Source organism: Spinacia oleracea, chromosome 1, assembly GCF_020520425.1.
Source record: "Spinacia oleracea cultivar Varoflay chromosome 1, BTI_SOV_V1, whole genome shotgun sequence".
In the NCBI taxonomy this organism is placed as follows: domain Eukaryota; kingdom Viridiplantae; phylum Streptophyta; class Magnoliopsida; order Caryophyllales; family Amaranthaceae; genus Spinacia; species Spinacia oleracea.
This window is the reverse complement of record NC_079487.1, coordinates 117,525,793-117,597,881: the sequence shown is the minus strand read 5'-3', so window position 1 is coordinate 117,597,881 and position 72,089 is coordinate 117,525,793. Positions and strand designations below refer to the sequence as shown.

The 72,089-nt window shown below is 35.5% G+C and overlaps 6 protein-coding genes and 1 long non-coding RNA gene across 8 annotated transcripts; 2 read left to right on the top strand and 5 right to left on the bottom strand.

The window, feature by feature from the left end:
• Positions 1 to 949: 949 nt before the first annotated feature.
• Positions 950 to 3,095, bottom strand: LOC130466165 (uncharacterized). The gene is made up of 4 exons (XR_008926179.1): positions 2,938 to 3,095; positions 2,604 to 2,845; positions 2,026 to 2,089; positions 950 to 1,000 (listed from the first exon to the last, which is right to left on the bottom strand). It is a non-coding gene; the product is annotated as an uncharacterized lncRNA (long non-coding RNA).
• A 16,129-nt stretch (positions 3,096 to 19,224) lies between these two features.
• Positions 19,225 to 23,409, top strand: LOC110784005 (F-box/FBD/LRR-repeat protein At1g13570-like). Its single transcript, XM_056834476.1, has 2 exons — positions 19,225 to 19,309; positions 22,916 to 23,409. Exons 1-2 carry the CDS (start codon positions 19,225 to 19,227, stop codon positions 23,407 to 23,409), a joined length of 579 nt encoding a protein of 192 aa, XP_056690454.1.
• A 1,150-nt stretch (positions 23,410 to 24,559) lies between these two features.
• LOC110783896 (protein ACCELERATED CELL DEATH 6) lies at positions 24,560 to 28,240 on the bottom strand. The gene is made up of 3 exons (XM_021988279.2): positions 27,153 to 28,240; positions 25,491 to 26,023; positions 24,560 to 25,359 (listed from the first exon to the last, which is right to left on the bottom strand). The coding sequence occupies exons 1-3, from the start codon at positions 27,991 to 27,993 to the stop codon at positions 24,712 to 24,714; spliced, it is 2,022 nt and encodes a 673-aa protein (XP_021843971.2). The 5' UTR covers positions 27,994 to 28,240; the 3' UTR covers positions 24,560 to 24,711.
• Positions 28,241 to 33,875: 5,635 nt separating this feature from the next.
• LOC110783969 (protein KINESIN LIGHT CHAIN-RELATED 2) lies at positions 33,876 to 37,465 on the top strand. Its single transcript, XM_021988379.2, has 3 exons — positions 33,876 to 34,302; positions 34,893 to 36,804; positions 36,913 to 37,465. Exons 2-3 carry the CDS (start codon positions 34,895 to 34,897, stop codon positions 37,133 to 37,135), a joined length of 2,133 nt encoding a protein of 710 aa, XP_021844071.2. The 5' UTR covers positions 33,876 to 34,302; positions 34,893 to 34,894; the 3' UTR covers positions 37,136 to 37,465.
• A 325-nt stretch (positions 37,466 to 37,790) lies between these two features.
• Positions 37,791 to 41,795, bottom strand: LOC110783970 (uncharacterized). 2 transcript variants are annotated; one of them, XM_056841328.1, is made up of 4 exons: positions 41,618 to 41,785; positions 41,451 to 41,528; positions 39,525 to 40,083; positions 37,791 to 39,412 (listed from the first exon to the last, which is right to left on the bottom strand). In XM_056841328.1, the coding sequence occupies exons 1-4, from the start codon at positions 41,648 to 41,650 to the stop codon at positions 38,394 to 38,396; spliced, it is 1,689 nt and encodes a 562-aa protein (XP_056697306.1). In that variant the 5' UTR covers positions 41,651 to 41,785; the 3' UTR covers positions 37,791 to 38,393. The 2 variants fall into 2 exon arrangements, with proteins under 2 accessions (XP_056697306.1, XP_056697308.1); XM_056841330.1 differs by lacking the exon at positions 41,451 to 41,528 and having other exon boundaries at positions 41,618 to 41,795.
• A 5,883-nt stretch (positions 41,796 to 47,678) lies between these two features.
• Positions 47,679 to 52,949, bottom strand: LOC110784006 (uncharacterized). The gene is made up of 2 exons (XM_021988417.2): positions 52,061 to 52,949; positions 47,679 to 48,768 (listed from the first exon to the last, which is right to left on the bottom strand). The coding sequence occupies exons 1-2, from the start codon at positions 52,580 to 52,582 to the stop codon at positions 47,743 to 47,745; spliced, it is 1,548 nt and encodes a 515-aa protein (XP_021844109.2). The 5' UTR covers positions 52,583 to 52,949; the 3' UTR covers positions 47,679 to 47,742.
• Positions 52,950 to 69,512: 16,563 nt separating this feature from the next.
• Positions 69,513 to 70,247, bottom strand: LOC110784007 (uncharacterized). The gene has a single exon (XM_021988418.2). It carries the CDS (start codon positions 70,245 to 70,247, stop codon positions 69,513 to 69,515), a length of 735 nt encoding a protein of 244 aa, XP_021844110.2.
• Between the last annotated feature and the right edge of the window lie 1,842 nt (positions 70,248 to 72,089).

Here is a 72,089-nt window from a genome sequence, read left to right as displayed (position 1 = left end):
CAATATCAATATCAATATCAAATCTGAAAATTATAATTTAATTATAAAGATAAATAATTTAATTCAAGAAACATAAATTAAAATCAATAAACATAAATCAAAATATTTAAATAACTTAGGGTTTAAGAAATAACCAAAACAAGAAGGAGTGGCTGGCCGGCGGAGCACAGGTGGTGCGGCAGCGACGGATGGAGCACGGAGCACGGCTGGCCGGTGGCGCAGCGGTGGTTACTCGCGGCTGCAGTGACCTGTGCGTGCAGTATAGGGCAAACGAAAAGGAGGGCTTCGTGAGTGTGAGGGAGAACAAGAGGGAGGTCGTCGGCTGGTGTTGTCGGCGGTGACGAAGTAGTGAGGGCACGGTGGTTGCGCGACACCCCGGCACGGAGGTACTGGTTCGAATCAACAGAACCAACGAGTGAGAGAACAAAAAACGAAAGAGATCAAGAAAGAATAAGAGGGAAGGGAAGGAGGAGAAGTTACCAAGCAGAGGAGGCCGGTGGCGCAGCGACACGGCGGTGGTGGCAGGGTGGTGCGGCGGCTGACAAGGGAAAAGAGAGAAGTAAGAGTTCTTTTACGTGAATGCTGAAACAAGAGGAGGGATTTGAGATCTTTGGTTTCACGTGGAAGGGGTTTGGGTTTGTTTTGGGTTTATTTATTTGGGCTTTACCAATTTGGGTTAGAACTAGGATTGAATATAATTGTTTGAATCCAAACTAATTAGGATTGTTTTCCAAATTCAAACGGTTTTCGTAATTCGATTTCTTTTCAACATAAAATTCTAAAATTATTTTTGATTGCACAAACCGTTAAAATATTTAGAACGTACTTAAAATGAAATAAATATACGTTAATTATATATTTATTTTCAAAATTCATAAATTCTTATTTAAATATGTTAAATACACGTTAAAGTATATAAATAAAATGTAATGAAATTACGGGGGATTACATGCAACATCTTCAAACCTGCAGATGGACAATGCTTATTGATCCTTAGAGACTGCTCACCAAAGATTGGGTCATCACAGGATCAATAAGGCATAGCCATGATCAACATGCACAAGCAAAATCACGTAATCAGCAAAGCTGAGTACTACATACTAAATCAATAATAATCCTAACATGATTCTATTAAACGAACAACCCTAACATGATACTAATGAATACAAACAAAGGCAGACAAAACATGATAGTTTGACGACCATACTTGACCAGACTAGACTAGGCTAGACTTTTAGCAATAATATTATTTTAGTTGAAATAGACAATGGACCGAGTTGTCCGTCCAACAGTCTTCACTAAGGAAGACGAGGTACGGGCGCGACTCCGTAACCTCACTGACCTGCGATATCGAGGAACATTTGAATAAAAATAGGACACAGTGATCAATCCGGTCCCAGAAAAGGCCATGGGCTACCACCATGAACCCCAACTCCTGTTTGTCCGTCACTTTAGACGTGCACAGTCTAAAGCTATTGCTACCCAGTTTCACTTTACATGATTTACAAATTGAGACTCTGTTATGACTCAACAATCACATAAGGCATACAATCCACATTCGTTCACAACTGTTTTTGTCTTAGAATTAAGTACGTGATCATAAAGGCATCAATCAAGACTCATTCCAATTTACCCAACCTTTCCTTTAACCATGATCAACCCTGTATATGGGTATAAAGTTTCAACTTACTAAACAAGGTCCTCGGCCCTCATAAAGTAGTGAAAAGCTAAAAAGGGAACAACAATCAACTGATCTGAATCAACATATACAAAGTAATCTAGTGTTCCCAATCAAACATGTTTGCATCAATCATCCATACTAACATGTTATAATTCTCTTAATGCAATATAGGTTCAATACGTCCATCCAACAGTATTAAACATGCAATTTCAACCTGACTAGGTTCGTCGATAATATCAACATCACCAAGTTCAACAATAATATCAACATAGCCAAGTTCAACAACAAATTCAACATGGTTTCAACAATTAGCACACATTCCAAGCACGCAGGTATGTACGTACCTTGCATAAACAACTAATAGGCCACTTTAACACTTTCAAAAGTCGCCTAAAGAGAATTCTCCGCCTAAAACAACCAACAAGGATTCCCAATCAATTTCTAATCATTCACAACTATAATAAAGCATTCTAAATACATCCTAAACATATTTAGAACCTTCCCCAATATCCAAACTTGAATATTTGATTTCCTAACATCATAATTATTAAATTACTGATTGAAATTCGTTGAAAACTCTTCGCAAACATCATACTTTAAATTTTCAGCAATATGAAATCGTTTAAAGCTTTCCCAAAACCAAATTATCATGCTTAGAACATAAAACTAATAACTTTAATAATTCAAACCATTCTATCATGATTTTAAAACTATTAAAACCTTAAAAATTCATGTTTTAATAATTAAAATCCTTATTTTAATTCAATTATATAATCTGAAATTAAAATTATTAATTGTGAAAAACATAAAATCTAAAATTCATCATTAACCCATAAAAACTATAACTTAATTCAAGGAAAACATAAATTATATTAATAAAACGTAATTAAAACATTAATTAGTTTAGGGTTTAAGAATTAACCAAATCAAGAGGGAGAGAGGAGGCTGGCCGGCGGAGCACAGGCGGCGCTGCACAAGGCGCTGGTCGCGGGGGACGGGCGACGCGGCTGGAGCCTGGTGGTGGTGATTACGGTGGTCGCACTCTATCGTGCTTGGCTGCCGTCGTGAGAATGAAGAGACAAGAAAGAGGATGATAGAAAACGTTGGTCGGCGAGCTGGGCGGTGCAACAGCAGTGCACGGTGGCAGTGATGGTGCGGTGGTGACTGCCCAGAGAAGAAAAGAAGAACCAGTAAGTTAGGAGAGGGAACACGAAAAAGAGAAAGAAGAACGGACGAGAGGAGAAGGAAGGAGTTACCGAGTGGAGGAGAGCGGCGGCGTGACAACGACGACGGCCAGGCGGTGCCTGGTGCGGCGGCTGACGAAGGAGGAGGCTCGAGAGTGATTTTTTTTTTTTTTTTTTTTTTTACAGGTTCACGTGAATGGCAAGAAGAAGGGTTTTGTGTATTTGGTTTTGAGTTTCACGTGAAGTTGGAAGGGAAGGGAGGAGAAATTTTGGGCTTACTTGTTTTGGGCTTTGTCAACTTGGGCTAGGAATAGAATTAAGTTTGTTTGAATCCAAAACGGTTAGGATTTCTTTCTAAATTCAATCGAACGTGTTTCCGTAAAACGAATTCTTTTCATTGAAAAGTTCTAAAACTATTTTGATTTCATAAATCGTTAAAAATATTTAAAATGTAATCAACTAAAATAAACATACGTTAATTATATATTTATTATTAAAATTCGTAAATTCTATTAAAATATAAATAACTATACGTTAAAATATATTAATAAAATCTATAAATTTACGGGGGATTACATAAGAGAACTTTCCCTGTGAGAAAACATCCACCTTTATACGATTTCAAGTAGAATTTCTCATGAAAAACCTCAAAACAATTTGACAATTTAACAATTTGAAACCCATCCTTTCAGAAAAATCGAATCATATCAAAATAGTATAATGCGAATTTCACAACTCCAAAACAAAGCTAACGAAACACCCAAAAGAATATACTCCCTCCGTCCCGGAATACTCGACCCGGTTTGACCGGCACAGAGTTTAAGGGACTTGAATTGACTTATTTAATTTAATAGGTAGTAGTTGATAGTGGGGTATTATTTTAATGTAGTTAGTGGGAAATGTGTAAAGAGGTGGGGTTGGGGGAGAGTAGGGGTTGAATTTTTAATAATTTTTTGTATGGAGTAGGGGGTAAGTGGGTTAATAGGGGTGGAGTGAGATATAATATAATATTGTTAGAATATTTCCATTTTTAGAAACAGGTCAAGTATTAAGGGACGGCCCGATAAGGAAAACAGGTCAAGTATTCCGGGACGGAGGGAGTATTTAACAATTTAGAATTTGAATCAATTAAAGTACAAAAATCAACAGAATAATCAATACATAATACTTGTAGATAATTACCGAGAATAGCAACAGCAGAGATGGAGAGATGGTTGGCACAGGCGTCTCCGAAAAGAAATATAACTACAACTCCAAAATGCCTGCTTTTCTTTGAGGGTTTTGAGAGGTTTTGGGAGAACATAATTGGACTTTGAAGAGAAAAAAATTAGAACTCCGTGACTTGACACTTATTTTATTTACTATGGAGTACAAGAATTATTATTTTTTATCCCGTGGGAGTTTGTATGGGTACCTTGATGGGCAGCATCCCTCTCAGTTGAGATTTTTTCCATTCTCAAGGCTCGAACCCGAGACCTTGGTTAAGGAGCAAGAGGCCCTTAACCACCCATGTCAACCTCAATTGGTATTTAAGATAATAAAACAATGCTAAGTTTTGTAAATATATCGTCACGGAGTAGACCTGATTAAAAGGCGGGTCGAGTCGATGACATAAAAATCTGTCTGTTAAATCGGGTCGGATCAAGCTTCGGGCCAATTTTGTATGCCCAAAACCCACTATTTCGGGCCAAAATAGCAGCCTTTTCGGGCCAATTTCGAGTCGGGGCAAATTTATAACTAAAATTGTTGTTTTATATTGCCCAAAGCCCGCAATTTTAAAAAAAATCGGGCCGAAATCTTCTGCCCAAAACCCGGTTATTTTTGGGTTGGGTCGGGCCCATGTTGATCATCTATATTGCGGAGTACTCCAGGTAGAGCTGTCAAAATGGTTACTCGAGTCGGGTCCAGGTTTGGTCATCTCGGGTCTCGGATTTGGATAAGGTCGGGTCATTTTATCACCCGGGTTTAGATCGGGTTCGGTCAGGTTTATTATTTGTCGGGTCATATTGGGTTATTTTTTCATTTCGGTATAGGTCGGGTTCGGGTCGGGTTCAGGCCGGGTCTTTTCTAGTCGGGTACAATTTCGGATTGGATCTTAACGAGTCGGGTTTGAGTCAGACTTGTAGCAGTTAATTTCGGGTTCTGGTCAAGTTCGCATTGGATAATTATTGGGACGGTTTAAATTCAGGTCGGGTTCACTATTGGACACGGGTTAAGACCGGGTCCGATAACTATCAAGTCCAGTCAAGTTTTAACCTTATAATTAACTTTTATAAATTTCGTTTAACGCTTTTCACTTGTTCTAGATTAGGTATTTATAAAAAAAATAATATTAACTTGATTTAAGTTATTATTTAGGTAGGTCAATGACAAATCGGGTTGTCAATAAGGTCGCGTAAAATCAGACAACGGGTTGTCACGAGTTGGTTCAACAACAGGTTTCATCGGGTTATAATCGATTTCGGGTTGACATCGGATCGAGTGCCGAATCGGGTTCGGGTCATTTTTCGGTCGGTTCAGTTGACTTAGTTCTGTTATCGGTTATATTTCGGTTGGGTGCCAGGTTCGGGTCTGGGTCATGCATTAACGGGGCGAAATCGGTCGTCGATTTTAACGAGTTTAATACGGTCGGATTATGGGTTTTCTATTTTAACAACATTTCGGGTCTTTGGTTGGGTCCGGGTCCAAAATACAGGTCGGTTTCTCGGGTCGGGTCAGGTCGGATGTGAGTTGATTTTATTAAAATAAAATGCAAATTGGGCAAGTGAGTAATAAACAACTGTAATAAAATACAGTGGGGTAATAAAGTATTCAAAGGTATGGATGAAATGATTTAGGCTCCGTTCTATTGGACTTATCTTGACTGAACTTATTTTGTCTGAAATAAACTTATTTGTGTGTGAAATTCTCTGGAAAAAACTTATTTTTGCTGAACTGAACTTATCTCTTATCTGAACTTATTTTGTCTGAAATAAGTCAAAATAAGTCGAATATAACAGGGCCTTATTTTAAGAAAATTATAAAATAAGAGGGGAAGTTTTCATAAATGAAAAGTGCACAACTTAATAAAATACGAATGATAATGGAAAGTGCACCACTTAATAAAGGACGGAGATAGTATTTTATAAAATAAAGATCAACATAAATGGAACAAATTTATATACTTCGGTTCCGTTCTATTGGACTTGTTTTGACTGAACTTAACTGAACTTATCTGAACTTATCTGAACTTATTTTATCTGGAAAAAAAACTTACTTTGTCTGAAATAAACTTATTTGTTTGTGAAAATGTCTAAAAAAAACTTATTTTTGCTGAACTTATATTATCTGATCTCTGAACTTAACCGAACTTATCTAAACTTAACTGAACTTATTTTGTGTGAAATAAGTCAAAATAAGTCGAACAGAATAAAGCCTTCATATTTTAATTTGAAATTATCTTTTTTCTAAAGTAGATGATGATTTTTTTTCCTTTTAATTAAATTTAACATGTTACACAAAAGGGTTGTTTTATATATTTAGCTAATTTATAAAGTCAAATGTTAACTTCCAATCATAGTAGCCCTAGCTAGCATTGATCTTTGCTTCCTCGTCGGCTTTGTATAAGACTCTTATTGTTGGTAGTGATCTTTGTTTAGCTCTAACCATTGTCATTTTTCTAAGCCTATTTGACATCGGTCATTGCCGATGGTCGGGGTTTGAATCTTCAATGGCTTATATTTCTTGTGATGGGGTTGGATCTTTTAGAACTCCCCTTGTTCCCTAAATACTGCACCATTATTCATACTCTGATTGTTGCTTTTGATGGGTTGAATATTGCTTGTAGTCGTCCCGTTACTTTGAAAAGTGTTGAGTGTCACCTCTATAGTATTTGGTTTTTTATTGCTTGGCTTCTTCAGTGCTCTGGTTGCTCTATAAATATGTCTCCATATATATATATATATATATATATATATATATATATATATATATATATATATATATATATATATATATATATATATAAAAGTTATCTATTTTTTATAATATATTTTTTCATTTTAATAAAAAATATTTTTTCAAAAGCACTAATAAAGTATAAAATTTATCATTTAAAATTTTAAAATGTTTATCTATCAATTTATTTTAAAATAATAGTAAAGTTAATTAAAACATGTTAAAAGTTACAACAAACTAAGCGATTTCCGTCAATAATCCTGGAAGATGCATTAATTCCCAAAATACGCCACATTATAACTTATTTCCCACTCTATCGTCCACGTTAGAATTAAAATCGGTCTAATTTTTTTTAATCAATCAGCAAAACCGCTAACTGAAATAGGGGTTGAAACAAGTAAACCGATATTTCAACTAGCGGTTTTACTTTAAATGAACCGCCATTTGACTTGGCGGTTCACTTTATACAGATCAAGATAGTTAATCCCTCTCGTATTGATTTCAAAATACAAAATCAAAAAGAAGCTCTGCTTCTCTCCCGCCTTGGCGCTGGTGGTTCTCTTCGCTTGCAGCTCCGGCGGTGGACGCTGCTGAATTTTGCCACACCAGTCACCGTGATCGTTGCATATTTTGCTCCCCTTGTTGCTGCCTCACACGTCTATCGTCGACCACCTCTTGCGGTGGCTGAAAGAAGGTAAAACCCTAATATTTTTTTTAAAAAAAATTATGCATGTTAGAAAATTAATTTTTAATTTAGTAAAAAATGATATTATGTTTAGGTTTGTTTGATGTCGTTATTGTGAAGATTATGTTTAGGTTTGTTTCATGGTGTTATTATCAAGAATTGAGATAGCATTGAATACCATGAATTGCAATTTTGTTGTTGTTGTTAATGTATGTCAAACCGCTAATTTAGATAGCGATGTTACCATCCATATTATTTTAAAAATATGCGTGAAATTTGTAATTGAATTTTAGATGCTAGTATGATAAACTAATTCAATTAGTTTAAGGGACTAAATTATAGTAAACTATTGGTGTCATATTTTGAATTTTGATTGGTGGTTTTTACGGTTAATTATGTCATGTTTAAGAATATGAATAATTTGTGTGTTGATTAATTGTTTGTTGTTTAGAATATGGAGTTGCCAAACTATCCTCTTTATTGTCATTGGGGAGGAGAAATTTTGCAAAGTAGCGGTGATGTTACATATAAAGGAGGAGAGTGAAAATTTGGGTTTGTTAATTCTCCAATGAGTTATGTTGATGTTTTGAGTAAAGTTTATGATCTTATGATATGTGACTCAAGAGATGTGGAGTTGAAGCTACTAATGAGGTATCTAATGATGTCAGGGTCATATATAGCTATTCCTTTGGATGATGACAATTATTTAAAATCTATGTTGATTGTTATGTCACAAACACAATCAATCACAATGCAATTGTTTATCGAGCAACTTCCAAAGCAACATGAAACTCAAACTCACTTGGAATCCTTTCATGAATTGGGTTCATGGGTGAGTCAATTTCCCTACTTGCCCTTGACAAATCAAAGTGTGATAATGTATTCATTCACAAGAATGCTTACTGATGAAAAATATGTTAGTAAACACATTTCAGAGCTCACTTCTCCAACTCATGATCAAACACCACATTGTAGAAGCTACGTACAAATGGTGATCCATCTATGATAGTTTTTTATTCTTTAGATCAAATTTGTGTTGATTTTTTGGAGATGAAGTGGATGAGGTGGATAGTGATGTTGATGAAGATGAAGATACACAGGATGCTAATGACAAATCTATAAAAGAAAGCGCTCCATCATAAGTTTTCAATAATGTTGCAGAGTTGGATCCGATTTTGCTTGATTCTTTGAGGACTTGGTCCAACAACGACTCTTTCAATGATGAATTTGCTATTGGGAAAGGGTTTGATTCGTTGGCGCAATTGAAAGACATACTCAAAGCTTATTCCATAGCTAAAAATCATTCATTTAATGTGTTGGAGAGTGAGCCCACAAAATACGTAGTTGAGTGTAAAAGAAAGAGTTCATGTAAATGCTCATGGAGGTTACGTGCAATCAAGGATCCTTGTCATGTGTCATTTAGGATTGTGAGGTATAATGACCCCCAAGAAAGTAATTGTGTGGGTGACATAAGCTCAATCGATCATCATCTAATCTCCTCTGATTTTGTATGCGATGTAATAAAAGATGTTATTCGTGCCGATCCTTCTTTGAAAATCCATGTTCAGCGAGAGGAGAGCAGTAGTAGCGTGTAGAATAGGAATTTTAGCAGGGTAACTTTAGCACAAATTAGAGCGAGATTAGGAAGAAATTGTAGTTTTGATTTTCGATTTTATGAATTATAAACAGAAATTTTAGATTCTGTTTCTCTTTTCCTTGAGTTTGTTCTCCATTTTTCAGAATATTTGTTCTTCAATTTTGGGCTTCAAATTCAATTATTAATGGTATAACTCTCTATTTTATTCTTTAATTCTCTCTTTAATTTTTTGTTCTAAATGTTTGATTAGTTTCGTAGACATAATCTTACTTTGATTGTTATGAAGTTCTATTATGGCTTTCCAACTCCCATGGAGTTGTGAATAGTTAGTTGTGGTCACTAATATTTCCCATGGAGTTGTGAAATAGCTCCACTGCTTCCCGTATAGCTGTAGCCCCTCAAAATGGTTAAGAGTTGGAGAAATTATGATCTTAGGCTCCAGATGAGAGCAATTACTACATGGAATAATTTCAATTTTAATTGTTTCTGTTAGACTACCGTATATATTAGGAAGCAATCTTTGCTTATTTAGATTAATATTGTAATTGATATTAATTGATATTATTTCCTTATGTATAGCAACTGACTCCTAAAGTCTAGCATTAGATTAGTTTACTGACTTCCTAAAGTCTAGCATATCTTTGTATATATTGAGGATTGATAATCAATACAATCTCACGGAAATTAACCTTCCTACATGGTATCAGGCCTACCTTCCTCTCTTTAACCTAGCCGTCGCCCCCTTCCTCCCCTCTTCAATGGCTGAAAAATCCTTCCATTCTGCCCTCACTGTCACTAACGTGAAATCCCTCATCCCTATCACTCTTGACATGAAAACCGGTCAATATCATGAATGGGCGACACTCTTCAAGGTGCAAGCCCGAGTACACTCCGTACTTGAGCATATTATTCCCCCTACTGAAACCTCTGAAATCGCAGCCTATAACGCGGCTAAGGCTGCTGATTTACCACTTTGGAAACGGCTCGACGCGGTGGTTCTCCAATGGATATATGCCACCGTCTCTCACGACATTCTCACCTCTGTTCTCGTGGTAGACGACGTGGCGGAGAAGGCTTGGAAACGGGTGGCACAAATTTTCCAAGACAACAAACACACCAGGGTTGCGTACCTAGAAACCGAGTTCACCACCACAAAGATGTCTGAGTTCTCTTCGGTTATGGCTTATTATAATCGGCTCAAATCTCTAGCCGATCAACTAGCCAACGCGGGGTCACCGGTGACTGACCAACGCTTGGTCCTCTGCCTACTAGCAGGGCTACCGGAATCATATTCGCACTTTGTCACCACCATCCAACAAAAAGACGTGCTGCCGTCTTTTTCAGATGTGTGCTCTCGCCTCAAGCTAGAAGAGGCCGCCGCAAAAAAAGAGCACTTGACTCGGGCCCTGCCGCTCTCATGGCTGATGAAGATGCACCACCACCACCGCCCCCGCACAACCCAGGAGGTAATAATGCTGTTAAAAATAATTATCATAACCGTGATAATAACCGTGGTGGCAGGAACTACAATAAAAATAAGGGAAAGAACAACAACAACAATCATGGTGGGAAACACGGCCGCGGAGGCAGCGGCCAGCCCAGCCACCAGCCGACGATGAGCCAGCCACCAGCATGGGCGTATTACTGGCCAGCCTGGCCGCAGCAGCCCTGGACCCTACCACCCTGTCATACCCAACTGCCCCCTGGCAGCAACAGCGTGCACCAACGCCAAGGCCCAACACCAATGGCATTCTTGGGGCAGGCCCACGTCCCCCTCACCAAGCTTACTCCATGCAGTACGCCCCAACGGACGTAGAAGCCGCCATGCATACTCTATCCATGCATCAACCAGATGAGAATTGGTACAGGTACTCTCACGTCTTATTTTAATTTGAGCAAAAATAATGGAATTGTTGTTGGTAATGGTAGCAGTATTCCAATTCGTGGCTATGGTCATACATCCCTAACCCCACCTAATCCCCCGTTACAACTCAAAAATGTCTTACATGCTCCCAAACTCATCAAAAATCTTATTTCCGTACGAAAATTCACTAATGATAATAATGTTTCTATTGAGTTTGTTCCTTTTGGGTTTTCTGTGAAGGATTTACAGACGGGGAGCCGCATAATGAGATGTGAGAGCACCGGGGAATTGTACCCTATCACCGCCACAAAACGGACCACACCACCCTCCACCTTCATTGCTGTCTCACCTACCTTATGGCATTCCCGACTCGGGCATCCGGGCCATGCTATTTTTAATTCTCTTCGTAGTAATGCTTTGATTGAATGTAATAAGTCCAAACTCTCGTTTTGTCCCTCTTGTCCTTTGGGGAAGCACATTAAATTGCCTTTTAATGATTCACTATCTTTTACTAGTATGCCGTTTGATATTATTCACAGTGATCTATGGACATCTCCTATTTTGAGTTCTAGTGGGCATCATTATTATGTTTTCTTTCTTGATGATTTTATCAATTTTCTGTGGACTTTTCCAATAGCCAAAAAGTCACAAGTCTATTCTACATTCTTGTCCTTTAAGATTTTTATTAGAACTCAATTCGAACGTGACATTAAAAATATTCAATGTGATAATGGGCGAGAGTTTGATAATGGGTTGTTTCACTCTTTTTGCAACACTAATGGTTTGAATTTCCGTTTCTCATGCCCACATACCTCCCCTCAAAATGGAAAGGCGGAAAGAAAAATTAAAACCATTAATAACATAGTACGCACCATACTAGCACACTCTTCCATGCCCCCGTCTTTTTGGCATCACGCCCTTCAAATGGCCACTTATCTTCATAATGTGCTACCTACAAAAATCCTTGGGAATAAGTCACCAACTCAAGTTTTATATCACCGTACCCCATCCTATTCTCATCTCCGGGTTTTTGGGTGTCTATGCTATCCTCTCTTCCCATCCGCAACCATTAATAAGTTGCAAGCAAGGTCCACACCATGTGTATTTTTGGGGTATCCGTTAAATCATAGGGGATATAAGTGTTATGATTTGTCTACCAAGAAAATAATAATATCAAAGCATGTAATTTTTGATGAAAATCAATTCCCCTTCTCCAAAATACACGGTCCAAACCCACATGCTTATGAATTTTTGGACCAGAACATCTCACCTTACACCTTGCATTTTCTGTCCAAACCCAGTCCATCAGTTGAGCCCACGGCCCAACCGACATATCAAGGTGTCCAGCAGCCCCATCAAATTGCTGCTGCTAACTCCCAATCAACTCCATCTTCACCTACTGGCCCAATTTCGACAGGCCCATTACCCACTCCTCCTGTCAGTCCACTCCCCTCTCCAAACCATCCTACTGACCCACCACATACAACCCAAATTCCAGCACCTATTCCCAATCTACAGCAGCCTAGCCGCATGTCTACCCGTAGCCAACACGGGATTTACAAACCCAAACGGCATTTTAATTTAAGCACTTCCACGACCAAAATTTCCCCACTGCCAAGAAACCCCGTGAGTGCCTTAAATGACCCAAATTGGAAAGCTGCCATGGTAGATGAATTTGATGCTCTAATTAAAAATAAGACGTGGGAGTTGGTGCCCCGTCCTGTTAATGTAAATCTTATTCGTTCTATGTGGATTTTTCGTCATAAAAGGAATGTTGATGGTTCTTTTGAGAGGCATAAAGCCCGTCTTGTAGGTGATGGCAGGTCGCAACAGGTTGGAGTTGATTGTGACGAAAATTTCAGTCCGGTTGTTAAACCGACCACTATTCGCACTGTATTGAGCATTGCCTTATCACATTCTTGGCCCATTCATCAGTTGGACGTCAAGAATGCCTTTCTTCATGGTAACTTAAATGAAACGGTTTATATGCATCAGCCAGTTGGATTCAAGGATCCAAACCATCCTCACTATGTTTGTCTCTTGAAGAAATCTCTCTATGGGCTAAAACAGGCCCCCCGTGCATGGTACCAACGTTTTGCAGACTATGTTGCCAACATTGGTTTTTCACATAGTCGATCTGATCATTCTCTCTTCATTTATTGTCGTGGTTCTGACATTGCTTACATTCTACTATATGTTGATGATATTATACTCACCGCTTCTTCTGATGCTCTCAGAAAATCTATTATGTCCATGCTCAGTGCCGAATTTGCTATGAAGGATTTGGGCCCTCTAAGCTATTTTTTGGGTATTGCAGTTACCCGTACTTCACATGGCATGTTTCTATCCCAGAAAAATTATGCAGCGGATATTATTGAGCGGGCAGGTATGACTACTTGTAAGCCAAGTCAAACACCTGTCGACACCAAAGCAAAACTCGGCACCTCAACTGGCCCGCCTTGCGATGATCCCACCCAATATCGCAAATTGGCCGGTGCATTACAGTACCTCACATTCACGAGACCAGACATCTCTTATGCAGTTCAACAAGTATGCCTACACATGCACGACCCAAAAGTTGAACATATGAATGCTCTCAAACGGGTGGTCCGATACATTCAAGGTACTATTGATTTTGGTCTACATCTGTATAAATCATCCATTGCTTCTCTTGTTTCTTATATAGATGCAGATTGGGGTGGGTGTCCGGACACTCGCCGATCCACATCCGGTTACTGTGTTTTTCTTGGAGGTAATTTATTGTCATGGTCGTCTAAACGTCAACCAACTATGTCCAAGTCCAGTGCTGAGGCCGAGTACCGTGGTGTGGCTAATGTTGTTTCGGAATCGTGTTGGCTTCGAAACCTTCTTTTGGAGCTCCGTTGTCCTATTCGAAAAGCTACTATGGTTTATTGTGACAATGTTAGTGCTATATACCTATCAGGTAATCCAGTCCAACACCAACGCACTAAACACATTGAGATGGATATACATTTCGTACGTGAAAAGGTTTCTCGTGGAGAAGTTCGTGTTCTTCACGTCCCGTCCCGCTACCAGATTGCAGATATCTTCACAAAAGGGCTTCCGTGAAGGAAATAATGCCCTTGGTCCAAGTATGCATTCTATGTTAAGTCTAATAAGTGCGGTTCAGTATTAATTAACAAGTTAATAATTCAGTGAGATCAAGTGAGCTGAATGCCTAGCTAGAGGCCGCTTCAGTTCAAGTGGAATTAATGATATTAATCCACAGCTTACTCTTGACTGAACCCGTAGGGTCACACAAATAGTACGTAAACGGATCAAGTATTTAATGGCATTAACTACTCTATCTATGGATATTCGGAATCGACGGATCTTGGTTTCAGTGGGAGCTGAGATCGTCACAAGCAAGAAATGAATACTCCGGAAACGATGATATTGCCGGAAACGGAAATATGGATCGTATCGGAAATATAAATATTATCCAAATCGTAGATGTTGCCGGAAACGGAAACATGGTACGTATCGGAAAATATTATCGAAAATGGAAATATTGCCGGAATCGGAAATATTGCCGGAAACGGAAATATTGTCAGAATCGGAAATATTATCGGAATCGGAAAATAATTCCGGAAACGGAAATATTAAATATTTGTTCGAAACGGAAATTAATTCCGGAATCGGAAATATTAAATATTGTTCGTATCGGAAATGAATTCCGGAACCGGGAATTTAATCGGAAGCGTATCGTACGAATAAGCATCGGACGAGGCCTGCCGGACGAGGGCCCAGCACGAAGCCAGGCCATCGCCCAGCAAGCCAAGCGCGCCACACGAACAGCCAAGGCCACGCCAGGCCCAGCAGGCCGTGGCAGCGCGCGCAGCAATGGGCTGCGAGCTGTGCTGCTGCTCGCGTGGGCTTGCGGCCCGCGTGGGCCGAGCGGCCGTGTGGGCTGTGCGCGGGCATGGCCTGCACGCTCGTGGGTCATGCTCGTGTATAGTTTGTGTTCACATACGAAACCTAAATTGTATAGGATTTGTTTGATGATTAAATTCCTAATCCTAAAAGGATAAAATTAATTAGTAAGAGTCCTACTAGGATTCTAGTTTAACTAATTAGTATCCTAATAGGATTCCAGTTCCTTTTCCATACCTCTATAAATAAGGGCCTAGGGTCATTATTTGCAGGTACGATTGAAGTATTCAAAGGGTAAGTTTTTGAAATAAAAATCAGCCATACACTTGCAAACACATAGCCGAAATTCCTAGTAACCTTAAGGGCGATTCTAGTTGGTCTAACTTGAGGCGGATCCGGACGTACTGTGGACTATCTACGGAGGGACGACATTTGGAGTCCTAAAGACTTGTTCTTGTTCGGTTCGGGCGCAGCTAGGGAAGGCACGCTACAACATGTATGCATCTATTCTATGCTAAATGATTATGTGAAAATAATATGCTTTCCTGGCTTTATGGTTTTTCCGCATGATTTATGAACTGTCATATGTATCATAACCTAACATTCCGCGCGTATTATTTGATGAATTTCGGGACAGTCTAAGCGTACGAAAACCTCCGCTTTGACTGCGGGGGTGTGTTAGACTACCGTATATATTAGGAAGCAATCTTTGCTTATTTAGATTAATATTGTAATTGATATTAATTGATATTATTTCCTTATGTATAGCAACTGACTCCTAAAGTCCAGCATTAGATTAGTTTACTGACTTCCTAAAGTCTAGCATATCTTTGTATATATTGAGGATTGATAATCAATACAATCTCACGGAAATTAACCTTCCTACAGTTTCAAATATATGGCATATCATATATTCACGATTCTTATGTTTGCAATCAGCAATACATGGAAGGAAATGAATTCTTGCCTGATTTAATCTCACCAAAATACTTGTTTGTTCTTTTTTGTCTTTTAGGGAATGGATTTTGTTTTGTTTAATTAATACTCATTTTTTACTTATTGTAGATGACTTGACAGCCATATACAAAGACGGTAGTTGGTTTACTACCCGAGATATGCAAATGTGATAGAGATATATGGTGCTTAGTTGTACCGTTGTTTTGCTTTGACATAGTTGAGTACCACTACCCAAATCGAGTTACACGCCAATTTGGATTGGAACAGTCGGCTCCTATTGCGTGTGACACGAGTGTTAATCTTCATAGTGTGGATCGACGACATAAAAACAAGAAGTGCGTAAATATGTGGAGGAGTGGCATGATCGTGAGAGTCATATTGTTCAAGGAACTCCTTTTACTGGTCATCGTGAAAGGATGAAGAAGTATATGGATTGTTATTGTCGCATCACTAGACTCCTCATTACCCCTTTTACAGAATAACCCCCCTCCACTCATTATCAACCGTCTTCATCTGATATCCTATACATTTTACATATATAATGTTTATATTCATAACTAATTATAAATAGTTATTGATATTGTTATTCACTTTTATTTGTAGTCACATGCATTGTGCCGATCTTGCCACAGGATGCACTCGAGCTGTGGATTCTGAGATGACACTTTCTTTCACTTTTGAGATGTTACGCGACTTGGGTTCATCTTGCATTGAGACCTTATCGAGAGTGGGAAAAGACCATATCATTCAACAATATGATTTAGCCTCGTCTCAGTCTACACCCGACACCTCCACCTCACAAAATATACCGATCCCTCATATCCGGCGAGTCCTCCTGCTCATCATGTTTCTCGAGGGCATGGTTTTCGACCACCACGTGCTTGCCCTCCTCCACCTCCTTGTCTCCCTACACAACCTCCCCCTCCTCTACCACCTCCTTATCGCCCTCCACCACCTCCCCCTCTTCCACCACCTCCTTATCTCCCTCTACCACCTCCCCCTCCTCCACCACCTCTTTACCGCCCTCCACCATCTCCTCCTCCATCTCCCTACGTTGTCTCACCACCTCTGCATAGCCCTCCTCCTCCTGCGCGTACTGCATCACCTTTTTCTCATGGCGCCGCATAACAATTTATTTCATCTCCTCCCATGCTCGTTATCACTTACAAGCGACAAAAAGATTGTTCTTCTAGTGATCGTCCCGAGACAATTGCCAAGGTGGATGAGCCATTATTTTCATCATCCGAGCTTGAGAAGAAACAACGTAAAACTTAGATTTTGGCTAAATTAGAAACTCAAGTGTAATGTTTTGTTCTTTTTGCTCGTGATGTAACTATTGGAACTTTGTGATGTTGTTTCACGCTACCGTTTTAATGCTAGAAGGTTGAAGATGAAATTTTGCGTCAATTTTTTGTTTGCAAGTTTCTATTTTGTTACCTAAGCGTTATTGTTTTGTTGGTTGGTTTGACGTTTAGACGTTCTTAGAGTTGTTTTGTTGAGTTTGTTGGAGCTGTTTGCAGGTTTATTGTTGTTTGGCAGGAGAATTTCAACCATTTTAATTTGTGGCTGTAAACTGAAAACATGAAGTTGTGAATGGCTAGGCAAAGGGAACCGCCAATTCAAATGGCGGTTTTGTTTGAGGACAAAACCTCCATTTGAGTTGGCGATTTAGTCCACTTAACCACCAATTCAAATGGTGGTTTGGCCTCAAATCAACCCGCCATTTGAATTGGCGGTTCAAATTTAAACCGGGGAAAAAAAAAAATCTATGTGTTGCTGACGTGGACGGTAGAGTGGGAAATAAATTATAATGAGGCGTATTTTGGGAATTAATGCATCTTCCAACATTATTGACGAAAATCACTCAAAAAACTAGGTTATAGATGTTTTTCATAACCATTATTTTATACTTCGTACATTATTAAAAAAATTCTCTCGTTGATGAAAAATATTTAACAAAGGAGCTTCTTTATACTAGGTTCAATAAGAAAATACAACTAAAGATAATCTAATTATGATCGAGTAAGTGCGTGGTACACCACTTCCTCGTTAGCAATTAAATTAGTGCATGACTGATCTCATGTGATTTATTTAGTGGAGCGCTAAAAGCCGCCCCATATTACTTAAAACCGCCCCATTATTTTTCCTTATTTTCCATTAGTACCCTTATTTAATTTTACTTTTCAATTCTCTCACACCACCCCACCACCTCCGGCCACCATCGTCGGCCACTACTTCCGGCCACCACCATCACGTCGTAGGCGACAAAATGGCCGAGTCTTCACAAGAGTTTTTTTTTTTTTGTCCGAATTCTTTTTAAGAAACTTATGCATTTTTAGCTTGTACCATGGTACATGCTTATGAATTTTAAGCTTGTATCATGGTACAGACTTATGAGTTTTTAGCTTCGGCCATGGTATTGACTTATGCAATTTAAGCTTGTACCATGGAAGGAGCTTAAAATTCATAAGCCCGTACCATGGAAGGAGCTAAAAATTCATAAGTCTCTTTTTTTTTCCTGATTACATTAAATCAAATGCAACAACAAATCAAAATCTTAAGTAATATAGACTTATGAATATTTAGCTTGTACCATGGTACAGGCTTATGAATTTTAACTCCTTCCATGTTACAAGCTTAAACTGCATAAGTCAATACCATGGTCGAAGCTAAAAACTCATAAGTCTGTATCATGGTACAAGCTTAAAATTCATAAGCTTGTACCATGGTACAAGCTAAAAATGAGTTTCTAAAAAAAATTCCGGATAAAAAAAAAATCTTGTGAAAACTCGGCCATTTTGTCGCCTATGACGTGATGCTAGTGGTCGGCGATGGTGGTTAGATTTGGGGCGGGTATGTGGGTAAATGTTGAATAAGGAGGGTAAATAAAGAAGGCTATATGGGTAAATGAGTAGGGCGATTTTGAGTAATATGGGACGGTAAATAGTAAGCCCCTTTATTTACGGGATCTCTTGTGATTGTGCCAACTTTAAATGACAGTTCCTCCTTAATGGCTACGGCTACGTGTTGACTTTTCTATTCAATACACAACTTTGATCATTACAAGAAGAAATAAAGTGTTGGATTTTAAATAAGACTAACGTTTGAACACATAGATACTATAATTAAATTCAACCATATTTTACATAGTAACATTTATCTACGAAGTATATAGCAAAAAAAAAAAACAAAAAAAAAACCCAATAATCTCTTAACTTAGTGATTATAATTTCAGGTATATGTATAATAGGTCACATGATCGAATCTCCCATCCCTATAATTTAGTCCGATATGGCTACATTTATGTGTATATAAATAAACAAATGAAGCAACATGATGTTGCAAACAAATCATTCTACATACAAGATACAACAAAGGGGATGAATCAATAGATTTTTGAGAAATTGAAATACAAAATACCAAGCAATGGCTAAATTTGTCCCAAGGCTCCCAACCATCATCCTGTTTGTTGTGACTCTTGGTCTGCTTTTGGTGAATGCGGCTTCTATAGGTAATGAAGTTTTTTGATACAATTTATACTATTCCCAAACACGATTTGATTAATTTTGATGATTTATACTACATATTTCAGTTATATAGATTTTGTTAAATCCGTCTCAACATATTTTGTCAAAACGTTAAATTTTTTGACTTTTACTTGTACTTCGTATGTAATAAAAGATGGAGTACTACTTATTGAACTTATGTATTGTCAAATATTAAAGTCAAAATGTTATAATTAAAAAGAAATGAAAATATTATTTACGTTCTTTCTTTTGGTGAAAGAGAGGGTAGAAACTCCAATTTGTTACGTTCTTTCTTTGAAAATTGTAAGAAAAAATGACGAGGAAGTTTGATCATTAATTGTTAGGAATAGTACGAGATAATATCTAGACAAAGCACACACAATATGAATAACGTGGTATACCCACGTCCTAACTTGTATTATTAATCAAAACCGTTATTAACAATACAATCAATCAATCTCACAAGTGTTTCTCTCAAACTATGCAGATGTATGTCCGGAACCAAGTGAGAATTTCCGAGAATCACGAGAATGTAGCAACCACAAGTGTTGGCTTTTGCAAAGATGGAGCCTCCTTGTTTGACCCTCCTGCTTATATTGAATGCTTGAAGAGCATTCTGCGTCCAACAAGAATTGATCATTGCCTAAAGCCCAAGATGGACCTAACTAATAATACACCAGCTCAACATTCATTTCAACGTTGTGTTAGAACTTCACTACCTGCATTTCTCCTTCGTCATGACCCTTGCAGTACATTGTACGTACCGCGGGAAGTTAGGATCATCGGGCAGGGCACGTGCATCTGCGCTGCCATCTGCTAAACTAGTCTTGTATGCACGCGAATATGAGAAACAGATTTGTGTTATTACATTTAAACCTGAAATAACATGTAAAAAATATAATATAAATGCGATGCCCCGCGAATATAAAAAACATATAAGTTAGATAAAGACGAACGCATATAAACAGATTAGTTAAAATGGTAAGAATTTATTTAAGGATCTAGATTGATTAAAATGCTTTTTTAGGCTTTTCCTATTGGGTAGGTTGTCATTATATTTTCTATTCTATAAGTGTGGAGGGTATTTTAGTAATCCAATGGGGACACCAAAAGTGAATTTACTAAAATAACCCCATCTCTTCACTTATCTAATAGAGATTTCTCATCTCGATTATTCGCAATTTGAATTATACACCCGTCCACCCCGATGAACATTTATTTTGACTGGGAACACTTGTTTTATACCCAATGTACATGTAGAATGATTTCAATGTACTCGTATAAGTGGAACATTTTATTACTCCCTCCTTTTCTTTTTGTTTGTTACGTTTGGACTTTTACACGTTTATTAACGTAAAATAAATATATATTTTTTAATTATTTTAAATGTTTTAGATTCCATCATTAATCCTGATTTCATTTTTTCAAAATCTGACATTTAATGTCTCTCTGAATATAGTGCAAATCAGCTTTTATTTTTTAATAAGAAAAAACCAAGTAAAACTTCAATCCACCCTAATCATTACAACAACCAATAAGATTGTTTTATTTTTGTCAAAATTAACCAATAATGGAAAAGCACACAGATTGCTAACTTAACATACTTGGGAAATTGTAAAGAAATTTAATGAGTTGAAAAAATTGGACAAATTGAAATTAAAAGATGGCACAAAAAATAACACTGTAAGAGCAACTCCAATAGTGAGCAACTAGATGTTGTGGCTAAGTTTGCCACATCAAATTTTTAGCTACAATTGATTAAAATTATAAATTTTCACATTGGTGGGCTACAATACTTTGTAGCTCCCCATAATATTTAATTTAAATATATTTTTATGAGCTACGTAGCCCAAAAATGCTACAAGGTTAACCGCGGCTTATATCCTTGTTGTACCAATGGTGGACTACATGCTTATATGCTCGTTTTTTTTTTGTGAACATGTCATTTTTTAACCATTGAAGTTGCTCTAATAAATTTATAAAATGAAAGATTTTCTCCACGTACCAAACATTGTGAAAAGCCTTAACAAGAATACGTAACCTAAAAAAAAAAGAAAGGAAGTGCTCTGTATTTCTATTCGCCGGAAAATTGCCTCACCCTCCATCTCAACTTTGGCACCAATCCTAAGGTATAAATGTATAATTCATCCCAATACTAAACCAAACATTAAGAATCAAGTTTGAAACCCTAGACAGAGAAAAACCAATGGAGAAACCAAATCCAGCAGCAAACCGCTCATCATCTACTGTCTAATCTCTCCCCCATTTTCGCCGATTCCTCTGTTTTCTCGAGATATTTTTATCTCCTCATTTTATTTTTACGGAGTAACATTTTTTACGAGATTGTATAAAATTGCATGTTCTTATCTTAATTTTTTGTTTTGTTGGGTAAAATGTTGGGCAAATTGGGTGAATTGCGAATGAAATATGGACTAACTTTGACAAAATCAGTTAATTTTGCAGTTTAGGGTTTTAATTTTTTGAATTCCGTCCAAATAATTTCGTTTGTTTATGCAATTAAGCAAGTCCAATTTCTTTAATTGCTTCTGAATCGGCAAAGCTTATTGTTTTCTTGCATTATTCTCAAAAATTCAAGTTAATTGATCAGCTTTGCTTTATTTCAGATTTTCAGTCCATAATTTCATTTTCTTTTTGGTAAGCAAGTAAGAATTTTATTGCAATCCAAACACCCAAGTTTAATGCAGCAAAAAAACCAGGAAAAACCTTAGTGACATATGCTGTCAAATCAAATTTTATCCTCAGCACTAATCCTAGAATTTACAAATGTAATTCTATATCTAATATCCCTCTATAAATTTTTTACAAAGTTATCTACACCCTTCAAATATTGATCCCCAAAAACAGTGTTCCTGTTTTTCCATAGCTGGTAAATCAAAGCTGCAACAAGATTTGAAGACACTTTTCCTGAATTTTGAGCATTATACTCTCCTCAATCCTCATGCATCTGACCAGACCATTTAGGTTCTTGAACTTGTACCTGAACCCATCCAGGTTTGCACAGCTTCAATACATTTCTTGCTATAAACACAATCAAAGAAGATGATTGTAAGACTCATCTGCAACTCCACACAGTAAGCACAACTTATCAGAAGTCATGCCAAACTGTAAGAGTCTATCCTTTGTCTTCAACCTCTGCCTTAAAGCTAACCAGGCAATAAATTTGTGCTTATGAATGGCATTTCTCTCCCAGACCCAACTTCATCTCTCTCGTGTAGGCTTTAGTTCCTCGTACATTTTCTTGTTGAATACTTGTATCCCTGCCCCAACAGAGCAGGTGTACAAACATAATTTAGGGTTTTTGGGGGGTTTCACAATAATGATTAATCAACACTAGTTGATTGAAGAATTTTATAAAATGGGACGACCTCGTAGTCTATATAGGCGCTTCTCAAAAATAATCTTGATTGCGCTTTGCCAGTGTTGATTTTAGCATTGAATCATTTGGGTGTTTGTTCTGTTATACGAAGTAATATTTATATTAATTGAATTTGTTGGAGACATTTGGAGTTATAAGAATGGTTAGGTTTTCTGATTAAGCTCCCTGGGTTATTGTAATTCTTCAATTCTAGTAGATATAGACCATACAAGAACCAAGTACAGAAGAAGCCATGACACTCAAGGAGATATACTTAGTGATTTGCCAAGGGATGTGATACATGAAATATGTGAACGCTTACCCCTCCTGGATGCTGCACGGATGTCTGTTCTCTCTCACAAGTGGCTAGACATTTGGACTTCAACCCCGCATCTTGTTTTTGATTATGTATTTTTTTATAGTGTTCTTAAAGGAGAAGCTCAGGAGACTAAGTATGGCAGTATTGTGAGCAAAATTCTGTTTCAACACGAAGGTCCTATTCACAAGTTTTCGTTGTTTGTTCCTCCATTAAAATCCTGCCTAGATGTTGCTCAATGGATTTCACATCTGTCAAGAAATGGTCTTAGGGAATTCAGACTTTCTAATCTATGCGATGCTCGTCTTAAGTTGAACTTAAGTGGTGACTTGGAAAAGTTGACACTTAATATCAGAGGCTTTCAGTTAATATCAGAGGCTTTCCAAAGCTGACAAGCCTTGAGTTTGACAGTGTCTTTTTAACATTCAAGACTTTTAAAGATCTGATTGACAACTCCCCACTATTACAAAATTTAGTTTTGAAAAGCTTTACTGGTATGGAGAAGAGCAACATAGTTATTGATGCGCCTAACCTCCGACACTTGATTGAGTTTTTGCTTGCCTGCTCCCCTGTGCTTGAGAAATTATTCGTATATTCACGCTACCTCGACCAGACCTCTCAATTAAGGATGTTAATGCAATTAAACCGGTTACGTAGAGCATCACGACTGGTGGAAGTCATCTGGCCAGAGAACATGTTGCCAAAACAGGTTACCACCTCATCTTCTACTTCAGGTTCGTCTTCCGAAACCTTTCAAGAATCTAGTGACTCAGAATAGTTTCTGGTTTTGTAAGTGAATCAATGATCATTTGAGGTAATGCTTAAGCTGTATATATTTGAATTATTATTATTGTTATTGTTATTGTTAAAAAGTACCATTTCGTTAAAAAGAGTACCGTTCCGTTAAAAAATCTTCAAAAAAACACTACCATTTCATTAAAAAAAAAGTACCATTTCTCTTTAAAAACATACCTTCTTTGAAAGAAAATACCATTGTAAGCAATAGGTGCATGTGTTGTTTACTGAACGATCTCATTTTCCCTCCAAAAGTATTTTCATTTCTATTTACCTTTACTTTTCTGCGTTATGTTAGCAAACAAATAACGGATAGCCGCAAAGACTTCCTCCATGCAAAACAGTCACACTGATGCCAATGACTAAAATGTCTAAGAAAACATTGTTCCAAATTCTGTGAATGAAGCTCAAACTTTCAACTCTATATACTCTATAACTTTATTAGTTTGGTAGTATTATGAGCAAAATTCATTGTTTCCTTTATTTGATGCATTTCATTAAATCTCAGGGGCATTTATACTAATATTTTGAAATAGGATGATTTACATGTCACGTGTCATCCTCTCCCTTTATTTTTTCTCTTTCATTCACTTTTATGAGCTAACATTCCAACTTCAATTGAACATTTTATATTAAACTTCATTCTCGTCTTTTAGTGTTGTTTCTATATTGTGATTTTTCATTCTTTCTCTCTTTTGTTACATGAAAATGTGACAATTGTACTTTGTTGGATTGTCTTAGATTCCAAAAGATACTAACATTTCAAAAACAGATGGAGTATTTTTTTATTAATAAATAAACTCGTGCTTCACACGGCTAAAAACTAGTTTAATGAAAAAAAACTGAAGCTTAAATTACAAACTTCCTTTGAGGTGTGTAAAGAATTCTTGTACTAGTAGTTACACACCATTATTGTCTTCACTATTTAAAGTTAAGAACATAAAGAGATGAAGAGGGTAGTAACAAATGTAACGAAGGATACGGTTTGTAGAAGAGAAAGGGAAACAAAGTGGCAAGAAAATGGTTAAATGGGCGAAGAGAAAGACCGTTCCCATGATTAACACAGAAGATGCTAACCAATTAAGGTTGCTAACAACTAGATAAACTGCTGCAGTAAAAGCCAATGACATCATTACCAGACTTACTCCAAGTAAAGGAATTGCTAACTGAAGAGCAGTTAAAACCAAATTGAGATCACCCAATTGTGCCCAAATAAGACAAACAGCGACCAATATAGAACTGTACATGGCTATTGTGTCGCTGAAAATGAATACATGAAAAGCTCTTCTTTGTAACATTGTTGCTATTCCTTGATCTTCTTTAGAGTTGTTATAACCTCCAGGAATTGTAAAACCAGCTGTGAAGGTTACAGTTGCAAAAAGGGTAGCAACTAATAGGAGTGTGTTTACTCTGTCTTTGTAGTAATTTGTGTGTGTTCCTTCTGTTGTTGTGTTTGATTGAGTTGGATCTTTCGAAGGTATTTTGAGGGTACCTGTTCTGGTTGCTCGAGGTGCATTAGCAGCTTTCAGTGCTGTCAATGTCAAACCCTGCAAAAACTCGAAAAGATCTCAATGTGTATTTTCAAAATGTCAACTTTTATAATTTTTGCATAAAGAGAATTTGAGATGTTGTGCATTGGTATGCGTGAAAGTAATAAACTTTGCGAGTATATATTTACCTTATCAAAGGTGGCTGGTGTTTCCATATAGTACTCAGCTGCATCAAGAGCAGTAAAACCATCATTATTAATTGCCCCTAAATTCACCCTCTTATCCCATGTCATTGTACAAACTATGTTTGGGTGCCAATTCATGGATGCCAAGTGCAAGGGTGTATTCCCACTGTCATCTACCTCGTTTATAAGACTCCCAAGTTTGGAATTCTCAAGAATAAAACAAACGATCTTTCTTTTCCCTAATTCAGCAGCAATATGAAGGATATTCTGACCATTGTGAGTTAGCATTTCTCTTGGATATGGACAATGTAGAAGAAGTTCTTTGACTACTTGTATATGCCCTTGAATAACAGCAATATGGATTGGAAAGAAGCCATTACTTTCTTGTATCAACGAACATTCTATATCTCTTATCAGTAAGTATTGAACTATGTCAACATAACCTACAGATGATGCATGATGAAGTGGTGTCCATCCTTCTTCGTCTGATAAGTTGATGAATGCTGGCTCATTACTAAGTAATATGTCGAGTAATTCTGTTGATTCATTCATTCAAGGTAAAGGTTATGCATTAATGATTATGCAATTAATGATAAAGTGAACAAATCATTTCAAATTGTATTATTTCTAGTGATAACTAGCTAGATTCATTGAAATAACAGAGGAAGTACAAGAATGTAGGGAACTACTCCCTCCGTTTCTTTTTGTTTGTTACGTTTTCCTTTTTGGTGTCCCAAAATGTTCTTTACATTTCCTTTTATATTATCACATAAATGATTTAATATTCTATCAAAATTTGGGTCCAATTATTATTTTAACCAATTAAATGCATTTGGTCATTTAATCTCTCACATTTTTCCATTGGGACATTAACTTTTTCTCATTTTTCCAATACCAGAATTTTGGTAAGAGTGAAAACATTATAAATAAACGTAATTTTCCTTGTTTACATAAAAAAACTTAGAAGAATCTCAATGCACATTAAATAATCGTTAAAACGCGTGTAAAATACCAAACGTAAAAAACAAAAAGAGACGGAGGGAGTAAATAACTAGGTTGAGGCTTGACCACATATTACAATTTACAAGGTTGATAGTGACTCTAATTCTTCTTAAAAAAAAATAGTTAATCCAAAGGTTATCATGTTTTAAGCCGACCGGCCAAAAGTTGTAGGATTAGAATCAGTTTTTCCAAATTTAAAACACAGTGTTTTACTTCCCACGTGTCCACTTCTTGAATTTCTATTTTTTTTTCTTTAATTGATTTAATCTTGAAATCCTAATTTTACTTTGAAAATAAAATAAAATTTGCATGACTCTCCATATGTTTTTCATTAATGGTATTTACATTCATATATAACATCATATTTCATCATTGGTAGAATGCATTGATTATCTTCAACATAAGTGAAAGGAGGAAATAATAACCAACTGAGCTATTAGTGGAATCGAGAGGGAAACTCTAACCAACTGAGCTATTCCCTACTCTCACAAGTTTTATCTTATAAGTTAAATCAACCCATTACCCATGTATTAACCAACCCATCAATTAACCTTAGTGTTTTAACAAGTGCGTTAGCAAAACGGAAAAAAGATGGACAAAATTTGTCAAAATAGGTATAACAACCAAAAAAAAAAAAAAAACTGATTTGTTTGATAATTTTACCTTTGTTCCTTTGTAATATAGCCGGTATAAGAGGCGACTTTCCCGTAAGAATTTTGCCCTTGTACATATTCTGCTGATTTTCCAACATCTTCATATTAGAAAGTATGTCCAGAACATGATTATTATCCCCAGCTTTAACTGCTAAGTACAATGGAGATTCCCTTTCTTTATTCAGGACGAAACACATTGAAGGATCTTGTCTAATCAACGAATTATATATCCCTGTTGTTCTATGTTGATTAATTAAACATTCATGTAAAGCTGTATTCCCTTTTTTGTTCCTCATCTTTACCAGTACCAACGACGTCGTTGTGCTTTCATTCAACAGAATCTGAACGGCGTCGTATCGTCCTGCTTTTACTGCCACGTGTAGTGCAGTATCACCTACTTTGTTTTGTTTAGTAATAAGTTGTGGGAAGTGATTAACAAGCAGTGTCACAATCTTCTCTTGTCCTCCTCTACGATTTCCAATTGAATTGATGTGACCTGCTGCTACGTGTAGTACTGTGTTCTTCAATGGCGTAAGTAAATCCACAATATTTTCAGACGCGATTTCTGTTTGAACTTGAATAAAATGATTAACATCATTCTGGATTGCTGCCAAGTACAGTTTGTGTGGCAAATTTCTATTTTTTCTTCCAGATTTTGGGGGACGTTGATTAGGTTGTGTGCTTGGTGGTGGTGTGCTTGAACTGGAATTATTATTTGGCCGTGTACTAGTGGATGGCCTGGTTGTGGTTGTTCTCCGATCAGATCGCGATCTCATGTATTTGCGGATTCTTCGATTCCATAAAGATCTTAATCCGGTAGATATATCTATCTCCACATCTTTTACTGCCATTTCGATCAAAAACAGACTATTAGATTTTCCCGCGAACCCGGTTTTCTCGTTCCGGGTATACGGTGGATCCTGACCCGACGCCGGAGGTGACGAGCTCTCGATTCTACTTTCCGATGGTCGGAAAATATAGAGTGATGGCTGGAAAAATGTTAGAGTAAGGTGGTTACTTTGGTAAGTGGTGAAGGTCAAGACTCAAGAGTGGGTATAGAGATAACATGTGGGAGACTGGGAATCTAGGCATTTCAATTATAATATTAATAGTACTCCGTAGTAGTTGGAGTAAGGATTTTCAAAAAAGCAACTTTTATTTAATTGCTCGGCCAGGTGGTATGCGTGATTTTCATAAAATCAATTCTCTATGGTCAAATTAAGTGCATCATTTAATAAAATACGGAGAGAGTAACAAGTATATTTAGGGACGGATGGAGTAAGACCCGATAAATCAACTGATTACATACTCCATCACCATGTAATTTACAATGGTGATACTCCTTTTGTCTTATTTTGTTTGCCTCTATTTCTCTTTTGAGTGTTTATTTGAAACAAAAGGTCTTGTGCGCACAAGGTGTACAATAAATTTATTGTACATCAAGATAACTTTTACTCATTTTTGTGTAACTTTAACCTAGTTTTGATTAACTTTTATATTAGTAAAAAAAATTTGATAGATAAATATTTTAAAGTGTTAAATGATTATTTTTATACATTATTAGTGATTTAGAAGAAATAAGTTTTATTAAAATGAAAAAAAAAATTACTTAAAAATAGATAACTTTTACATATATAAGCTTAACTTTTAAGCATTTTGAGTTAACTTTTACTCTGGTGTACAATATTTATTGTACAACCTTTATAAATAAGAATTTGTGTATTTGAAATTACTCCATATTAGTGATAAATTTTCTACTTATCCTCTCCCTATCTCACTTTTTTAAAAAAAAGTCATTTTATCAATTTATATGTAAAATTTTCACTCAATTTTAAATTAAGAGAATTTCAACTGTAGGAAAAAAGAAGAAAAAAAAAACAAAGGAGATAACGACAATTCGTCGCAATCGATGTATGGACTATGGAACAAAGGAAGTCTGAAACCTTTGACTATGAGCAGTGGAAAAGTCTCGGTTGGATTAGTTGGACATACGTTTAATTTTTTTTTTTTTTTTTGAGGGAAGGACATACGTTTACTTTATTCCTAAAGTAAAGTCTTCAAAGGCAACTACGGGACTGCGGAAGCGGATGGATTACACCCTTAATTCTACGGTTTACGATACACGACTTAAAATATAAATATATTTAATTTTATTTGGGTGAAAATTATAAAAGTTAATATTCGTAAAAATATATTAAAACGAATCTAACAAGATCACAAATAAATATATCACGGAGTATTTCTTATATGTTAATGCGAATTAATGGTCAAAGTTTTTAAAATTTAACCTAAAAAATTGAAATGGGAAATTTTTTTAGGGTCGGAGGAAGTGACACATACAGAATACAAAGTACTTTTCACTTTTACAAGAACCACGCCTTTAGCTCAAGATATCTAGACATCTATTAACACAATAACACAATAACACATACCGATAAATTCCTCTTAATCATGGTGCATGAAATTATAACGATTGTTTCCCAAGGTTAACTCGAGTAGCTACCTTCTAACTTCATATCTCGATTGGAAGGTAATTGGCAGAAAGAATATGGGGTTTGAGTTTTGTTATGAGAAATTATAATGGGTAACCTTCATGTTTTACAAATTCTAAAGGTGTGTTTTATTCGTTGCATAAGACTTGAACTTATCTGAACTTAGGCTCTGTTTGACAATACTAACTTAAATGGAGGTGAAACAGATAAATTAGCTGAAACTTATAAGGTATCAATTGAAATTGATAAGGTGCTGAAACTGATAAGGTAGCTGATTAGATAAACTGTGGCTTTTAACCAAATTGGTAAAAAAAGTGGACGTTAAGCGACAAATTGGTAAAAAAAGAGTCCAAGGCGACAATTTGGTAAATTTAAATCACAACGACGACGAGTAAGTCACAAAACACATCGAAATTTAGAAAATCTAATCGTGTGACTTACACGCTCTTAATATTGTTTTTTTCCAATATTTTTCTTCATTTTTCCGCAATTTAATTTTTTGATTAATACTTTTGTAAAAAAAAGAATCGTAATTAATTTCCTCCCCTTTTCCTTCCCTTTCATTTTCACCCACCATTGCTGAAGAATTACTGAGTCAACTCAACAAAAATAAGGGAAGAGTATCATTAACACAAGGATTTGGCGTGGTAAAGGTGAATTTCGGGGTTAATTTCTTGCTTTTGTCTTTTCAAATGCCAATTTTTAATGGTGGTTGATGTTTGATTATGACTGGTTGGTTATGAAAATTGGTCGCTTGTAATCAAAATTTCAGGATTTAAGATTTTGATTACTAGCTTGATTGTAAAAATTGCGGTTTAAAAATTAGTGTTATTATAATTATGCTTGTTTAATTGATGAAATTAGGTTTAAAATGCAGGGTTTATACTATGCTTATTTGATTAGTGAAATATGGGTTTGATAATTAGTATTCCATTGAAGTTACAATTGAAATTAATTAATTAGTACCAATTTGATGAATAAACTAATAATTTCAATAAAGATTCAGTAGGAATATTATCACTGATGTTGTGGTCCCTAGTATCATCATTATTAGGGCACTTCACAAAAATGGAAGAGAAGGAGAAGAGAGAGAAAATAAAGAGAAGGAGAAGGGGAGGAAATTAATTATGATTTTTTTTTTACAAAAGTATTAATCATAAAATTAAATTGCAGGAAAATGAAGAAAAAATTTGGAAAAAACAATATTAAGAGCGTGTGAGTCACGCGATTAGGTTTCTAAATTCCGATTAGTTTTGTGACTTATTCGTCGCCGTTGTGATTTAAATTTACCAAATTGTCGCCTGAATCACTTTTTTTTTACCAAATTGTCGCCTGAGACAGTATTTTTTACCAATTTGTCGCTTAACGTTCACTTTTTTTACCAATTTGGTTAAAAGGCCGATAAATTGTCTGGAAAAATTGATTGTTTAAGCAAATAGTGAGGAAATTTGGTCCATCATGGAACTAGATTCACAACTATGATTATTCTCCTAAAGGGAGGATTTGGTTCGTATGGAAACATCAAGAGATCACTGTTAGTTCTATGTCTATTTTTTTTTTTTTTTTGGTGTTAGCACCCGTTTTATCCTTAGGGTTAATCCGGATTCGGGGCGAGTTCTGGGTGGATAGGTTCCATTCCCCTCCCAATTGTTGTTGCGGGGGATACGAGTTCTCCCAACCAAGTTCAGCCCCAATCACCACTGAACCAACAAACAATTGGTACAGGATATTTATTGCTTAATTACTGATAGGGTTAACAATGTTGATTTGTAGTGCACTGTCGTGTACGGGTTACGTTCTGTTGAAGACAGAAAACCTTTGTGGAACTGGTTTGGCTGCCTCCATCACATCTCTGGCCTTGGATCACCGTAGGAGATTTCAACTCAGTCTTGTATGTTGCCGATAAGATTCAAGGGAATCCCGTTACAGATACTGAAACTACAAGTTTCATGAATCTTCTCGATACTACTAACTTAATTAGCTGAGTTGAATAGCTTTGGTCATTTCCTGTTTCCTGTTTTCAATTAATAATTTTGAAAGTCCAATGATTTAAATTGAATCATTAAAGAAGTGATAAAGACTTAACGTTAACCACTAGCCCAATACTTAATTGACTGGTTATACCCGTGTTGTTTGGTTGACATGAAAAATTACGGAAATTCTGACTTTCTACGAAGTGGAAGATTATACCCCGTACTCCGTAACATTATTTGGTTGACAAAAATATGGGAACTCAAAACATCCTAGGAAGTTACAGTTGTCACAAAATGTACGAAGTTGTTTACCCAGGCAGTAGGCACCCTATGTAAGTGAGACTTTAATTTCTAAGTTCAACCAAATAACATTTTTCATTTTCTAAGGGATACTTATATAGTTATATGAAGTACTCCGTATATGCGAAAAACTTATTTCTAAAGTTAAGCACTAAAAGTCGTCCTATTGTTTTACACATCTACTTTTATTTAATCCTTACTTTCATCTCATTTTACCTAATAAAAAACTTATGCATTTTGAGCTCCTGCCGTGATATGAGTTTAAACGGAGAAAGTCAATGCCATAGTACAAACTTAAAATTCATAAGTCTTTACATTTTCCCGGATAAATTATTTCAAATTCAACAACAAATAAAACCCCCTAATAACATATATGTTTGTATATTAAGCTCCTACAGTGACATACACTTATGTATCTTGAGCCCTTGTTATGGTACAAGACTACAAGCCCAAAATGCATAAGTTATACCATGATACAAGCTTAAAATGCAAAAATCTCTACTTTTCTTTTTCCAGGTTTAATTATTTTAAATTTAACAAGAAACCAAACCTTTTACGGCTCTTTTGGTAGCGGGTAATAAATGATGGGAATTGAATTAGAATGAATCTAAGTGTTTTTGGACAAGAAAATTTTGTCTCTAACTAGGTAGTTTTCTTCATAAATTTGCATTCTCACCAAATACCACTTCTCAAATGTTAATGGATGGTAATGGAAATTTATAAAGAAAAATAGATAATTTTGAGTAAATTAGCATTACCATGAGAATGAATATTGATTTTCCTTACAAATTTAAATACATATAGGCGCCACCTGTCAATTGGTACATGTAGGCGCCATGTAGGCTATGCGTCGTCGAAATATTTTTGCTATCAATGCAATATTTTTACTACGAAAATATGTAAATAAGGTAGTTGATATAAATAAGGAATCAAATAAGAATATTAAGATTTTCCTACATTTTTTTTGAAACATGTATAGTAGGTTATACTTCGTACTACATAAGTTAAATATTTTAGTTTCCAATTTAAATCATGACACATAAGCATGTCATGTCATCATTGTGATACGGCTTAAAGGTCGCATGTTGCGACCTTTACCATTTTCGTTAAGTTAATACCATGACATAGATTTATGCATTTTGAGCTCCTGCCATGGTAGCTAGGAACTTAATATGCACTTATGTCATTAAGGGGCTTATTTGTTGGTCAATTTGGAAATAATTAATCCGGAAAATATTTTAGAGACTTATGAATTTTGAGCTTCTACCATGGTATAAACTTATGCATTTTGAGCTTCTGCCATGGTACAAGCTTATACTCCGCAATGCAGTCTACACCATGCCACAAACTCAAAAATGCATATGTCACTAGTTTTTGGTGGTGGCCGGTTTGGCGGTGGCCAGAAATATGTTACTCCCTCTATCCCGAAATACTCGCAACGTTTTGACTTGACACATTTGCCAATGCACAACTTTAACCATTAATATCTTTAATTATATATTATAAAAGCTTATAAAATATAATATTTTGAAAATATATATTAAGATAAAACTAACAATATATTATATGCTAACACTTATTTTCATGTACTATAAATAAAACAGGGGTCAAAGTAAATTATGAGAATAGTGCAAAAAGTCAAACCGTTGCAAGTATTTCGAGACGGAGGGTATAAAGGTCGAAGGGAAGGTCTAATACAGTAATACGTATGGTCAACCCTATGACTCCTAATTAAGTAATTATTGATTGATGTGTTGGATTTCAGTTTTCGTTGGAAATCAATCCATTTATAGGTGAAGTGTTTTTCCTAAAAATTTGTGATGCACTTAACAATCACGGGAGTGTAACGAGTCCCACGACGAATCAAATCCAGATGGATGACACATGGGCAAAGAGTAGGACCAATTAGATTGAAGATTAGAGGCCCAGGGTGAAACGTTAAAATCCCATGTGCACAACCCCATTAACAGTCTTGTGAAACTCTGCAACACTCAACATGAATGAATGTCCTTCACATTTGTAAATCCGTTAAACCCGCCAACCTGTAATCCTGTATACTTAAACAAACAAACAAATATTATTGGCTTCCAGAACTCAGAAAATACAGGGTATTTTTGCAAAATGCTATTGCTCATTTGCTGGTTGGAGAGAAGTCACCTTCTTTCGTTTGCTTCGTCAATCAACTTATCACCTTTCCTTTTCCTTTGCTAACCCCCACTTCTAATCTTATTATTATTTGAATTTCTTCTTCAATTTTCCCCATTTTTATACCCACATTTCCACATATTTCTTGATTTCACGTTCTTTTTTCTGGGTTTCCAAACCCAGAAAATAGGTAACGTCTTTGTATTCGAGGTTTCCAGGGAAGCTTTCTTAGGAGTTTCTATTCATTAAGGTAAGGTGTCCTTCATTCTTTGTTTACAAGTTTTCTTTTTCCACCAATGTAGGTGTTATGTTATCTTACCAATGGTTTTTACCAATGTAGGTGTTATGTTTATCTTGATTCATGTAGGCGACCCATCATTGGGGTTGAGGCGTTGTGTTACAGTCGTTGTTGTTGTTGAGATGTTGTTGTTGTTGTTGTTGTTGTTGTTGTTGTTGTTGTTGTTGTTGTTGTTGAGGTGTTATGTTACGGTTGTTTTGCATAATGTTTATAATTTTCTGTTGTTCTGTTTCATATTTGTAGATTACAGAATATGTATTGGTTCATTCTTCATTCTTTGTTTATCTTTGAATATACAAGAAAACATTTACCATTTGTTAATAGAATTGCAATGTTGTCGATTATTTTCATGTTTGTTTTGGTGGGTAGACATTAGTACTATTGGATTCAAGGGATTCAGCCTTATAGAACTCTGCTTATAATCTGCTGCGTTGATTTCCTGTTTTGATGTACAACTTTATTTATAAATTGGTTGGTGAAGTTCTTGATTTGATATGCACATTATATATTCGAATACGAATTAATTAAATTTTTGAATACAGAAATGCTTGGAGCAGATATGAATGAAGAAAGTATAGGGAAGAATTCAAGCCATAGTGGGAGTTTAAGTAATTTCAAAAGAAGCCTTAAACAACAACAACAACATGAATCACCAATAAGTCCTCTAAGCCCCGGAACTCCTAGTATTGGGTCTATTGATCTATCAATTCTTAATGTTGTTGACAACTCAATTGACCATTTATATCGAAACATTTGTGATATGGAAAGCTCTGACGAATCCCAATCAACACATAGCTTCACCAGCTGTGGTAATGAATCCAGAATTGATTCTGAGCTCCGACATCTTGTTGGAGCTGATAATGTTGTAGAAACTGAGGAGGATGTGAAGGAGGTTGTTGTGGAAGAAAAACATGATCAAATTCCACAAAGTATGAAGAAGAAAAAGAAGAAAGTAGTGACCATTAATATGGTACCAAAAGTGGAGGGAGAGGCTAATAATAATAATAAGGATGCTGAAACTGTGATAAGTGAGAAGCCTCCTATAGGCAAGAGGAATACATCAAGAAGAAGATCAACTTCATTTGAAGATAGGAATTTCAAAAGTCTGAATTCTCTTGCAAACAACCCGGATCTAGGGCCGTATCTACTAAAGAAGGCTCGGGATATAGTTGCATTGGGAGACAACCCGAAGAAGGCATTTGAGCTTGCCCTTCGAGCAAAGAAATCATTTGAGAGTTGTGTTAATTTTGGTAAGAAGCCTAACTTAGATTATGTAAGTTGTTTGCATCTTTTGGCTTCAATGCATAGCAATGCAGGCAAATATAAAGAAGCTGTTTCTCTTCTAGAACATTCCAACGAAATTCCAAACATTGGCTTAGGACAAAACCATGCTCTTGCAAAATTTGTGGGGTGTATGCAGTTAGGTGACATTTATGCAATGATGGGTCAAATAGAGAAGGCGGTTAACCTTTACAAAGTCGGGTTGGAGATTCAAAAGGAAGTTCTTGGAGATAAAGACCCTCGTTTTGGAGAGACTTGTCGGTATGTAGCAGAGGCTTATATTCAAACACTTGAATTTGATGAAGCTGAGAAGCTTTGTAAAATGGCTTTGGATATCCATAAAGAAAATGGGTGTCCACCTTCAGTTGAAGAAGCTGCAGATAGAAGATTAATGGGTTTAATTTGTGAATCAAAGGGAGATTATGAAGTTGCACTTGAACATTATGTGTTAGCAAGCACAGCCATGCATTGCAGTGGACAGGAATCAGATGTTGCAGCTGTTGATTGTAACATTGGTGATGTATATTTAGCCTTGGCTCGATATGATGAAGCAATTTCCTGTTACAAAAAAGCACTCACTTCTTTTACATCTAGCAAAGGAAAGAATCATACATCCGTTGCTTCGGTTTTTGTTCGTTTAGGAGAGCTTTACAACAAGGTTGGGAAATTCAGTGAGTGTAAATCATATTGTGAAAGTGCCCTTGAGATTTACTGTAAGCCACCACCTAAGGGTTCCAATATGGAGGATATTGCAAATGGTTTGACTGATCTTTCTGCTATCTATGAGTCGATGAATGAGCTTGATATGGCCTTTAATCTACTGAATAAGGCACTTGAACTACACGGTAATGAGGCGTCACAGAAGAGTAAGATTGCTGGAATCGAAGCTCAAATGGGCGTGTTAAACTTTATGCTAGGGAATTATGAGGATTCCTATAACTTCCTTAAAAGTTCTGTATTGAAGTTTGAGGCTTCTGGGGAAAAGAAGTCTTCCCTTTACGCAATCACTTTGAATCAACTAGGGCTTGCCTGTGTGCAGCTCTATCAAATTACTGAGGCTTCTGAGCTTTTTGATAAAGCCAGGAGTATTTTGGAAAAAGAATATGGTTTGTTTCACCCTGATACTTTAGGGGTTTACAGCAATCTTGCAGGCACCTATGATGCCCTTGGTAGGTATGTATCCCATCCTTCCTCTCTTGGATATTATGAAACTTTGATTTATTTTTTAAGAAATTTCCACTTTGTAATTTCTCTTAATACATTTTCCTGTATGTAAAACAGATGGGATGATGCAGTTGAGCTGTTGGAACTTGTTGTGGTGATGCGAGAAGAGAAGCTCGGGACAGCTGATCCAATCGTGGATGACGAAAAGAGGAGGTTGGCAGAGTTACTAAACGAAGCAGGGAAGGCGAGAAGAAGATATTCTAGGTCACTGGAAACCCTGTTTGACAAAAATCTGCAGGCTGGTCTGATAGGTACAAAAAATCAGTTTTCAGGGATGTAAATAACTTTCCTTTCTTTCACCAACTCAAGAGAAGATTTTCTTCAGAGCAGCAATGAGGTTAACTGCAATGAATATGTTTAAAAAAGATTGCTGTTTCTCAAGCTACAAGTGATGTTTTAGCCATGAGCTGTTTAACATAGTTTATGAGATTTTCGTCCCTTTGTTCCTCTCATGTACAGTATAGTTATATTTGTATCAGAACTCAGAAGTAATGGTCAAAATGGAATGTTCCCCTTGTTAGGAGGGGTTCCTGAAATGTATTTTCGCCGTACCTTCGTAATGGAAGATGAAAATGGAAATGTCATTCTTTTATTCTTTTTCAGATTACTACCAGCAGTCTTGTGAAGATCATGTGAGCATTTTAAAAGCATTAGTTTCTAATTTTCTTCTTAACTAGATGTGGAATAGCTTATGTTCTTACATACCAAGGTTTACAATTTGTAAAGATGGTTTCTTAAATCTGTGGATTTTCTTGTAAGAGTCCTTGGTGGAAGATCTTCATATATAAGACAACATTATGTTGGCCTGAGAACTTTTCTTTTTGATGGAAAACTAGAATAAATAAAAAATAGCCTTAGAGCTTGATGAGAGTTCTTACCAGTTACCATTGATGTGAGTGTTTTGAGAGTTATCGAGTTGTTGGAGTCGCAGAGAGTTACTAGGAAATTTCTTAACATAATCATCGAGGCTTCAAATGTATTTGTGCAAAAAATCAGCCCAGAAAATCATGCAACTTCTGGTGAACCTTGGCAAATACATAAAAGTTGATTTGAAAATCAACTTAAGTTGGTTATAAACAACTATGATCATTACTCTGTACTTCACTTGATCTAAAGGGCCAGAATAAGACTATCCCTCATGGCAAGTGTGCAGATGCTTGATACAGAGGTCTTGTAACGTGTAAGCAGTAAGAGACACTGGTCACACGGAGCACCAGGCAACCTAGATCACTTTGACATAACCCTGATAAATGCCGGTCCAGAAAAAATCAATATATGGTACGGTTGGTGTGTCTACAATCTACAGAACTGATATCATCTGATGGGACTGAATCTGCTTCTTGGGCTGTTAGTTCCATCCAATTGCTCCGATTCTCTCTATAACTTCTCCTCCTACAACTGTGCAATAGCTCTCTTTTTTTTATTGCGGAAGAGTCTACAGTTATAGACTTGGAAGTTGGAACAGAACTTCGTGTGCTGTAACAATCAGAATTTTTCCTTACTATTTCTCTTTTTGTTTCGGAGAAACCGAAGCCTGCTTAAACATCACATATAACCATTGATGAAAGACCAGGGTCAGAAGCTCCACTTATTGTAGCGCCAAAGGCTTTAGATTGCTGTAACATATTTAAAGCTCGTTCTGAGACCAGTTCACCAGGAATCATTATTGGAATACCGGGAGGATATGGGCATATCAACTCTCCACATATCTTTCCAATTGCATCTTTGATATTTACCCGTCTTTTCTTTGCAAAGAAGGCCTCCCTTGGAGTGAGTTGAATACTGATATCATCAAAGGGCTTCAGATCAGCAAGCTTCATTCCCTGCTTTTTCTTCTGATGTAAGAGGAAAGATGACGATAAAATCTTGACCCCTAAGACTAACCGGTTGACATGCTCTCTACAAGTTCCTGGAGTAAATGGAAATGTAACAGAGTGAGACCCAGAGAGCTCAGATATTATTCTTTGATCCTTAAATAAGAAGTCATCAGCTTCATACCCACTGAGACCAAGATCATAAAAGCCAAGAGTCACCCGTAAAGGGTCAATGGCAATAAACTCAGACAAGTTGGGAAAATCAAGGACCGAGATGCCTGGGATCTGTTCCATGATATTTTTAGCTTCAATTGCTAGATGGATAGCATTTTCAAAAAAAGCCGATGGGTTCTCTTTGAGCTGAGCTGCAGCAGCATCTAGTGAGGCTAAAAGCAAGTAACTTGGGCTAGTACTCTGTAGTGTTTGAAGACATCTGCAGAGTTTTTCCCTGTCAACAAGTTTCCCAGATAGATGTAACATCGATGATTGAGTAAGAGAGCACAACACTTTATGAGTGGATTGAACAGCCACATCAACCCCTTGCTGGAGGGCTGAATCAGGAAGCATTGGGTGAAAACCAAAGTGGGCTCCATGAGCCTCATCTACGATAAGAGGAATATCCCGTGTGTGACAGAGATGTGAAATCTCCTTTAAGTTGCTACATATCCCATGATAGGTAGGGGAAGTGACAAAAACAGCTGCTGGTTTTTGGCCTTTCATTTCCAATTCCTTGATTGCTTTCTCTACCTGTCATGAAAACTGAATTTTGTTACAAAATAATCATCCCATGAACAGAAAATTCTGCACTAGAGCTATTTTAATCCTACCAGGAAAGTTCCAATCAGCAGTTTGAACTTGCCTCTGATGGAGAGACAGCAGCAGCGATGTCCCAGTCACAATCATAATGAGGAAAAATATACTTCGGTACCACTCCACACAACACCATTGCAGAGATTGCTGAAATGTGGGAATTGCGAGGGAGAATCAACGTATCTCCAGGGCTGCAGATAGCCATGATAGCTGCTTGGATTCCACAGGTTGTACCTCCTACAAGAAACCAGGTTTCTGATGCCCCAAATATTTCAGCAGCTTGCTTCTGTGCTTCTAGAATAGGACCTTCTGGGGCAAATAGATTGTCAAGCTCGGGCAGCTCAGGTAAGTCATGATGGAAGGGTCTTTGACCGATGAGCTTGGTCAATGAGGATGGAGCCGCTCTACCTCTGTTGTGTCCAGGGAAATGAAAACTTGCAGCATTTTCTGCAGCAGCAGCTTCTAAGGCAGTAATTAGTGGGGGCAGCTTCTGCTGCTGACTCGTCTCAGGACGGTAAACCTTTGAATCATTGTTTGACGTTTTCCATAATCCTCCATGTGTGGACTCCTCTTCCTTACTATGTGTCTCAAGGAAGATACTTTCCTGCAAGATAATAATAGCATAGCAACTTTGAACTTCTGCGTAAAATAGAAGGAAGGATTGCATCTTTAATAGAGGTAAACAGCTTTATATTATCTCCATCTAGCAGTTTAGGACCTAATTTCAGAACATTTTTCTCCTTAATCATGTAGAGTCTCTCATTTACATCATCAGAATACACAGCTGTTCCAGCAAACTAGTCCACGATCTTAATCTTACCCAGAAGTACAAACAAAGAGCTCAACAGTGAACAGAACGCTAACAACCCACTAACCCAGCATGTCAAAGCACTTTTCTTATCAACTTTAATATCAAATTTTTCTGTAGGCTACCATTTCTCCATTCTATCTCCCATTATCGCATATCTTTAGAACATAACGTATTAGGGCGACGAACTTTCTATTCTAGTATTCTCAATCAATAGAATGATCTGAAAATATAGAAAACAAAATATAATGCTAAGTTCACTTTCCTTCACCGCATAGGCAGTGTTGGATCGAAATACTCATAACTTTACCACATCACAGTACTAATTTAGGGGCTACTTTATTCTGATATGGAATGGCTACTAACACAAGCAGCCTTTTCTGCTATTTATTGCGTAACGGCCAAGAGTATTTTGTCAAAGGACCAACTCAACCAAAAGCTTAAACTGATGGTTGAAGCCCCAATATTACCCTCACATGAAAACCCTTTGGGCTTGAAGTGTGGATGCAGCATAGGCCTCCTCATACCTAGCGCGAAATATTCCACTTTGAAAGGAGGGGTGGATGAGATTCGAACCCGTGACCTTTGCGTCACGTTGGCTCTGATACCATTTCAAAGGACCAACTCAACCAAAAGCTTAAGCTGATGGTTGAAGCCCCAATATTAGTTTTATACTCTATCATATTTGCACATAGGACCTGGCAACCAATAACCTATGTCCTCATTACTAATCAACTCCCAAGCCCTAAAAGACTGATTTGTGATTACAAAAGTAAAATCAAATTGATCAATTTCATACATAAACTAATTTTTTGATCATCCTTTACTGGTTCTATCAGACTTAATACATCCAAAACCCTCAAATTACATAAACCCAACTTCAAACACTCATAAAACTTTCTCTTAAAAAGGCAAGCATCGGTGTAATTCGGAAAATCAATACTCCGTCTTTCTCAATTCAACAGGCAACATTTCTATTTCCAAAAGTCCCAACACAAGGACTAATAGGCCATTGTCCATATACTTAATACTCTTACCAATTTTGAGTTAGATGCAATATCATAACAAATGTTTGTACCTCTAATCAAGTGAATGTGGCCGATTAAAGTGGAAGGGACAGTATTAAGGAAATAAACGGTCTAAAAATATGAAAAAGAAGTTACTTTGGAATTGCTATGAATCTTTGAGGTTGAACGGCTAGTTGGAGAAGAGCTCCGGCTGCAGAATTTGATACAGAAATTCTGTTTGGGAAGAGAGAGAATGAGCATGGTGAAGATTAAAGCAAAAAATTAATGGAATTGAGAAAAAGAGAGAGAGAGAGACAGCTTACGAATTGGGGGAAGAGCGAGGAGATGGAAGCCATTGCCGCAGTTTGTCTGAGCTATGAGCTATCTATCTCCCGGACCCGGAGGCAGAATATGTTTGGCTCCCACTCTTTTCAATCGGATAACTCAATACTCAACATAGTTGTGGGCCTTGATATGGTCGCTCCAAACTGGTTTCTTTTGAAGGTTGGCCCAAATAATGCCCAAGGGTATGTGGCCCTGTATAATTATTAATATATAGATAGGTATGCACCCATCTATATATGCATATGCAATGAAACGACTGTGTTTCATCAATAAGAAATCACGCGCCTATATCACATACCCATTTTCTCTCACCTCAAACCTCCGCCCATTTTCTCTCACCATTTTCTCTCTCATCAAAACCTCTCACTCTCTTTCCTCCATTGATGCGCCGTCGTCGATATGATGTGCTCACTCTTTCCTTCCGCCGCTAACACCTATTCCGATTTTCTTCCACCGCTGCCGACTATATGCCGTCGGAAAATATTGTACTTCTTCGCCGATCTATTAGTGTTCTTCGTCGCGACGCTTGAGAGGCTTCCTACCTACGACGATATGTTGTCCAAATTGAGCGGAGATTGCTGATGATTGCACCGTCTTTCGGCAGAGAGGCAGGGCTTCAAGCCGTAGATCCAAGACTTTTTCTCGTTCTCGCATTGCCATTGAAGGTAACTAATACTTTTAAGTTTTAACCATCTCCTCCTTTTTCTTTCCCACAATTTATGCGTTTTTATGCACATTAATCTCACATTTTTTCTAGCTTCATCATTTTCTATTAGTATGGCTGCTTCATGTTTGTTTTGATCAGATTCATTAATTTATTGTTCGATTGATTTTAAATTTCAAGTATTAAAATAAATTAATTAATTAATTAATTTTGTTGACTGATTTGGCTTTCATCTTTAGTTATGGGAGTGTTGCAAGAGGGAGAGGTGTGCTCATGGTGCCAATAATGTTTTGAAGAAAGCTATATTGATTGGTGTGGCATGTAATTTCTATTTCTCTTTCATTTCCTTTTATTTTTGTCGATTAATTTCTGTATTTTTGGTGGTTGTACTTGTGATAGTTATTGCTGAATATTTATTCACAAATAATAATATTTTTGTGTGATGTTCAGTTTTTCAACTCTCGTGTTCAAATTATAAAGGATCATGTTCAATTTTACACAAAATCATGTTCAACTAAATTTAACTACATTTGTTAATTTTGATATTGTTATTGTTGGTGGTATTGTGGTTAGGATTGTTGTTATGTATGATAGTTCACAAGTAATAAGATTTTTGTGCGATGTTTAGTTTTTCAACTCTCATGTTCAATTTATAAAGAATCATGTTCAATTTACACAAAATCATGTTCAAATAAATTTAAATTGTAAAATTAATATATGTTCAATATTTTTGTGTGATGTTTAGTTTCTCAACTCTCATGTTCAACTTATAAAGAATCATGTTCAATTTACACAAAATCATGTTCAACTAAATTCAACACTTTTGTGTGATGTTAATTATTTTTATTTTTTGAACAATATATGATGTGATTATCTATCAACTATGTTTTGCACCAAAAACATCTATCTAATTATGTAGTTTGTGTAATTGTGAAATGTTAACTCAAGTTGCATTGCTTAACTTTTGGTTGTGATATGGATTAATTTCATTAATCATAGTAATTATTATTAGCTTCATCTAATTTACGCTGATAATATTGTTGAACAGATATTTTCTTCTTTAGAAATGATTAATTTGCTACTTTGTTAGTCTTGATTTTGAGTGATGTTCAGTTTTTCAACTCTCTTGTTCAACCTATAAAGAATCATGTTCAACTTATAAAACTATAATATGTTCAATATTTTTGTGTGATATTCAGTTTCTCAAGTCTTATGTTCAACTTATACAAAATCACGTTCAACTAAATTTAACTTATTAAACTAATATATGTACAATACTTTTCTGTGATGTTCGGTTTCTCAAGCCTTATGTTCAACTTATACAAAATCATGTCAACTAAATTTAACTTATAAAACTAATATATGTTCAATACCTTTGTGTGATGTTCGATTTCTGGGTTTGTAAATTTAAATTATTGTTAAAATATTTAATACTCGATTCTGGAGTAAATGTGTTTAAATCAATAATAGGTGACTTTTTTTAGTTTCTAAAAAAATCACCTATTAATCTTGTTTATGTTCAATTTTTAAAACTCAATGTTAAGTTTTAGAAATTTAATGTTCATACTATGTTTGATATCATGTCAAGTTCATTTTTAATTAAAAACAGATGATCATTAATTCTTTACTAAAATATCATGTTCAGATTGTATAAGCATGTGTTCATTATTCTTTACTAAAAATTGGCACTCTCTAAATATTAATGTTCAGTTTATAACTCATCATGTTCAATTTATAAAAGACGATGTTTATAAAAGATGATGTTCACAAATAAGAAAACTTTTGAGTGATGTTTAGTTTTTCAAGTCTTATGTTCAACTTATACAAAATCATGTTCAACTAAATTCAACTTATAAAACTAATATATGTTTAATACTTTTGTGAGATGTTTAGTTTCTCAAGTCTCATGTTCAACTTATAAATAATTATGTACAAAATCATGTTCAACTAAAGGCAAGCAACAACAGTAATAAGAAAATGTTTATTATTCTTTACTAAAAGATAAAAAGTGGCGCTGTCTAAATATTGTCATGTTCAGTTTATAATTCTTCATGTTCAACTTATAAAATATGATGTTCAATTTATAAAAGATGATGTTCACAAATAAGAACACGTTTGTGTGATGTTCAGTTTCTCAAGTCTCATGTTCAACTTATAAATAATCATGTTCAACTAAATTCAACTTATAAAACTATGATATGTTCATAAATAAAAACAGTTTTGTGTGATGTTCAGTTTCTCAAGTCATATATTCAACTTATACATAATAATGTTCAACTATAACAACATTATGATTTTTCTGCAGGAAGGAAAAAATTAATATGAATGCGCCAACAAAAGAGAAAAAAACGATTTAGAAATGGAAGATGTGGTATTAAGAGAGGCTGCAAGAATTGAAGGCGGAAGCAACAAGAAAAAAAATCTGCAAATAAGGAAGCCGATAGAAAGAGAAGAGACCGGTGTAGCGAAAAAAGTGGAAGCCGAAAGGAAGCGGAAAAATTAGAAGCATATAGAAAGAGAAAATAGGCAGCAACAACTAAAATAGAGGAAATATATAGAAAATAAATGACATGTTCATAAAATTAATTTAAATGTCCATTTGTTTGTTTATTATGTGTGCTTGCAGCTTACTCAAATAATGAGATGTTTTTTTTTGGAAAACAACCGTGATAAAAAGTTTAAAAAAAATGAAATTTAAAATTTTAAAATTTTAAAATTAAAATTTAAAATTTAACACTGAAAATAAAAAAAATGAAACAGGAAGGCTGAAACTTTCAAAACGAAGCATTTGAAACGCATATGCATGCAAAATTGCATGCATAGCTATGCAGCCAAAAATTTGGGTGGCCCTGTAGGCTGTAGCCCCTAACTGGTGTATCCGTGGCCAATCAGCTCTGGCTGTACCCAAAAAACGACGCATCTGTATTATTTGTTCTTTCTTATGGTACAATTTGTTCTTTCATGATTTTTTTTAAATTCATCATAAAATTGTTCATTGTTGTATTGTTTGTTCTTTCTTCTGGAATTTTATGTTGTTTTTTTTTTGTTGAATTATTTGTTTTTTTTTGTTTATTTGTTTGTTTATAATAATCATCTGGTTAATTTTTATAATGAAATTAAGTTCTTTATTGAACTTTTATGTTTTTACAAGCGTCTATATTGTTTGTTTGTTCTTTTTGTATTGTTTGTTCTTTCTTGTTGTAATGTTTGTTCTTTCATGTTGTTTTTTAAAATTTATCGTAAAGTTGTTCATAATTGCTGTATTCTTTGTTCTTTCTTGTTTATTTGTTTGTTCATAATAATCATTTGGTCAATGTTCATAATGAAATTGTTCATACCATTTGTATTCTTTGTTCTTTATTGTTCTATTACTGAGCATCTTTTAAACCCTTGTTCTTTCGTTATAACCTATTTGTTTTCTTTGCATGATCATCATTTTCAAATCAATAAATGTTCATTTTTAAATGAGTTGTGATCATCATATTCAAATCAGTAAATATTCATTTTCATTTTCAGCCTACAAAGGTAGAGCTACCCCGACTATGTCTTCATGAAAAAATGCGACTCACATCCGAAAGTGGGTGTTGGATTATCTCGGGTTCTCGATTGACCTTCGTTGTCTGCTCGACTCCTCTATTTACAAGTCAATTTGTGGCTCTACTTCCTTCCTTGTAATAATGAAAGAGAGAAACTCCTCGGTTCCCTAATCAATTGACGACATTCATGCATGATGTGCCCGTCAATAACAATAAAGTATTTGTGAATAATTGTGTGTGAGATTTATCTTATTGATTAATAATATCGGGATAATAAATCATGTAACACGCAAATTAAATCATATTGTACGGGATGATTCATTTTTTCAGAGCAAGCACAACAGTCTAGACGGTTGTACTTATTCTGAGGGGGCTAGTTGTACGGGATATTCCCGTGAGCTAATTTAAGTACAAGGTCACATACTCTCTTGAGCCCAATTAAGGGTCCCAAGGCCCATAGACTCAAGGCCCAAACCATGTAACATAATTGGTCCATGACCTAAATCCACAAAACCCCTATAAATACCGGTTTATGGGGGGAAGGTAAGGGTCTCTCCTCCATTCTCACACTCTACTCTCTACTTTCTCTCTCTATATTATCTACTGGATACTAATGTTGGGCGTCGGAGGCCCCGATCTGGGGAACCTCCCCCGGGCCCGGGGTTCACTTTGCAGGAACTCACTCCACACTCAAGATCTCGGAGCCCGACTACACCACCTTTTTCCAATACCCGACTACTCCACGAGCTCGTTCGCAGATTGCGTCACCGGAAGAGAACAGTCAACCTAAAAAGTCAAGGGGGCTAGTCGGCCTAAAAAGTAAAGGGGGCTAGTCGGCCTAAAAAGTAAAGGGGGCTAGTCAGCCTAAAAAGTCAAGGGGGCTAGTCGGCCTAAAAAGTCAAGGGGGCTTGTCAGCTTAAAAAGTCAAGGGGGCTAGTCGGCCTAAAAAGTCAAGGGGGCTAGTCGGCCTAAAAAGTCAAGGGGATAGTCAGCCTAAAAATAAAAATAAAAAATAAAAATAAAAAAAAAAAAATCAAGGGGGCTAGTCGACCAGAAAAAGAAAATTTAAGATAGTATTTTTTATCTGCATATTTTCACCTCATAAGCAGGTTACATCGGTTCTGAAGGGGCTAGTCAAATACCATACATAATCGAAGCACCTACCCATTCTGCGAAAATATACAGATAAGTGGGCTAGTTGTATGGGAGTCATTCATCTTTTTTCAGAGCAACTGCAGCAGTAAACGTACTACAGTTACTCTGAGGGGACTAGTTGTACGGGATGATTCAGTTTTTCAGAGCAAGCACAACAGTCTAGACGGTTGTACTTACTCTGAGGGGGCTAGTTGTACGGGATACTCCCGTGGGCTAATTTAAGTACAAGGTCACATACTCTCTTGAGCCCAATTAAGGGTCCCAAGGCCCATAGACTCAAGGCCCAAACCATGTAACATAATTGGTCCATGACCTAAATCCACAAAACCCCTATAAATACCAGTTTATGGGGGGAAGGTAAGGGTCTCTCCTCCATTCTCACACTCTACTCTCTACTTTCTCTCTATATATTATCTACTGGATACTAATGTTGGGCGTCGGAGGCCCCGATCCGGGGAACCTCCCCCGGGCCCGGGGTTCACTTTGCAGGAACTCACTCCACACTCAAGATCTCGGAGCCCGACTACACCACCCGATTCCAATACCGGAACACATATCTTATTGATTTATAATGTCTGCGATAATAAATCATGTAATTAACACGCAAACAAAATCACATCTTATTTATCAATAACGTAGCAATAACATTTTATTTATTTATTTATCAATAATGTAGGGATAACATTTTTTTTTGACAAGAGTAGGGATAATAATTGATGGAGTAATTAACATGCAAACTAAATAACATTTAAACATCACATATAAGTATCGAAGACAAAAGAGGATCAGAAACCCCAACAAGTTTAACACCCTCATCTTTACATTGCAATAAAATCTGTATAACTCTTTCCGAGATCACCTCACCCGGTGTGGTAATCGGAATACCAGGTGGAAATGGACATACCAACTCCCCACATATTTTCCCGACGGCGTCTTCAATACTCACCTTTTTCTTCTTAGCAAAGAAAGCCTCTCGTGGAGCTAATTCCATCTTAATATCAATCCACGGTTCGAGATCAACTCGTTTATTTATTGAATGTGAGAAAGTGTGGGACCTTTCTAGGTTAAAATTTGGAGACGATATAAAATTCTTAAACCCCAATATTAGCCTATCTACGTGTTCTTTACAAGTTCCTGGACAAAACGGTAATGTTATAAACCTTGGTCCAGGGAGCTCTGAGACTACCTTTTGATCCATAAATAAGAAGTCATCAACTTCATAACCCGAAAAGCCGAGATCAAATACTCCGACAGTAACTCGTAACGGGTCGATGTTAGGGAAATCCAAGATGGTGTAACCTGGGATTAGTTTGATTTTATGTTTAGCCTCCATTGCTAAATGGACCGGGTTGTCGAAAATAGTTGACGGGTTTTGGCTCAATTGAGATGTTGTAGCATCCAATGAAGCTAAAAGTAAAAGACTTGGACTAGTAGTTTGAAGGCTTTGAAGGCATTTGCTGATTCTGCCCTTGTCAACAATAGTGTTGGTTTTAGAGACATGTAACATTGATGACTGAGTAAGGGAGAATAACACTTTATGAGTGGATTGTATAACCACATCGGCGCCTTGCTGGAGGGCCGGTAAGGGAAGTGATGGGTGAAAACCGAAGTGAGCGCCGTGAGCCTCGTCAACAATAAGAGGAATGTTGTGGAGGTGACATAGTGTTGAGATCTCTTTGAGGTTGCTGCATATGCCATGGTATGTTGGGGATGTTATGAAAACAGCACCCGTTTTTAAGCCTTCGGATTTCAGCTCCTCTATTGCCTTTTCAACCTACATTCGAAGAGAGATTGCATTTTGTTGTTACTATGACAAATTATATACGTACCCTGCATGCTACTACACTTGACAAATAACATAGATCGGTGCATATATAAGTGGTATGTAAATCATCAAATACTTCGTACTAGCTACATACTACTCCCTCCGGTTTTTTTTCCTTCCAATTTGGAATCTTGATACGTACTATTCACAATGGAAGAAAATCTTTTGAATTATATTCAATGTATAAGAAAAAATATAGTCATGCGGGGTCTTGTTTAATCCGTCTCAATGAGTAAGTACTTTAACAATATGAAAAAATTATAATTTTTAATAACACATAATTAAAGATATTAACGATGTAAAATATGCATTGACAAGTGTACGTGCCAAAGAGAAATGGAAAGAATATTTAGGAACAGGGATCTTTTACCAAACTAGCTACTTTTACAATTTTATTTACCAAAATGGCTACTTTTAAAATCTATTTACCAAATTAGCTACTACGTATAATTTATTTACCAAAATGACTATTTTCATTTTGTGGCAAAAACAATTAAACTGGTTTTGTTTGGTGCATTTTTTTAGTATAGTTAACCGGCTTTTGGGGGGTTTAGTTATCTTTTATTTTTGTTTACTTTATAATCCCAATTAATCTTTCTTTTGAATTTGCCCATAAATAATATAAAATGTTGCTTTTGATGGTTTAATTTTGATACATACACGATACAGCATAGTAATACTTTAAGTTCATTTTTTTTTACCCATTTTAATATTTTAATTATGTTTACTTTTTGACAATATAAACTTCAATGGTCGGATTTTTTTTTATTATGCATGCTTGTTATGACGCATTATCTTCTCAAGTTACACACTTGCTACATATTTCTTGCTCCAATGATAAGTTAATTATTAATTAATTATTTTAATTAATTTTTATTCAATTCATAGTTTCAACTTAATAATGAGAAATTACAGTAATTTAAAAAATAAAAAATTACAATTGAGTATAGTAAGATAGTGGTCCGACTTGTAGGGATAATAGACGCAAAAATTTGCATTGTTAGACGCATTTATTGCACGCGTTACTTTTCTCCTTCATGTCACTTTCACGCACACGGTTTTAGAGTATGTTAAGTTCTTGGTTGATCGAGTTTGCCAAGCAAATTCGTTTAACACAACGAATTCGCGTAGCTAAGAGATCGGATTAACAATATCTGCAACAAGGTTCAACTAATTTCTTTATATTTGTAATATTTGCGAGCAAGTCTTTTAAAAACTTTGAAGTTGCTAAGAGGCTAAAAATATAAGTAAATTGTCAATCGGTTCATTAATAAAAAAATTCATATCGGTTCACTGTGTAAAAAAATTAAACCGGTTAATTGGTTTTAAAAAAACTCAAACCGGTTTATTGGTTTTTAATTGAAAGTAAAAAATTAGCTACTTTTTTTTTGAAACTAATTAAAGAATAGCTACTTTGGAAAATACAATTTAAAACTAGCCGTTTTGGTAAATAAAATTTTAAAAGTAGCTAGTTTGGTAAAAGATCCTAGTAACAGAGGGAATACTATGAATAATGAAAGCAAAAGTAGTTGATTAAGTACGAGTATCAACCAATAACAGAGATGGGTGCATATATAAGTGGTACGTACATAAAATATTTTTTTGCAGAATTGAATGAGGCACAATACGAATTACAAACTAGTTTTTGGGCCCAGGCGATGCCCGAGTTACTATATTAATAACATTCACTTCTAGTTATATGTGTTTTTTTTTCAATAATAACATGAAACATCTAATAGCTTAGTGGTAAAAAGCTTTATTATTTAAACTCTAGGTCAAGGGTTCACTTTCTCATAGACGCCTTTTAATATATAGTATAGATAGGTGGGGGAACGATGATTCAAATCTTTTACCTATTATAAAATGTGGATTATTTTACAATGGCTACAACAAAAATGTATATAGTTATTGTAATCTTTAAATCTAGACCATTGGTATTTAGCATTAAATCCAGACCATTCAGGTTGGATAAAACAAATATAATAAATATTACATCAAAAAATTGTTTTAATTTAATTGAAAAAAAAAATAAGAATGTCAATTTATAATAAGTTACATATTATTCCCTCCGAACCTAAATGTTATTCCCGTTTGTCATTTTACGCGGTTATTAAGAAAAAAGAAACATTATAAGATTAACTATTATTAATGTAGTTTTATGGGGAATTGTTGCTTTTTGATTCCATTTTTACAAGAAAACAAAATAGTTGAACCAATAGAATTTTAGGAATAAAAATGTCAACTCATTAATGCATCCAAACTTAAACCAACCAATGAGACTACAAGGTTTTTTATTGATAAACCAATAGAATTACAAAGTTAAAATTACAAGGAAGAGATTAAAAAGGAAATAAAAGAAATGGGAATATTATTTTGAGACACTAAAAAAGGAAACGGGAATAACATTTAGATTCGAAGGGAGTAATTCACTTATACAATATCATGGCTTCTTCAACCTCTCCCCAATGATTTCTTTGATTTTGAATTCTTTACCATTTTATTTGTGTTTGTTCTTATAATTTTAATGCTCGAAGTTCCAAGAAATCAAGTGGAAAGAAAAGAATTGTTGATTTAATGGAGGTTTAAATCGTTTAATCATGGACGTTTAGATCAAGACCTCGTTAATAGTGGTACACAAATTTTGAACAAATAATTTTAATTCATGATGAAACAAGTGCTCACTTAATTCAATTTTTGGCGATCACTTTTATAGTTTTACGTTCAACTTAATTTACATAATTCGAATATTTCTTTTTAAAAAATTATTATTATCTACTTTTTCTTACACCCACTGCTCATACATTTTTTTATAAAAAGCACTACGTATCAACAGTCGGTCATTTGAAGCGTTGTTATTGTGCATGTACTCTGTTTGTTAATAGATGTATCGTTTTGACTTTTTCACGTTTCAAATACTAACTTTTATCACGTTTATTATATAAATATTACTCCGTACCACGTTTAGTATATAAATAAGTACATATATCATTATTTGATTGTTGTTGGGTTAATCTCAGTTTTCAATGTTTAAGTTTTAAAATATCAACTTTTGTAACTTTTACTAGTATATACTCCGTACTTAAAGATATTGATGGTTAAAATTTTATACTTTATATTTATAAAGGAAAAGTCAAATGATGCATCCATTAAGAAACAGAGAAAGTACTCCATATGATATAGCCAGTGCATGTAAAAACAAATAATATAGAGTATACAAAGATTTGATTAATTTGGAACTTGCCTGAGATGGAGAGACTGCAGTAGGAATGTCCCAATCAAAATCATATTCAGGGAAAATATACTTAGGAACCAACCCGGATAAGACCATGGCAGAAGTTGCCGAAACGTGAGAATTACGCGGTAGAATGAGAGCGTCACCGGGACTACAAACACCCATTATAGCTGCATGGACTCCAGAAGTTGTACCTCCAACAAGAAACCATGTTTTCGAGGCCCCAAAAACCTCCGCTGCTTGGTTTTGTGCTTCCAAAATAGGGCCAATTGGAGTAGATAAGTTGTCAATCTCGGCTAAGTCATAAAGGAAAGGTCTATCACCAATGAGTTCAATCATTGACGTTGGTACTCTTTGACCTCTAAAGTGTCCTGGAAATAGAAAACTTGCTATCTTCTCTTCTCCGGCTGCTTTCAATGCGTTCACTAATGGAGGAGACTTTTCCCATGTTGAACCATCAAGCCGAAAATACTGCATGTTCAATTCTGTTAAGATCTGACTCGTGAAACAACATGTGTGAGAGTCCCACATTTATAAAACATTGATAAGGCCAAGGGTTACTCCCTTATTACCATATGGTTTTAAGGTGGAACCTCATACGGTCTTGTCAAGCGAACTCTCTTTCTCAATGACGTGTGAAGCCCAGGCCCGTATTTAACAAATTCAATCAAAGTTATGCATATATTGACAAACGATCCAAAACTTGTAATCTAAAAGAATATGATAGAAATTTGAGGACGCATGCGGAAGTTTTGGTGGATCTCAATTATATAACAAAATTGTATTGATAAAACTTGATTACATTAATAAGAATTGTACAACAATATTTGCGAGAGCTCATGTCTCTCACTTATCTCTTTGGTAGAACTCTTGTTTCTACCCCTCACTCATATTTTTGTGGGAGCTCTCTTGATTTGCTCACCCCTAAACCTATGCAAATACAACATATTTATAGTTGTTGTATTATAGTTTCTACATTCTTCTACTCCCCTCATCATCTAGATTTTTCTTACGATAATTCTAGACATTTTAGTTACTAAATTTTTCTAGGTATCTCCTAGATATTTCCTAATATTATTCTAGATTATAATTTACAACCACATATTTCTAGATTTTTCTAGATTAATATTTAACAGAATACAACAAATTAATTAACCATCACATCATTCTTAGAAAATAGAAGTTGTCCTTACTCCGATCCTTACCCCTTTTAGGATATCGCCTTGCTGACTCTTTGGCCTATGGATATTACTCTCCTGCAATATATTAATTAATCATTATCATTGTAATTGAAGTGAATGGGCAGTAATTTCTAAATAGCATAACTTCATCAAAGGCAATGAGCTTATCTTACCTCCAGCATGCTGCATAATATTTTGGGGGTAATATTTGGACGAGCCTGATGCATCATAGCCGGCGGCCAAGAACAAAAAATATTAAAAATTCAGAAACATGCTAGAGATGAAAATAATTGATCGAATACAAAATTTGTTTAGGCTCCGTTTTATTCTATTTGTTTTGTCTGAATTTATCTGAAAAATAGATATTGCCTGAAAATAAATTTATTTTTGTGTGAAAAATGTATGAAAACAATTTATTTGTTCTTAACTTATATTATTTGAACTTATATCGACTTATTTTGTCTTAAATGAGTCAAAATAAGTCGAACATAATAAAGCCTTAATTAACTAGGTCGCGATTACCATTCGTTTATTAGCTCGCGATTATCGTCCGATCCGGAATTAGCACAACACCGTGATTCTTAATTTGCAGTACCTAAGAATGAGCAAGATGGAGGGAGATAAGTTAAGCAGAATAAGAGGGAAGAAAAATAGAGTGAAACTGAAACATGTTGTACGGACGTACTAGTTTCTACTTTTGGATGATTCATTAATAATGAGCTGATTACTTGTTTATATAGAGAAAATTATGTCCCCCAAGGAACGAAGTAAAATTATTATAATTTATAAAATAAGATCGACATCACTACAAGAATGTGTATCTTTAACGACAACCTAATAACGATGGGTCAAAATGTCCGTCGCAAAAGCTTTTTGCGACGGGGTTAACAACCAAACAAAGACGGGAACAACCGTCGCAAAAGCTTTTACGACGGGTTTACGACAGGATTTTCCATTAATGACGGCCCCCTTTTATGGCAAGTTCGCGACCCGTCGTTAATCAACGATTATTGGCCTTTAGCAACGGGATTTCTCGTCGTTAATGGTACAACTTTTTGTAGTGCATGTATCATGAATGTACGTAGTTGGCGAGGCGACTAATTTATAACTTAAGAGGTTGGCGAGGCGGCTAACTGATAGTATGTGTTTGTAACACACACTAGTCTTATATGCACGCGATGCATACGGGAGTATATATATAAATCTTATATCCACGCAATACGTGTGAGATAATAAATAAAATTACAATTATGTTACTACAATTAATCACCTCAAATAATAAGTAAGAAAAAGTTATTTACAAAGTTCGATCATCTAAAGAAAAAAAAATTCCTATAAAATATATAAATGAACCATTCTTAAAATTGTTTGCTTACAACGTTGTTTGGAGTTTTGTAGGCAGTGGAGGAAAGTCAGGGGCAATTGAAGCTCCTCCGCATAGGAAAGGGGTGGTCTACAATACTGGGGCACACGTCTAGAAAAGCTTCAGGGAGGTGGGATCCCATGAACTCAAACTTGGTGTCACTTTCATTTTACCTAAGAATTTTTCATATACTATATGCTTCTTCCGTACAAACCATTATGTTTGTTGCTACTAAAAAATTAGAGCACAAACTTGAAGCAACAGTCATCCAACTTGACATCTAGAATTTCTTTGCAATGCAACACATTGTTGCTTTAGTAACCAACAAAAAAGGATCTCTACACTACTATAAAAGTTGGAATAAGAAACGCTGAATAGAAAACGCTTAAGTTTGCTAAGCGTTTCATAGAAGTATAGAGTACACATTTCTAATATAACAGTTGTGTGAAGAAAAGAATAGAGTACGGTTACTTACATAACCGTCTTGTATTCTATTTTCTATAATAGTTGTGTGAAGAAAAGAATAGAGTACACATTTATAGGAAGGAAATGAAGGGAAGAGGAAAGAAATATAAATGACAACTTTTAATTTTCTCTTTCCTGTCAAATTCCTCCAATTTTGGGAGGAAAGGAAACTGAAATTTTTATAAAGAATCTTTCCTCTCATTTCCTGTCCTTTCCTATCAAATCCTATGTAATTTATCTAACCAAACATGAGAACATAATAAAACCATTTTCTTTCTTTTCTTTTCCTCCCAAATCCCCTCAACCAAACAAAGCCTTAATGACTTAACGTGATTTTGTATGTTACTTCATATCGCACCGGGTTAGCCGGTTAGGTAGTGCCACCGTAGTGGCGTTCCGTTTTTCAAAGATCGTAACTTGCGATAAATTATTTGTGTTGCAAAAATAACATGTCAAATATTCAAATTTTAAACTATAAGTTTTCCAACATAAATGCAATATTACTAGATTTAAAAGAAATAAAAGGGTAGAAAATCTGGTTTTGTATCCTGTAGAGTTCTAAAATAACTCTTCAAGGTAGAGTTTGAGCAATATCAACCATTGAATGAAAAATCAATGGCTCATTTATTATCTTTCAAAAATCCCTCATATTTTTTCTCATCAATATTCATCCCGTGATTTCCCCTTCTCACTAATATGATCCATTGATTTTAAAGTTTATGGTTTAGATACAACTCTACCTTGTAGAGTTTTATTAAAACTCTAGAGGATTCAGACTCAGAAAAAGTCGTATAATATATATATATATATATATATATATATATATATATATATATATATATATATATATATATATATATATATATATATATATATATATATATATATATATATATATATATATATATATATATATAGAGGAAGGCTCTCGTGAGAACACTTACTTACGGTGAGAACACTTTTTAATAATGGCGTTTTCGTAATTATTATCTACAAATATCCCAATATAATTATTTTTTAACCATTTTTTTCATTATTTCCAGCCCTATTTCTCTCTCTTCGATTCCCCTTTCTCTCTCTCCTTTCGAACGCTTCTCTCACTGCTCAGTTCGCTGCTCGCCGCCGCTGCTCGCTGGTCACTGCTCGCCGTTCGCCGGACGCCGATCGCCGCTTGCCTGTGGCCGCTCGTATCTCGCGGTTGTGGTGGCGATTGTTCTCTCTCTTCTATTCCTCTCTCTCTCTTCTCTTTTCGAACACCACCACATCCGGCCACCGCTCGTAGCCACCATCAACATCCGGCTCTCCGATCTCCGCTCGCCGCCACTCGCTGCTTGCTGCAAATATAATCGCCGGTGGCAGCGGTGTTTCTGGTGGCCGCGAAATCGAACCAGAACACCACCACCAACAGCCGCTGCTCGCCTTCCGCCACTGCAGTAACTTAAATTGCCGGTGGTTATGGTCGTGGTTCGCGAATCATGAATCGTTTCAATCGCTGGTGTTCGAAATCGAAATCGATTTCAATGAGCAATTTCGGTAAGTTTTTTCAATCCTCCTCCTTTCTCCTCCAATTCGAAATCAATTTCAATTAGTACTTCTCAATTCGAAATCAATTGCAATCGGAAATATTCAATCGAATCACTGCTCGCGGTGGAAATTTTAATCGATTGTTCGAAATCGATTTTTCAATCGGCATTCTCAATTGATTGTTCGAATTTTTTATGATTTCGTGGCTGAACTGATCTGAGGTTACGAGTTCAGTTATCGTGGCTAAATGGAAGGACTAGGTTTGCTGGTTGTTTGCGGTTAAGAGACATTTCCGGAAAATGTATTCGGATCTTGAAAAATGCAAATATTCGAACATGCTTGAATAAATTTAGAACATGCTTGAATAAATTTAGAACATGCTTGAATAAATTTAGAACATGAGCTTACAATTTTAGAACATGATTGAATAATTTTAGAACATGAGCTTACAAATTTAGAACATGGTTGAACAAATTTAGAACATGGTTGAACAAATTTAGAACATCGTTAAATAAATTTAGAACATGCTTGAATAAATTTATAATATGCTTGAATAAATTTAGATCACGAGCTTACAAATTTAGAACATGGTTGAACAAATTTAGAACATGGTTGAACAAATTTAGAACATCGTTGAATAAATTTAGAACATGCTTGAATAAATTTAGAACATGCTTGAATAAATTTAGAACATGCTTGAATATAATAAATTTATAACATAAGCTTACAAATTAGAACATGGTTGAATTATTTTAGAACATGCTTGAATTAATCTAGAACACGAGGTTAAAAATTTGAACATGAGTTTGAAAATTTAGAACATGGTTGAATAAATTTAGAACATGGTTGAATAAGTTTAGAACATGGTTGAATAAATTTAGAACATGAGTTTGAAAATTTAGAACATCGTTGAATAAATTTAGAACATGTTTGAATAAATTTAGAACATGCTTGAATAAATTTAGAACATGCTTAAATAAATTTAGAACATGAGCTTACAAATTTAGAACACTTCCCTTATGTAAGAACACTTCTTACGGTAAGAACACTTTTACACTCTCAATGTTCTAAATTTATTCAAGCATGTTCTAAATTTTGTTAACCATATTCTAAAATTATTCAAAAATGTTCTAAATTTGTTCAACCATGTTGTAAAATTATTCAATCATGTTCTAAATTTATTCAACCATATTCTAAATTTTCAAGCTCATGTTCTAAATTTATTCGACGATGTTCTAAATTTGTTCGACGATGTTCTAAATTTATGCATGCATGTTCTAAATTTATTCGACCATTTTCTTAATTTGTTAAACTATGTTCTAAATTTATGCATGCATGTTCTAAATTTATTCAACCATGTTCTAAATTTAGAACAAGTCAACACATATACATATATAAATGTTCTAAATTTTCAAGCTTGTGTTCTAAATTTATTCAAGCATGTTCTAAATTTATTCAAGCATGTTCTAAATTTATTCAACGATGTTCTAAACTTGTTTAACCATATTCTAAATTTATCCAACCACGTTCTAAATTTATTCAAGCATGTTCTAATTTTATTCAACCATGTTCTAAATTTTCAAGCTCATGTTCTAAATTTTCAAGCTCATGTTATAAATTTATTCAACCATGTTCTAGTTTTATTCAAACATATTCTAAATTTGTCCAACAATGTTCTAAATTTAGAACATGGAACCTAGTCAACACATATACATATATACATGTTCTGAAGTTTCAAGCTCATGTTCTAAATTAATTCAAACATGTTCTAACATTTATTAAACATTTTATAAATTTATTCAACCATGTTCTAAATTATTCAAGCATGTTATAAATCCAATCAAGCATGTTCTAAATTAATTTAAACATTTCTAAAATTATTAAACATGTTATAAATTTATTCAACCATGTTCTAACTTTATTCAACGGTGTTTCAAAATTTATTCAAGCATGTTCTAACTTTATTCAAAAGTGTTCAACATTTATTCAAGTATTTCTAAATCCATTCAAGCATGTTCTAAAATTATTAAACATGTTATAAATTTATTCAAACATGTTCTAACTTTATATAAACATGTTCTAACTCTATTCAAGTACGTTCCAAATTTATTCAAACATGTACTAATTTTATTCAACCGTGTTCAAATTTTATCCAAACATGTTTTAACAATTTAACATCATCAAACAGTGTTCTAAATCCCGATATACGCTCAAACGAGATATGATTCGCAACCACCAAAATTGAAATCGATTTTAATTTTTAAATTGAAAAATCAATGATTAAAGAATCGATTGATTTTAGAATCGAAGTAATCAATTGATTTTAGAATCGATTGATTTTAGAATCTCAGAAAATATCAATCGACTGATTTTAGAATCGAAGAAATATAACAGAAATTGAAATCGTAATCGAAGAAATCTAACAGAAATCGAAATCGAATTACCAGCATTAAAACGATTAGAACACCAGCGATTTCGATTTCGAATTCTGGTTTGACGACTACGATTAGAACAGATTTCGATTTCAAACAACATCGAGTTGCTGCGACCGGCGGCGATTGAATTGCAGGGATTTCATTGTTGCGACCGGCGGCGGTGGCGAAAGGAGAGAAACGGCGGCGGAGAGAGGTGAGCAGCGGCGACGGAGAGAGGTGAGCAGCGGCGAACCACAACCACCGCCACCATCACTTATTTCGCCGGATTTCTGGTTCGATTTCGCTGCGTGGAAGAACACCGATTGAGAAATCGATTTCGATATTGAAGAATCGATTGCACAATCGTTTGAAAAATCGATTATGAATTGAGAAATCGATTTAACAAACGATTGAGAAATCGATTTCGAAAATTGAAGAGAGAGAATGAGCGCCGGAGAGAGAGGAATTGAAGAGATGAGCGCCGGAGAGAGAGGAATTGAAGAGATGAGCGCCGGAGAGAGAGGAAGCGAGCACCGACCGCCGACATACGAGCGGCGACCGGCAAGAACGAACGGCCACCGTTGGTGGTGGAGAGAGAAAAATTCTGAATCTAGAAGAGGAAGTGAAGAGAGAGAAAGAAATCTGAAAATGGAGAGAGAGAAAAATAATTTTTTTTTTTTGTTTTTAATCATTTTTAAAGGTCCAGATTTGTTAAAATCGATTCATTTTGGGTGGTTAGATTAGAAACAATCCAACGGTTAAGAAGGTGTTCTTACCGTAAGGAAGTGTTCTCACCGTAAGAAGTGTTATAAAGGAGGCATATTTGATGAATTATTAGAGCGCTACCTAGGATTACTATTGGTTTCGGTCAATGAAAAATAAGATTTCTAATTTATTTTTGAATTAAAAAAATTCAAGTGCCACGTAGATAATTAATTAGGTGTCACGTAGATATTTTAATTAATTAATTACTAATATATACAACTCCATCAAAAATCAAACACTCTAATAATTAAAAAATAATCTAAAATAAAACTCATCCAAAATCAAACACTAATCTAAAATAAAATCCAACCCAAAATCAAACACTAATACAATATACAACTTCATTCAAAATCAAAAACTCTAATAATTAAAAAATAAATCCAAAATGAAATTCAATCCAAAATCAAAAACTAATCTAATAGCAGTTGGTATGTATAGAACTGTTATTTTAACTTAACAATGTAATAGAATCCGTACATCGCACGGATTAATGTTTTGGGCTGCTAGGCTGCTACCTATGTTAACATCATTTATGTACTTTAGGGTTCAAACTATTAAATTAAACTAGGGAGTATTTTTTAAAGTTTTTAAAAAATAACCAATAGTCCAATACCGATCAATATACCTGGATCTATTTCTAATCTAATCTAATCTAATCTAATCTAATTTATCTAATATAACCTAATCTCTCTCTCTCTCTATATATATATAAAGGAAGCAAATTTGCTGAATTATTAAAGCGTCACGTAGGAAATCTAATGGTTTTGGCCAATGAAAAATAAGATTTCTAATTTTGTTGTTGAATTAAAAAAATTGAGTGACACATATATAATTAAAGGTGCCATATAAATATTTTAATTAATTAATTACTAATATGTACAACTTCATCCAAAATCAAACAATCTAATAATTAAAAAATTAATCTAAAATAAAATTCATCCAAAATCAAACATTATTCTAAAATAAAATTCAATTCAAAATCAAACACTAATCCAGAGCGCCACTTAGGAAAACTAATGGTTTCGGCCAATGAAAAATAAGATTTTAAAATTATTTTTGAATTAAAAAAGTCGAGTGCCACATAGATAAATAATTAGGTGCTACGTACATATTTTAATTAACCACTGATATATAAAACTCCATCCAAAATCAAAACACTCTAATAATTAAAAAATAAATCTAAAATAAAATTTAATTCAAAATCAAACATTAACCTATTCTAATATATAAATATAACAGTTGTTATAGGAGTTTTATTTTAACTTAATAATTTAATAGAAACTGTGCATCACACGGGCTAAAATCTAGTTATATTAATTTTGTATCCACTATAATTTTTTTATAATAAACGATTGAATATTCATTTTTCAACATTAAATCTAAAACTTTTATTTTGCATATTTAATTTAGCATTTGACACCATTTATTTTTAGTAGACGAAATAACTACTCACTATTCCCTCAAAACAAGCAAAAAAAAAAAAAAAACGATTATAATCTTACGCCCTTCTCTTCTCTCTTTTTCTCTCTCTAAGAAAACCACCTCCCCTAAGGAAACTCCACCGCCCCAGCTCGAACCTCGCCGGTGGCCAGGCACCTCTCCGGCCAGCTACCGGCGAGTGTTCTCTTCTTAATTTTCTTTAGTTTAATTAAGTTTTTCTTCGGCCTCCTTCAACTTAAGATCGGTCAGATCTGTTTTTATCCAAGGAGAGGAGTTTTCGGAGGCGAAGTTCTTGTGTTCAAATTCAAAGGTGACAAAGAAGTGGACGATCTCAATCTAAAAGCCACCCTAGTGCCGCCGCGGAGCGATTTCAGAGTTGATTTCCTTGGTGGTAAAGGTAAAATTAGGGATAGGGTTTTAATTTGGGGTTTTCTTGTTTTTGCCTAGCAGGGTTTCTTAATTTAAAGCATTGAGTTTGGAGGTTAATTGATCGGGTTAGAGAGTCAACTTAGGCGGCTTTCCATCCCTTCTCTATTCGCCGCCGTCGTCGTTCGTCGGTAAAGGTATTTTTAGGGTGAGGGTTGTGTGAACTTGGAATAGCTGTTTGTTTTGGGTTGTCTCTTGTGTAAGTTGTGGGTAGTACCCTGTGTGTTGGTTTCTTGGCTTGTTATCCTGATTCCGGCTAATCGCCGCTGTCTTGTTTGTGTCGGACCACCCCGATCTGGACGGTAAAGGTAATCACCGCCGTCTTGTAGTGTCGACTTACCCCGACCTTGATAGTAAAGGTAAAGGTTAGTTTAGTGTTTTAGGTTTTGGGTTAAACTTGCCATTTGTGTGTTGCCCGTATCTCCTCTGCTTTGCTTTGTGTTAGTGCTAGGTTCAAGAATGGTCTATTTTAGTAGGCTTGGCTGGGTGGTATTGTTCTTGGTTTTTTTTGGTGTTAGTAGTTGTCCTTCTGCTATTGTTGAGTGTGGGTTTCAATTGTGGATTCTAGTTGTTTGGGTTTCAAGTGATTGTTCCGTGAATTTAGGTTCAATCTGGAGGTGGTATAAGGTAGTTCAATTACTGGGGTTTATGGTTGGTTTTGGAGACTTAATAATGGTTGAAGTTCTCTCTTTCTCTATAGTTGTTAATGGAGGAAGTATAAGTCAGTGTGTATTGGGGAACTTCATCTCTTTCGGTTGTGGGCTTGGAGTATGCTGCTCTGGTAGTTTGATGAGGGAAGGATTAGTAGGAGTTAGGAAAGGTTTGTGTCCTAGGGTAGGGGTTGTTCTCTGGTCGTGGAGGTTAGCTTATGTTAATCCCCATTTTAGGTCAGCGTTGAGAATGTTTCTTGACGCTTTCAAAACCCCAAATGTTAACGCTGCTCCCCAAATTTTGGGGATTCATAGCATGCTATCCGAGTTATGTTTATTAACTCAAGACGCTTGTGTTAAACTCACATGGTCTTTCACCCTTGCCTTGGGCGTTGTTATCTTTTCGGTGCTTTCCTTGTCTTTTAAGCTCTACAGGTTCTCGAAAGAGACTTCAAATGGTAATCGTCCTGGTTTCTGCACCATCTCTTATAAAGAGTTCACACTCACAAAAGGCCTTGGCAAAAATCAAGGCAGGTTCGACAAGCACGGGATGACACAAGAAGAGCATACCTCCCTCTTGGTGTTGTGGCCTATGTATTTTGTTACCTATGAAGTTTGTGTAATGGTCTATAAAGACCTTAGTGGTTTAGTAGTTGTAGTATGTAGTTTGTAAAACCTTTTCAATTATGCAAATTTAAGCCTATGTCAAAAAAAAAAAAAAAAAAAAAAAAACAAGCAAAAAAAAAGTACGCTCTTTTTTTTAGTGCACAAGAGGGTCTCAACGGAAAAATTAAAGCAAAGAACTGTGACCCAAATTCAAAGGTGGGTGTTGGATTATCTCGAGTTCTCGATAGACCTACGTGTCTGTTCGACTCTGTTGGAACTTATACTTACTTTAGTATAAGTTTTAGTTTGTTTTATTAGTTTAGTAAGTTGGTTACTAAAATATTAACTTGTACATATGTTAGTATACATATCTAAGCTTGTATTATTATTAATTACACAATTAAAACACTGTAGTATTTTGTTTTTTCTCTCAAAGCCACGAGCTCTTCAAGGCTTAACAATGGCATCACTCTTCCTTCCTTTCTTCTTCCCTTAATTTTAAAAGACTCCTCTATTTGCAAGTCAATCTATCGCTTTGTTTCGTTCCGCATAACAATGAAAGAGAGCAACCTCTCAGTTTTGTTCCTTGATCAATTGGTAGCAAAAATTCAGATTTTCTTGCCTATATAAGTCTTGTGGAAGGGTTTATCTCGGGAGGAGCTAAAGAGAATCAAGCACGTAGTTCAGTATGCAGTCTTTTCATCTTACAATTAATGGATGTTATTTGGAATTGCAATGTAATCCCCCGTAAATTTATAAAGTTATTAATATATTTTAGCGTTTAATTAATTATATTTAAATGAAAATTTGTGAAGTTTAGTAATAAATATATACATATATATATATATATATATATTGAATGTATATATATATATTTTATTTAAATGCATTTCAAATATCTTAATGATCTATGAAATCAAACATTTTTAGAATCATAATTCGAAAACGATTTGAAACATAGAAACAATTCAGTTTTGGAAAAGTATTTCTATTCGGGTTCGGACTCGAACACTATTAAAATAAGAAAAGAATCCTAATTCTAGCCCAATTAAAATACCCAAGCCCAAATAAACCCATAACCCCACACCCATGTTTAACTTCACGTGGAACTCCAACCCTCTCCTACCTTTCACGTGAACAGTAAACCTACAAACCCTCTTTGCTTGCTTCTCTCACCACCACCGTTAGGGCATACCACCATCACCACCACCTTCACTGCTACGGAACGTAGCTGCCGCGCCGCCCAGCCGCCGGTAAGTCGCGCTCCTCCCTTCTCCCTCTCGCACGAGAACTCATTCCTCCTCTCCCCTTTCTCTTTTCGCACGGAACCAGCAGTCACCACCCACCGGAGCCACAGCTGCGGTGTCTAACCTCCACGGCCCTTCCAGATCCCGTGCGCGCCTCCCTGCCTGCTGCCGCCGACCAACTCGTTCGCTCTCCTCTTTGTTTCGTTACTACTCCACACCGGCCACCACCACCAGCGCACTCGACCTCCACCTGCGCCACCACCCAACACCGCCCTACCGCCGTGGCCTTGCCGCGCCACTGCACCAACCGCCGGCAGCCATCCTCCGCCGTTGAATCCGGTGGTGCACCACTCACAGCTCCCTCCTCCGCCATGCACTTCACCCCCTCCACCCTCCTCCTCCCTGTTTTACCATAGTCTTTATCACCCACCACCACCACCAACCCTGATCTTTTCCCGGCGATTTTCGACCGAGATCTCATCATTCGAGTGCTTGTAAGATGGTTCGTTGGATTCTTGATTAGCCTCATTCTTTGAGATGAATAACAACATGGTTGTTGAAATGGATTGTGACGAGTCTTGTAACATGAAGATGATGAAATGATGCCTGCCATTTTTATTTTTTTATTTTGTTAAGAGGTGATTGATTCAAATCAATTTTGAAACTAAGTAAACAAAAATTATATTGGTTGGATGTCTTTTTAGGATGAGCCAAACAACTCTCAGATTCTTTGATTATGCTTGCTAGCTAATGATTGCTACTGGACAAAAGTCATTAACTCAATTGAAGTGCATTCCAATTGATCATAGTATAATAGTGTTATAAATATTAGTCCTATCCTTATTTGGTTATTTCTTAAACCCCAAGTAAATTAAATGTTTTATATTAATTTAATTTATGATTGGATTTTAATTAAATTGATGATTTTTATGATTTATTAATGAATTTCAGATTTTAATGTTGAATAATTAAATAATTAATTTTCAGATTTCATAAATTGTTTGAAACGAGAATTTGAATTATTTAAAGCATTAATTTTAAGGTTTAATATTTTAAATTCATGGTAGGATGATTATAAGTTATTAAATTATTATTTTTTTTGTGATTTTAAGCATGTTGAAAATATTTTGGAGTAGTTTTAAATCACCTTATATTGCTGGAAATTTGTAAAGGGCGTGTTTATTGAAGTTTATGATAATTGAGGAGGTTTAGTAGTTAAGTATTGACATTGGGGAAAGTTCTAAATACGTTTAGGATGCATTTAGAATGCTTTATTATGGTTGCCAATGATTAGAAATTGATTGGGATTACTTGTTGGTTGTTTTAGACAACTTTTGAAAGTGTTAAAGTGGCCTATCAGTTTGTTTACACAAGGTACGTACATACCTGTGTGCTTGGAATGTGTGCTAATTGTTGAAACCATGTTGAATTTGTTGTTGAACTTGGCTATGTTGATATTATTGTTGAACTTGGTGATGTTGATATTATCGACGAACTTAGTCTGGTTGAAATTGCATGTTTAATACTGTTGGATGGACGTATTGAACCTATATTGCATTAAGAGAATTATAACATGTTAGTATGGATGATTGATGCAAACATGTTTGATTGGGAACACTAGATTACTTTGTATATGTTGATTCAGATCAGTTGATTGTTGTTCCTTTTTTAGCTTTTCACTACTTTATGAGGGTCGATGACCTTGTTTAGTAAGTTGAAACTTTATACCCATATACAGGGTTGATCATGGTTAAAGGAAAGGTTGGGTAAATTGGAATGAGTCTTGATTGATGCCTTTATGATCACGTACTTAAATTCCAAGATAAAAACAGTTGTGAACGAATGTGGATTATATGCCTTATGTGATTGTTGAGTCATAACAGAGTCTCAATTCGTAAATCATGTAAAGTGAAACTGAGTAGCAATAGCTTTAGACTGTGCACGTCTAAAGTGACGGACAAACAGGAGTTGGGGTTCATGGTGGTAGCCCATGGCCTTTATCTCGGACCGGATTGATCACCGTGTCCTATTTTTATTCAAATGTTCCTCGATATCGCAGGTCTCTGAGGTTACGAGTCGCGCCCGTACCTCGTCTTCCTTAGTGAAGGCCGTCGGACGGTCAACTCGGTCCATTGTCTATTTCAACTAAAATAATATTATTGTTGTAAGTCTAGCCTAGTCTAGTCAAGTATGGTCGTCAAATTATCATGTTTTGTCTGCCCCTTGTTTATGTTCATTAGTATCATGTTAGGGTTGTTCGTTTAATAGTATCATGTTAGGATTATTATTGTTTAGTATGTAGTACTCAGCTTTGCTGATTACGTGCTTTGTTTGTGTGTGGTGATCATGGCTATGCCTTATTGATCCTGTGATGACCCATCTTTGGTGAGCAGTCTCTAAGGATCAATAAGCGTTGCCCATCTACAGGTTTGAAGATGATGCATCATTGGGATCGAGATTAGAGAGCTTGTATTTATTTTTGTTTTGCTAAGTGACTTGGGTTGTTAATTTAGACTTGAAACTTGTCATACTATTTATATTTCCTTATTTTCGTTAATTGGTTTTTGGATTTAATATGTAATTAATTATTTATAAGACTAAAAGTTAGTTTTATGTTTTCCGCTGTAAAATTCTGAATAAGCCGTTACGTTTTCACACGGGCGATAATGCCTTGATAATTCTCTACGTTTTATGTTAAAAAGTTATTTTAGAAAAGAGAGAATTGTCGGGGTGTTACATGCAACATCGAAAACTTTGAACAGGGGTACGGCTTAGTTTGTAGTTATGGCTGCTGATATTTAGCCATTTCTCCATCTTCGTTAGTTGGCTGAAGATAAGGTACGTACATTTTCATTAATTTTTTCATTGTTGTTGTTAATCATGCTTCAATTGGTTAAATGTTTTTCAATCCTCATTCTCATCTACTTTGGCCAATTTATACACATTTAAGGCTCGTTTGATCGTTATATGTCATATTTTGACTAAAATAACAGTTTTCGCTCCCAACTCTCAATTCTAATGAATCAAAATAGGAATTCTAAACCCTTTGCATGTTTAATACACTTAGTATTAGGTTGTCAATCTTCCTTCTCATTTACTTTATCTACTTTGGTCAGTTTAAGGGTCGTTCGATCCTTTTATGTCATATTTTGACAAAAATGACCGTTTTCGCTCCCTACCTCAACTCATGAACTAAAATAGGAATACTTAACCCTTTACATGTTTAAAATAATTAGTATTAGGTTGTAAATCCTCATTCTCATATACTTTGGTCAATTTATGCACATTTAAGGCCTGTTTGATCGTTATATGTCATATTTTGACTAAAATAGCCGTTTTCGCTCCCAACTCTCAACTAATGAACCAAATTAGAATTCTTAACCTTTTACATGTTTGAAATACCGCAATTTAGAAGGTGGACCATGGTGCACATAGAGCATGGTGCACCTTAAGAACATTAGTGTATAATTAAAAGAACATCTGGTTACGTAAAAAGAACATCGACATATTTTTTTTTTATATATTTTTAATAAATTGTGATTTTTTATAACGAAAAAGTAAAACATTATATTGCATGTTCTTTTGTCGTAATGTCATGTTCTTTTGTTTATGTACGTGTGTTCTTTTGGTGCACATGCTCTATGTGCACCATGGTCCATAGTCCACGGATTGTTGAAATACTTAGTATTAGGTTGCCAATCCTCATTCTCACCTACTTTGGTCAATTTATGCACATTTAAGGCTCGTTCGATCCTTACACAGTGGCGGAAATACAAAGTGTCCCGGTGGGTCACGTGACCCAACGAAATTTTGGGAAAAAAACACAATATAGCTGTAATCTAAGAGGCCAGTTATATCCTAAAGCCGGTCTCATATCTTATACTAGAAAAACCTAACTATGCACATAAGACAACGGGTTTAACTACCGATAATTCTATGAGACCATTGCTTTAAAATAACCGGTCTCTTAAAAGTGAGTAAAAGAGAGCTTCTGTATTCAATTCAAATCTAAGAGACCATCTGTTTAAATACATGTTCTCTTACATTGAGTTATTTAATTCATATAGAAACCGTAGAAAATATTTGTAATAATTTTGTACTCCGTAGGTATTTGATTGTAATATGAATATGGATTATTTATTATTTTTGGTACGATAATTTTTTTTAATATATATTATGTATTGCGCATGATGGTGACCCAACACCCTAAACATCCTGGATACGCCATTGTCCTTACATGTCATATTTTGACAAAAACAGCCGTTTTCGCTCCCAAATCTCAACTAATGAACCAAAATAGGAATTCTTAACCCTTTACATGTTTAATATACTTAGTATTAGGTTTCCGATCCTCAATCCCATCTACTTTGGTCAATTTATGCACATTTAAGGCTCGTTTGATCGTTATATGTCATATTTTGACTAAAATGGTCGTTTTCGCTCCCAACTCTCAACTAATGAACCAAAATAGGAATTCTAAACCCTTTACATGTTTAAAATACTTAGTATTAGGCTGCCGATCCTCATTCTCATCTACTTTGGTCAATTTATGCACATTTAAGGCTCATTTGTTGATATTTGGGATCGAAAATGTCATTTTGGGCCAAATATGACCTATATCGAGGCAAAGGAGCCTTAGATGTGCATAAATAACTTGAAATGAATCTTAGTAACCTCTAACTAATCATATGAAACCTAAACAAGGTTTAGAATGTGTCCTTATGTTCATTTGTTGATATTTGGGATCGAAAATGTCATTTTGGGCCAAATATGACCTATATCGAGCCAAATGAGCCTTAGATGTGCATAAAGAACTTAAATGAATCTTAGTAACCTATAACTAAGCATATGAAACATAAAAAAGGTTTAGAAAGTGTCCTTAGGTTCATTTGTTAATATTTGGGATCGAAAATGCCATTTTTGGCCAAATATGACCTATATCGAGCCAAATGAGCCTTAGATGTGCATAAAGAACTTGAAATGAATCTTAGTAACCTCTAACTAAGCATATCAAACATAAACTATGCATAAAGAACTTGTAATGAATCTTAGTAACCTCAGAAAGTTGTTTTTAAATAGAAAGTTATCTAATCAAATATGTTTTCCCTTTTTAAATAGAAAGTTATAGACTAGGTATAGATTCCCTTTTTAAATACTAGGTATAGATGTGGGGATAATATTCCCTCCATAAAATAATGTTGGGATAATAAATCATGTTACACGCAAACTAAATCATATCTTATTGATTAATAATGCCTGGGATAATAAATTAATCATGTAATTAGCACGCAAACAAAATCACATCTTATTGATTAATAACGTATGGATAATAAATGATGGAGTAATCAACACGCAAAGTAAATCCTTCACACTTAAACAATTAAACATCACATATAAGTATCGAAGACAAAAGAGGATCAGAAACCCCAACAAGTTTAACACCCTCATCTTTACATTGCAATAAAATCTGTATAACTCTTTCCGAGATCACCTCACCCGGTGTGGTAATCGGAATACCAGGTGGAAATGGACATACCAACTCCCCACATATTTTCCCGACGGCGTCTTCAATACTCACCTTTTTCTTCTTAGCAAAGAAAGCCTCTCGTGGAGCTAATTCCATCTTAATATCAATCCACGGTTCGAGATCAACTCGTTTATTTATTGAATGTGAGAAAGTGTGGGACCTTTCTAGGTTAAAATTTGGAGACGATATAAAATTCTTAAACCCCAATATTAGCCTATCTACGTGTTCTTTACAAGTTCCTGGACAAAACGGTAATGTTATAAACCTTGGTCCAGGGAGCTCTGAGACTACCTTTTGATCCATAAATAAGAAGTCATCAACTTCATAACCCGAAAACCCGAGATCAAATACTCCGACAGTAACTCGTAACGGGTCGATGTTAGGGAAATCCAAGATGGTGTAACCTGGGATTAGTTTGATTTTATGTTTAGCCTCCATTGCTAAATGGACCGGGTTGTCGAAAATAGTTGACGGGTTTTGGCTCAATTGAGATGTTGTAGCATCCAATGAAGCTAAAAGTAAAAGACTTGGACTAGTAGTTTGAAGGCTTTGAAGGCATTTGCTGAAATGCCCCTCGAGTTTTGCCATAATTCACCAAACGCCCATCAAGTTTCAATAATTCATAAAATACCCCTCACAATTCGTACAAATACCCAACATACCCTTACTAATAACGGACCGTTAGTCTGCCGTTAGCCAAGTTTCCAATTCACCCAAATGCCCCTATTCTGAAACTTATTTCCCCAAATGCCCCTATTGTGAAACTTATTTCACCAAATGCCTCAAACTTAAATATAGCTATTTTGATGTTTCAACGACTAGTTTTTGTGTTTGAAAGGTAGTTGTTGGTCACGGTTGACTATAAAAGCCCCTTTGTTGAATGGTTCTTGTAAGTTAGATGTTATTTTGATTTGCTTTGCTAATTTCATAAGATTTTTGTCATGAGTTTTCTTTCAAAATCATCATCCACACCCAATGAGTCCACATATATTAGAGTACCTACCAAATTTTGTTATTGTGGTAGGAAATTTGTCATTCGAAGCTCTGATACAACATTCAATCCACAAAGGTTGTACTACAAGTGTGATCCTTGAAACAATCTGAGATGGTGCAAGGGAGTAGTTGAGCAAGAAAACAAAGGGGCAACAACACGAAGGATAATGCGGGGGAAGCTTAGACGAAGGAGAAAGTATTGAAAACAGGCGAAACAGTAAGATGCAAGAAGAATTGAAGCAAATGAAGAAGAAGCTAAAACAACAACAAAAAGTAGTCAAATTTGTAATACAAATGGGATATTGATGTTTGTAATTTTACTGTTTGTAATCATGAAGTAAACACAAGTAATGAGAAATAAATTCACATTTCATAAATAATTGATGTTGCATAATCTGCACAAAATACCGAAGTGGGAAGCATTTCTGTTTTTAGCTTCACTTACAAAACATCTTTGCACCAACTACATTTAATGTTATTTTCTACTCAATGAATATGTGCAAGATCAAAACAGATGTGCACAAAACTACCCAAAAAGCATTAGCAGCTATCCAGAAGAGCTTGTGGAACACCACTTCAACCTCCATTCCTACCACAATAACAAAATTTGTTAGGTATCCTAATATATGTGGACTCATTGGGTGTGGAAGATGATTTTGAAAGAAAACTCATGACACAAATCTTATGAAATTAGCAAAAAATAACATCTAAAATACAAGAACCATTCAGCAAAGGGGTTTTTATAGCCAACCATGACCAAGAACCACTTTTCAAACACAAAAACTAGCCGTCGGAACATCAGAATAGCTATATTTAAATTTGGGGCATTTGGTGAAATAAGTTTCATAATAGGGGCATTTGGTGAAATAAGTTTCAGAATAGGGGCATTTGAGTGAATTGGAAACTTGGCTAACGGCGGACTAACGGCCCGTTATTAGTAAGGGTATGTTGGGTATTTGTACGAATTGTGAGGGGTATTTTATGAATTATTGAAACTTGATGGGCGTTTGGTGAATTATGGCAAAACTCGAGGGCATTTCATGAAATTTCCGAAATAAATAAGATGTTACGGAGTTTCGACTTTGATAATGAAGATAAAACATTGGAGGATTCCTTGTAGGTAAAGTTATATATATAAAAAAAAAAAAAAAAAAAAAAAAGTATAAGACGACAAAGTTGAGAAGGCAATAAGTCGGATTGATATAGATGGAAAATCCTACGATCTTCGGGTAGAATGGTAGATTGTGTTTGTACTCCCTCCGTATTTATCTAAGAGATACACTTGTTTTTTCCGGTCGTATTTATTTAAGAGATACACCTGTCATATTTAGTAACTTATCAACCCCACCATCTAATTAAATAATATATCTAGTTTACCCTATGACTCAACATCCTATTAAACAAATAATTTTTGAAAATCCACCTCACCTCCACCCT

Coding starts and splice junctions, on each gene's coding strand:
- LOC110784005 (XM_056834476.1), top strand. CDS start 19,225: ATGGCTAAATTTGTCCCAAGGCTCCCAACCATCATCCTGTTTGTTGTG. Junction 19,310..22,915: donor GGTGAATGCGGCTTCTATAG/GTAATGAAGTTT, acceptor CTTCAATTCTAG/TAGATATAGACCATACAAGA.
- LOC110783896 (XM_021988279.2), bottom strand. CDS start 27,993: ATGGCAGTAAAAGATGTGGAGATAGATATATCTACCGGATTAAGATCT. Junction 26,024..27,152: donor TATATTACAAAGGAACAAAG/GTAAAATTATCA, acceptor ATGAATCAACAG/AATTACTCGACATATTACTT. Junction 25,360..25,490: donor CACCAGCCACCTTTGATAAG/GTAAATATATAC, acceptor GAGTTTTTGCAG/GGTTTGACATTGACAGCACT.
- LOC110783969 (XM_021988379.2), top strand. CDS start 34,895: ATGCTTGGAGCAGATATGAATGAAGAAAGTATAGGGAAGAATTCAAGC. Junction 36,805..36,912: donor ACCTATGATGCCCTTGGTAG/GTATGTATCCCA, acceptor TATGTAAAACAG/ATGGGATGATGCAGTTGAGC.
- LOC110783970 (XM_056841328.1), bottom strand. CDS start 41,650: ATGGCTTCCATCTCCTCGCTCTTCCCCCAATTC. Junction 40,084..41,450: donor AGATTCATAGCAATTCCAAA/GTAACTTCTTTT, acceptor ATTATCTTGCAG/GAAAGTATCTTCCTTGAGAC. Junction 39,413..39,524: donor TGTCTCTCCATCAGAGGCAA/GTTCAAACTGCT, acceptor CATGACAGGTAG/AGAAAGCAATCAAGGAATTG.
- LOC110784006 (XM_021988417.2), bottom strand. CDS start 52,582: ATGTGGGACTCTCACACATGTTGTTTCACGAGTCAGATCTTAACAGAA. Junction 48,769..52,060: donor CTGCAGTCTCTCCATCTCAG/GCAAGTTCCAAA, acceptor CTTCGAATGTAG/GTTGAAAAGGCAATAGAGGA.
- LOC110784007 (XM_021988418.2), bottom strand. CDS start 70,247: ATGGCAAAACTCGAGGGGCATTTCAGCAAATGCCTTCAAAGCCTTCAA.